The sequence below is a fragment of the Spermophilus citellus genome (assembly GCF_964194105.1).
Source record: "Spermophilus citellus genome assembly, chromosome: 5".
In the NCBI taxonomy this organism is placed as follows: Eukaryota; Metazoa; Chordata; class Mammalia; order Rodentia; family Sciuridae; genus Spermophilus; species Spermophilus citellus.
The window spans coordinates 79413394-79485482 of record NC_138186.1 but is presented as its reverse complement, the minus strand read 5'-3'; positions in this window follow the sequence as shown (position 1 = coordinate 79485482).

The window sequence follows — 72089 nt, the reverse complement described above, 5'->3', positions numbered from 1 at the left end:
TCTAACCCAGTATATGTATTCAATATTATGTTGGATATTCTGAGAATGTCTGGTATTTACACATTTTCTTTATTTTTCCTATCAAAAATCTTGTTTGCATATCAGCTGTATCTTGGTTATTTTAGGGTTTGTTTGTGCAAAATACATGTTTGTTTGATCATCAATAAAATTATGAAAACACTTTATTAATATGAAACACACATTGCTGTTTATTCTGAGTTATGTGACATATTTTCATTTATAAAAAAGAAATGCTAAGATACAATTCCCTCTGTTCCTCCTTGCTGCAGTTTTTGATGCTTATATAATAGTTTAATGAAGTACAAGGATCTTTGAACTTGAGATTATTGACAGAAAAGTTATTGAATCTTTTCTATTCAATACTTCCAATTTTTATAATTACAATCAATTTGATCAGCCAAAAAAGGAAATTACTAATTGCCAAGCTATATGGTCTGTTTGTATTAAAGTCAATTCAAGCAATGTAAATTTTTAAAACACATTAAGATGCTTCAAATATCATTCAAAGTCATTATGGGTGCCACTAACAAGGAAAGATGTTCAAATCATTGAAATTAATGAAATGATTCAATGAGCTATATAAATAGGCAGGAAGTTTCCCTGGTCTATGGAAAATTGAGAAACTGATTTGGAGGAGGAAGCAAATGCAAGTTAAGATAGAAAATAACAGAGCAAATTCACTGTGTCAAACTGAATAGAATATTTCAGCTAACAACATTGTACTCTTCAAATCTATTCATAGCAGACAGAAGACAAGAGAAAATTGGCTCTCTAAAGTGACAGGGGAGAATTGTATCTTGTGGATAAAGGAAAGATTTGCTAAGCAGTTTATTTTTTGCTACCATCAGAACAGAGAGAGGACCAGATTCTTCAGGCATATTTCTTTATATATGTCATTGCCCAGGATCATTAGTACCACATCCAATCAAAGTTGGCTACAATGACTCAGTCTGACCCTGAACTGTCATCTCAGAAAATGCAGACAACTCAGATGATGCCCACTTACAATCCATTAGGTATCTTCACTGTTTTCTTTGATGAGATGTGAAAGTAAAAACAATGTGTTTCATTCTAGCAAGTAAGCTAGAAGGTTTAATAGACTGTTTTGATTATCACAAATGCTGACCTATCTGAACATTATTACCACAGAATGCTATAGCGTCAGGTAAAACAGAGAGGGAGAAAATAAAGTTTATTTGGTTGTAAATTTATATAATAAATTGTTGATGTAAATGATAAAATATAAATCCTTGGAGCCACTCTTTGATATTGTGTGTCTGTAGGCTTTGGTGGGTCATATGAATTTACTCTTTCCAAAGCTCCTAGCTTGTTTCAGTGCTGACCATCACACAGACAAGAGCCAGAGAGCCTTCCCCAATTTGTGACTGACCTATGATAATGATGACCATCTCCAGATCCATTTCCTTCAGTGTATTCTTATCTGTAACAGGGTGAACTACATTTCTCAAGTTCAATTGTCCTCTGTCGTCTGGATAGGATTGGTCAATCAGAGGTATTTTGGTTATATAATCACTTCCATTCTTTTTTTTAAAGAGAGAGAGAGAGAGAAAGAGAGAGAGAGAGAGAGAGGGAGAGAGAGATTGAGAGAGAGAGAATTTTTATATTTATTTTTTAGTTATTGGTGGACACAACATCTTTGTTTGTATGTGGTACTGAGGATCGAACCTGGGCCGTACACATGCCAGGCCAGCGCTCTACTGCTTGAGCCACATCCCCAGCCCATCACTTCCATTCTTGATTTTCTAACCCTGGGGAAGATAATGACTTTAGGTATTGCTAATATCCAAAATGTTTCACCATCCTTTGTTGGACTTTGAAGCTATTTCATCACAAATGAACCAATGTTCTGTGTTAAGAGATTTTTATGATAGATCTAAAATTGTTTCTCTTTCCTAGATAGACCCTGAATGAAAAAAAATGTATTGCTTTTTCTCATGAAACTAGCATATTCATAGACGCTAAATCAAGAAATTGGCAAAGATAAAGCTTGGGCTTTTGGATAAACAAAATCATGAGAACTTGGTTGTATGTGATTTCCAAAAGGTATGGTTATAAATTCTTTCCCTATGTTAAATAGACTTAAATCTAAGGATTTTAAGCATTTTGAGAAAATAAGCTTAATGATGCTAGACATTCAAAAAAGAAGCTAATTCTTATTGAAAAATAAGGTTACTATAAAGGGTTTATGCTCCTTATCTGGGACAAGAGAAGTTTGAAAACATTATTTCAATAGTAGGTATTTATGAACTTTAAGTAGAAGTGATATGAACTTTGGTCTAGCTAATGGAGATCAGATGATAAGTCCCTTAAGTTAAGCGAGCTATACTAGTAGAGAATAGAAACCAGTATAAGGTCTAAAAATTCTAATATACCTCTACAATTATTTCCTATATACTTTATTGTTCTTAGCATAGAGTTTAGATTGGTCATAATGAACAAGTTGATTCCTAATATTTGTTGATAAGGATGATTACTCTTTAAACATTCTGTTCTTCTCAGGATCGGAGTCACCACAACACAAAGATACTTAAGGTAATGGAACTCAATGTAACTAGTTTGCAAAGCACTGATTTAAATCATTACTAAGTGGTTTCTTATGAGGAAATCATTTCCGTGCCTACGACAATTTTTATGCTTGGTTAGTAAGTGGGAGGTGAAGGGAGAATTTATGATGAATTCTTTGCTTATCAAGCTCTAAAGCTATTCCAATTACATATTGGAATAAGGATTTGTTACTGAAAATGTTAAATTTATGCTTCAAAAGGAAAATCAAATGGAATGAGAGAAAGGAAGAATTATAGTCTACTTTGAAGTGTTACAATTTGGAATCTGTAACTTGTATAGAAAAGAATTCTTAGTATTTTTTAATACCTGTAAGATTTGATACCTGAAAATGATAGATTTATTTCATAATGATTAATGTATGTTGGGGAATATTCTAAGTGCTTTACGTATTTTCATTTAAGAATCAAAAGAACTCATCATGCCAACTGGAATTATTACTTATATTTTAAAGATGAGAAATCTGAGACCCGAGAGATTCAGTAATTGCCCAACTTACATAGGTTATAGATGGCAGAGATAGGATCTGAACCCAGGCTGACTGCCTGCAGAGCCCATACTCAGTCTATAGCAGGTGTTCTCTTTTGTCGTATGATACCATGATATCCATTGTACTTTATATGCAGAGGATAAAAAAGGTAGGCTACAAAAAGTTAATATGTATTGAGTATAAATAAAGATTTGAAGATAGTCTAAGATGGAAGAACATTACTAAAAAGTAGAGAAAGAATCCTTAAAATTCTTAATAATTCTAGAACTTTTCCCTCTTGATCAAAGTGCTGAATACAATTTGTGTACTTTCCCTGGCAGTGGATTTATTTGGTGATCAAGAAATTAATTTCATATTTCTGGACCAGTGATAGCTGAGTGGGTGAACAAAACGTTTCTTTCAAATTAAATTCCAATTGAGTTGTAGAAATCTGTTTCTATTCTCTTTAGTGATAAAGGTCAGATGTGAGAAGCATAGCTCTATGTCTAGTATGTAGGCATACTGATCCAGAACAGGTACATCTGAAACGAATACATTAGGAAATGAAGGTGCAGGGGTGGCTGAGGTGTGCTGGAAAAGGAGGGTGTGGTGGAGTGGGGCTACTAGCATGTTCCATTCCTCGTGTGCAATTGCTCCAGAGCCCCTCTTTCCATAGCTACCTGAACTTACTGTGGATTACCTGTGCTACTAAGCTTGGTTTGAGTTTATTGTTTCTGCTACTTTCTCCCAAAATATGTACCAATGTACAATAATAACTTAATATTGTACATGAAAAAATGTTTTTGAGGCTAGGGCAAAATGAAAGTCAAACATCTAAAAATATTTGAGGAATTTAAAGGCACATCATCAATGTTTGTTAGAACTTTAGAAATGATTCACAAAAACACTGACATACTATAGAAATAATGAATAAGGACATGTAGAGATATTTATCTAATGGGCCAGTAATCATATTAACAGGTGTCAAACATTATTAATTTAAAATATTAACACTTAAGTCTCTGTGAAGATATTGGAAAATGGTTCCTTTATGTAGTAATACCAGAAATCTAAGATTATTTGCCAATTTAAAATAAGGACATTACAAATATAAAGTTTTAGAAACAACTAAATGGCTAACAATATGAATCTATTGGACTAACAATTCTAGGGCAAGAACATGAGGATGAAAGAGGTAAAAATCTGTGACATATACATATCACAAGGTGAAATACAGCAGGATATAAAACTCTTTAGTATAACATTTTATAAAAAGTAATTATATGTATGTTTTACTAAAGGGACATAACCAAAGTTTAGTACTTTTGTATTAATGAGACATGGTATTTGTTTTAGGGTTAAAATTTGTGTCTTTTGTCTTCAAAGGGCATGAGTTAATATTTAAACTGTCAAATGCTATGATGGAAATAATAAATTAAAAAAGTATATAAAATAAATTGGCATGAGATAGGACATAAAATAATCTTTTTTTCCTAGAGAGGATAAAGACTTATGTTTAGAAAAAATGCCCTTAGTTTATTTAATTTTTCATTACCAAATGGAAACTATTTTTATTGGAACATAAGAGAAGTGATTCCCTAAGAAGAAAGAATCATGAGTGGGAGTTCAAGTAGTTAGACATTTTATAATAACAACAAAATTGTAGCTTAATGTTTGTTTTACTATCTAAAACAAATATGTACAAATATTTTAAAAAAATTGGCAAGGATTTCCAATAATTAATTATAATTTCTCATGCTGCTTTGGAATAATTGAATTCATATAGGAGGTTTCAGCTTAGAAACTTTAATGAAATTAAAACTGATATCCATACTGGTCTAATTGCCCAAAATTGCTTGCTTGTGTGGCTGGCTGCTGTTGTTGGATGTCTGTTAAGGATACCCACTAGGGCTATTGACCAGAATGTCCACACATGGCTTTTTCAAATTACTTTGATTTCTAAAAGGACAGTATTTGGGTTATAAGAGAGAGTATCCTAACAGTGGGCATTTTAAGTAACCCAGATACCTTATAATCTATTTATGAAATAGAGCATCTTACTTTTGCCACATGTGATTGGTCAAAAATGTGTATCACAGGGTTAACCCAAATTGAAAAGAAGAGTACTATTCAAGATTATAATTATCTGGGTTTATTGTTGGGGAAGAAGCATATTTGGAATCTAGATACAACAATTCACATATATGTTTAGCAATAGAACTTATTCTCATTTTATAATTTAGAGATACATTTAAGTATAGCAAGTTTAATTATTTTTTCTATGGATAAGTAATGAGTAGTCCACAAGTAAGGACCTTTCATTAATTGCTTTAATTGACTCTTAACAAATTTAGACTGAGAGCCATGTTACTAGGATTCAACTATGCACTGCAGCAACAACTCATTCTTAACTTTGGGCAAGTCACTCGTTTTTGAAACTCTGCTTCCCCCCACTCCCTCCTCAGAAAGCAGACTTATTTCCTGAACTTGTCTCCCTCTATAGCTATATTCCATTCTCACTTTACCACAGATAATTTCTTTCCTCGCCCATATTTTGAATGCCCCAAATTTTGAAGTTGTTTTTTGACTTTATGATGTCTTCCCTCACCTGAGTCCTCCTCTGCTGTTTCCTCCTTCTGAAACACTTTTCTTATTTATGTCTGGTGATTGCCTACTTGACTTTTCAATGACTTTTTTTTTAAATGCACTCAACAAATCTTTTATTAGACAACCACATATAGCCCTGCTAAAAAGCAATCAATGACTTTTTAAACACAATTTGATCAAGGAGTATGTTATGTGTTTCTTTCATATTACTTGGCAATTATTAGACTAGTAATAATCCACTGAAGACCGCTGTTCTTCCCTTACCAGGCCTTTTAAAATTATCAGTGTGTGTGTGTGTGTGTGTGTGTGTGTGTGTGTGTGTGTTTTGCTGGCAATTTACTGCAGTGCATTGTAAAGGCTAAGCAAGCACTCTGCCATTGAGCTACATTCTCAGCCCCATATTATATTACTTTTATGACATATTTACCAGTATATCTAATCTAAATGTTTATAGATTAGATTTGTCACTTGATTGGGACCAAACATTGACTTAGGACTTAGGACTTACTCATCAAGTGCTCACTGATTAAGTGCACTAAAAGATAAATGAATTAAATGAATATCAAAGAAAGAGCTACGTTCCATAATAATGAGGGACAGTGTTAATAATACTCCTAATTATACAAAAGTAAGAAAATATTTTTGGACCTTTAAAATAAAAATATTTAGGACTCTGATCAACAATGTGAAAAAAAATTCATAAACATTGCTCATTTATTTGAAAGTAGCAATGTAAATCTTGTATGCCAATTTAGCATAACTTACATATTCATTCACTGTTTTGCACACACTTCCTTGAAAACTGCATTTTGAGTATGATTAAGTTAAAGCATTTTTCTTATATCCAGAAATAAGAAAGGATAACAATAATGTGAAAAGTTTTTTAAAAGTTCACTCAGAGTAAAGAACATCATTGTAGTTGTGAGAGTTTCAATAATACTGGCTATTTAAAATTCCTTGAGAAAATAAATGTATCCATTCACATAGTATTCTTTCTCTTTTTGAGAACTGAGGAAAGAAGAGCACTGTTTTTCCTTTTCCTAATCTTGGATTATCAATCTTAGCAAATGTTTAGATGCTTGTGAATATTCTAGAGCAAACAATAATTAAAAGGCAGTTGCAATTTGAATGTTTAGTAAAACATATTTGTGCCCATATAATGAGAAACTATTTACCTATGGTATCTTTTCATAATTATTTCAATATTCAGCAAATACCTACTAAGCATTTCTATGTTCAGGGCATAATGTAACACAGTGGGGACTAGAAATGAGTAAAAAAGCCTCTGATTCCAAGAAACAAGATCTATTAGGAGAAGCAAGCATGCTTAAGGGGTTTATTGGATTAAAGAGGAAGCTCACCTCACACTGGAATGAGAAGGCTTTTGGAATTTTAAAGGTTAAAAAGGATTTAAATATTAAAATAAAATCATGAATGAGAGTTGAAACATTTTTGCATATAGGAAAAGAATCTATAAATGCTTCCAAACTCAAAACAATCTGTTGTGTTTAGTGAATTAAAGCGATTTTTATGTATTAAAGGCATAAAGGGTAAGGCAGGCAATGATGAGAGTTTGGGTCATAAATATTGGAGTAAAGCAGCATACTCTCCAGAAACTTGGATTTCATTCTGTAGATAGTAGGGGGAGAGAGGACAGCAGGATTCTAGGCAATATCATAACAATATTGCATTTTAGGTAGATCATTCTGTATAAAGTAATATCCACTGGAGACCTCAAAACATAATATAGAGAAACTTAACGCACTGGTACAAAAAAAATCTTAAAAGAATCACTGGCAACATGTAACCTAGAATTATATACTAACTAAATATCATCAAGAAGTTAGAAGAAATAAAGACAATTTTAGATAGCAAATAAGAAGATAGTATGTTTCACAGACCATCAATAAATCATTTCTAAGGGACATATATTGTCAATAGAAAATATAAAGACAGACAATAGATTGTTAATAGCAAAACTTGTAGTGAGCAGATACTATTGCTATATATAATTATGTAGTTAAATACCATTTCCATATAATTATGACACTGGTCATCAGAAAACCATTTCTCTTATATTAAAATATTGGAACTAAATTTCATTTTTAAATATAAAGAAAGATATATAAAGGTTAGTAAGGTATTCATTGAAGAGTTAAAATGTACTAAAGCTGTTCTTATCTTCAAGAAGAGAATAAATATTCTAAGTAGCTGAAGTTAATTGCTTGAAAAATACATACTATGTATAATTATAAGAGAACATTTTTATTTAACTTTCCTTTAAAACTAACTCTTCCCTGTTGCTGAGAAATAAGTTCAAAGTAGAAAGCCCTTCATTGTGTCCTCTACACTCTGGTGGAAAAAAATCAACAGAGAAGACCAAAATTTATTGAGCAAAATTATGGCATATAAAGTATTGTGCAAAACTGGTGTGAAGAAGGAATATTCCTGTCAGGTTTTTTTGTTATTATAACTTTGATACCAGGGATTGAACTCAGGGGCACTTTACCACTGAGCTACGTCTCTGACGCTTTGTATTTTTTTTTAAATTTGAAATGGTTTCAAAATTGCAATCTTGCCTTAGTCTCCTTAGTCACTAGTGTGCCACTGAGCCTGTCCTACAGTTCTTTTTTTCTTTTTTTGGCGGGGAGGATACTGGGAATTGAACTCAGAGTCACTCAACCACTGAGCCACATCCCAACTCTATTTTGTATTTTATTTAGAGACTGGGTCTCAGTGAGTTGTTTAGTGCCTCACTTTTCCTCTTGCCTCAGCCTCCCTCTTAAGACACTGGTATTACATGCATGAGCCACTGTGCCCAGCCCAACAGATTTTTAATAAAATTATAAACTTAGTTGTCTTTTTCAAAATTTAGATAAAGAGCTCACAAAACTGTTTTTAATTCACAAATGATTGAACTTTTGTGGTCCTGTCTGTTGGTCTGTCTTAAGGCAGAACTGAAGAACAATAATCCACCCCTACCGCTTGGCAGCCTCTTGTGCTTTCTGCTCGGAAATGCAGCTTGTATTTATTTGGAATATAGCAAATTGGCCATTCGTGGGCTTTAAATTAGATATTTTATTTATTTATTTTTTTAATTTGGGACCTTTAACCTCTCAGCTGTCAATTTCCAATATTTCTGGTCACAATGTTAAATGCACTCCAGTATTCACTTCAAAGCACTGATAGAAAAATCAAATTTGCTTTTATATTGATACACTGTTAGTAAGTCGTTAAAAGAAAAACAAAGCAAGCTGTATTTTGTATTTGTACCTTTAGAGGCTTACCATAGTAAACCAGAACTTTGTTTTCTCATAGAACAGGTATTTTCACTGTACATTTCTGCATGTTGTCCTGATACCTCTGTGCTGATGTATAAATAGCAGTCTGAAGGGAGGATGAGGGCAGTTAAAGAAGATGGAAAGCAAGATTCTTTTGGCACAGGAGACTAAAAAATATGGGGAGACACTGTCCATAGAACCATGTCGTCTCTCAGTTGACTCTAAAAATATTATTGTTCATAATACATACCTGAGGGAAAATTACTGCCGCTTCGGAGAACAAAGATTAATTTTTGTAAAACTTTCATATTTTGCTACGTAAGAAACTCAGAAACATAAATGTATTTCAAAAAGAACTATATCCCTACTACTGAGAATACAACATCTATAAGAAAATATCTTATTTCCAACTGCTAAGGAGAATATGTATGTTAATTTGTACCATTAAATACAAAAAAATGGTTCTTCTGCATTCATGAATTTGGCTATTCACACATTCTCATAAATTAAGGGATTATATTTTTGTCACGAGTGTATTTAAAATGTGCTTTTCCACAAACTCCCCAGGGAAATAGTCTCTGTTCTGTGTAACCATTCACATGGTTCTTGTAAATGGGTTTCTGTTATTCCCATCTTCTGGAGGCACTCTTGCAGTTAATCAAAATTATTAGAGTCTTTTTTTTTCTGTAATGTAAACACTTAAAAGGTAGTTTTTCATTTACCTGAGCATGCCCACTCAGTCTTTCTTTGTAAATTGTACTTCAGAGATAATGTTTCCTGCTCCACCCAAAGTCTGAGGTACAAAAGGAGACTAGTCTAATTGCATATTGTTATTTGCTTTAGTTCAGAGAATATAAGAAAATTTTAACCACAGAGACAAAAGACTAGATATGACATGCAACGTTATAAAAATAAAATATTTCTGGCAGATATTTTCTTAAAGTGCCTCTCTGTGATATTTTTTCTTTGTTTACTATTAAATTATCTTGAGGAGGTTTTGAAGTCTTCAGCCCCTTCACTTTATTTCTTTAGATTAATATGCTGTATCAGAAGAAAATGAGTCTTGGGTCTGTGGAAATAACATGAGCACTCAAAAAGATCCTAATAGTGACTGGGTCAAATTTAAGTTAATTCAAGTTGCCTCTGAGTCCCTTTCCCTCCTTACAGCAATAATTCTATCTTTGATTACCTCTTCCTGATCAAAGCCAAATATTTTAGCATATATTGTTGGCATTACTATGTTTAGTATCTTTATTTTTGGAATGAGGTCTTCTTTGTTTAATATGTTTACAATGTTAAAATGAACTTAGGGGATTTGAAATAAGGGAGGCATTGCCATTTGGTGTGTAGAGAAGCCTCAAGCTTTGCAAAGAGATTGGAAACAGAATCTTTCCTCTACATTACTTATTATGTGTGTCACCTTTGCCAAGTGCCATTTTTGAGGTTCACTGTTTTCATATAAAGTGAGGTCCATGAAAATATCTCAGAGACTTGTAATGGTAAAAAGATAATACTTAGCACATAACAGGTACTTAGTATATCTTAATTTCTCTGCTTTCACTTTATTTTTGCCTCTTTTCAATTTTTTGAAATCAAAATATCACTAATTTTCTTTAAATATGCATCTAATAGATAAGGACTAAGGCCAGTCCTGGGATATATTTTTGTAAGACATAATTTGACTTTAGAACTCTCCCTCCTATATTAGAAACTTGAGTTTTGAGCATTTTTTCTTTTTAATTCCAACTTCCTCACAGCCTTATGCATATGCCTGCCTTCTACCTAAGGAAATGTTCTCTTAGATTCATTTACTCATATTTAGAAATGACTCATGAGATTGAATTCTCCCAGGAAAATTTACATTTCAACAAAACTCAAAATTGTAAAGTGAATGCAAGTTCCTTAGTAGTAGAATCAGAGACAGTAGTAATGGATAGAAGATGAGAATTCTTTTATTTTTAAACTGTACTCTCCCTGGGCGTCACTAATTTTAAATCTCATAAACCTCTGACCTTAATACCTTCTTCATGCTGGTTAAGATTGTGAATGTTCTACTCTGAAAAGAAAGATGGCAGTGGTAATGTGAATGCCCTCATGAATTGAGAGGGCTACATAAGACGACTTTTGACTAGTTTGGGAATTAAGCATTATGAAGACAGTCTCATCATAGGAGGGCAGTTACTGTTTCACATCATTCATGCATCTTCAATGAAACTAAATGGTTTAAAATTCTCTATGACTTTAACCTCTGATTCATTTCCCTTCAATATATTCTATCCTATATTCTAATTTGGCCTAAGAGTTCTTCATACATTTTCCCCCTATCTTTAAGATTTAAGTCTGCCATCTGCTTAATTTGTTTTACTGTGCAGGATTTAGCTGAAAGCACAGTGAAAGTAAAGCACTTACGCTGAGTAGCTTTCATTTTGCAAGTCACAAAAAACAAGGTCTATAAAATAAGCACATAGTTGAACATTCTTAAAAGCAAATGATAGAAGAGGTGGATCAGAGGCCATATGTATCAAAATGTGCTAAAGGCTGTATTTATGTTCATGTTCAAGGTAGGGAAAGAAAGAACTGATTTGACAGGGGAAAGAAATAATTCTATTGTTTTGAATATAGATGTAGCATTTTTGTAATATGGTTATATAAACATGGCCAGTGCACAGTCCTGCATATGGAGACAGGGTTCTAAGATCCTAATAGTGACTGGGTCAAATTTAAGTTAATTCAAGTTGCCTCTGGGTTCTTCAAGGTGCAAATAAAATGCCCCCATATACCATGAGTTACAGTAAGCTATGAGGGTTTTCCACTAGGAAATTTATTCGTTCATGTACTTGCAGATTATTTGCCTTTATTCTGGTCTGAAAAAAACTTTGAGTCAATTCACTCATCCAGCTCAATGTGTTTGCCACTTCTGCTAAGAATGATTGGTATTTATGAAGATTTTTGTGCGTGGACTCTGTATTAGGCTATCTGAATGTGAAATCCAACTCTACTTTTTAATTGCTCTGTAACATTGAACAGATAACATAAATAATCTATGCTTTGCTATTGTCATCTATAAAATAATAATGATTGTAATTGTTCCTGTTAAATGATGAAATACATGTAAAACAGTTAAAATAGATCGTGGAACAAAGAAAGTACTCAGCATTTATGAGCTACTTGTACTATGTTTCAGAAACTATTGAAAAGGCTTTCTTTTATTTCTTTATATGATTATTCTTAATTTTGAAAAATTTTAATACTTTTTAAAACGTGGAGATTGTTTTGGCCACTGTAGAAATAAAGATTCTCTTTATGGAAATAGAATGAGCATTCTTTATAGAAATAGAATTATTTAGGTTTAGGTGTTTTTCTTTCTCTTTTATAGGAGATATATATATATATATATATATATATATATATATATATATATATATATAATTATTCAGCTGTCTCATGAGGAATTTAAAAAATCATGGAAGATAATATGAGTGTGTAGGTGATGACAGAAATAGGTTAAACTAAAAGATCAGGGTCCAGAGTTAGGGTTATGTAGCCTTGAGTGGGAGTACTTTGATATTTTAGGTTTTTGAGTCCTATGTTCAGGCTGTAGAGAGAAGTAGAATGAAGAAGGGATAGGAGTGGAGGACTGATCTCACAAAACACCTAGATTGAGTCAGATAACTATGTAAGGAAGAGCAATTTATTCCTAATGGGGGGGTTTGCTACTTGAAAACTAAGTGAAAATTTGTTTCACCCCATAATAATCCAGAAATATTTTTTTTTCTTATTATACATGCATTTTTTTTAAAAAAAGATAGCAATTTTATAAAATCAGACATATAGGACAACAAAATAGGAAAGTATACACAGAGGCAAATCCACATAGATACAGTCAGATGATCTATGACAAAGATGCCATAAACATATGTTGGAGAATAAAACAGCCTTTTTAATAAATGCTTATGAAAAAACTGAATATCCATATGAAGTAGATTCATATCTGTCATCCTGCATGCACACACACACACACACACACATAAACACACACACACACACACACATCAACTAAAAGTGGATCAAAAAACTTGAGAAGAGAAACACTGCAATAGAAGAAAACTCAGGGTCAAAGACTTCCTCAGTGGAAACCTAAAGCTCAGGAAATGAAACCAAGAATCAGTAGGTGGGACAGCATCAAACTAAAATGCTTCTGCACAGCAAAGGAAACCATTAAGAGCATGAAGAGAGAAGCTTCAGAATGGAAGGAATTCTTTGCCAGTTACCCTTCCAACAGGGGATTATGAACCACAATATTTAAATAACTCAAAAATTTTAACACCAAAAAATCCAAATAATTGAATCAATAATGGGCAAATGAGCTAAGCAGATATTTCTCAAAGAAATTATACAGATGATCAATAAATATATGAAAAAAAATCTTTAGTAACCAGAGAAATAAGCACCAAAACGACACTGAAATTTTGTTTCACTTCAGTTAAAATAGCAACAATCAAGAATACAAACAATAATATATGCTCAGGAGTATTAGTATGATTGTAAATATCATACATATATGATTGTAAATTATCATATATGGAAATCAGCATGGAGATTCCTAATAAGACTAGGAATGGAAACATGACCTCACTCTACAACTCCTCAGTATTTATACCAAAAAATTAAAGTCATCATACTATAGCAATATATTAATATCTACATTTATATTAGTCCAATTCACAATATTCAAGTTATAGAACTAATTTAGATATCCATCAAGAGATGAATGGATAAAGAAAATAGGATACACACACATTAGAGTTATATTCAGTCATAAAGAACAATGAAATTATGACATCTGTAATAAAATGGTTGGAATTGAGAATATCAGGTTAAGAAAAATTAAACTAGTGAAGGGAGAAAAGTCAAGGGTTATGTATGTTCTCTCATATGTGAAATCTGGGATGAAAAATGGGGAAAAAGAAAGAGAGGAGTGGAGATTATGAAAATAGTATGGATAGCAGTAGAGTAGAGGAAAGGGATCAAGAGAAGCAGGAAGGGAGGGCAAGGGGAGGTTCCAGGTAACAAAACTGACCAAATTATGCTGTTTTCATGTATAAATATGTCAAAATGAAACCCATAATTATATGTAATTAAAATGCACTGATAAAATTTTCCAAAAGAATAAAAGGCAGCAGTTTTAGCATAATGCATCTACTTCCACATAATACTAAAAATGATTCACTTTCTCCCTGAAATTTGATAGCCCCAAGTTTTATTCAATATCTGCATCCATTTCTAACATCAAGAACTTTGAATGCTCTAAATTTTCTCTTGTTCAGTTTGGAGGTAGCCTTAAATACCTTTGCAGTCTGCAGCTATGTGATAAATCTAAAGAGTCCTCAAACATCACATCCAAAATTAAACAGGTAGAATAAGATAAACACATAGAATAAATACTTTCATATAAAAAAGAAGAAAAGAGCAGATAGCACACAGTGGCCTTCAGGGTAGAGCATGTGTCACTCCTGCTGGATAGGAGTAAGGGGCAGTTGAGTCAATTTCTTGGTCAGCTTGGCTCCTGTCTGCTCTGTGGCAGGTTTACTCTGTCCACTTTTCTCCATGGCTGCATCAGAGATGATTGGATAGGTTCTACTTCTGGAGTAGTATTGCTTTAGTGGATGACTTCCTTTTGTGTGAACTCTGAGATGCGTGAATTGTTTTGGGCATTGAACAGTTGCCAGTGTTGAAGTTTCTCTGACAAAACAGTGCCCTTAAAACCTCAGAGACTTTTGTTTGGCTGCTCTTTACTTCCTCCCTTTCACTAGCAAGCAGTACCCAAACTTGATGAGTCTAATCTGAAATGTGAATTTCATGCTGGTAGTCTCTGTCTCTTAGCAACCCATTTTGTTGCTTCTGCCCAGGGCAGTGAGGCCAGCAATCTTTCCCTTAAATCCTGGCTGCCTTTGATTATGTTGTTTTTAACAATAGTGTCACTGTTTTCTTTTAGGAACAGAAATTACATAAGGAGTATTTGGGCTTGGCCCTGTTTTAGTTACAATTTTGATATTTTGTTTAGCATGAAATTTTGCATTAATTTAATTTTTTTAATATTTACTTTTTAGTTGTAGTTGACATAATACCTTTATTTTATTTATTTATTTTTATGTGGTGCTGAGGATCGAACCCAGACCCTCGAACATGCTAGGCAAGCACTGTACTGTTGAGCCACAACCCCAGTTCACATTAATTTAATTTTTAAAAATGTTGCATTAAAATATTATGTCTTGATTACCTAGAGTCCTTAAATTTTGGACCTCAAATGAAGGCCTCAGTCATCTTCAGACCTGCAGGATGAAACTTCCTTTCCATACCTGACTTCTGGGTTCTAAAACAAAGTTTACCAGTTTCTTTACCTCCTTACCTTTTTTGGCTGGCTGGCTGGCTTGGTCTATCTATCTATCTATCTATCTATCTATCTATCTATCTATCTATCTACTTATTTATTTATTTATTTATTTTAGTAATACAGTTTGGCCTTTGAGTCTCTACATCATGCTAATATACATTTGATCTTGACTTCTTGGCTGTCACCATAAAAGGTTGCACTCTGCTTTGAGAGCAGTTGGTCTGGGCTGAAGTTAATGTCTGTTTTCTATGACCTTAATATAGGCCAAAGGATATGAATTCCACATCCCAGCATATATTTTCTGATTGTTTTAATCTATCCTAAAACTTCAGATATTTTATTTACAGATATTTTATTTACTTTATTTAATTCCCTTGATATTATAGGTAATAATACCTCCTTTTACATAAGGAGGTTTATAAACTTCCCAATCAGAGATGAGGAATCACTTCTGTTTTACTGTTCTTCTTAACCCAGCTGAATCCGTATTTGTGTTTCTCTCTTACGTAATATTCTACTTTCAGGTACCAGGTTTAATGTTAGTAGGAGCTATTTTAGTTAAAGGTGTCAAAAGTAAATGCAAACTAATTTAAGCAATAAAACTGACTCATACAGCTTGGGAGGGTGAGAGGTATTGCTTCAGGGATAGCTAGATCCTTTTTCAGACAATGCCATAAAATCTCTTTCTCAGCATCTATTAATCTGCTTCCTTCAGCTTGGCCACTTTCCTAGGCAATTATTACTCTATGGTGGGAAAGTGTTTAACCTTGTAGTTTATATCATCCATATATATCTTGATCCCTTTGAACAGAAACCTTTTTTGTCCAGTGGTGACAGAATTATAGAAAGATTGGCTTGCATGGCTTGGATCCGGTGCCCTTCTCTCCTTGTTGCTCTGGCCAAGAGAACAGTGTGCTCTGATTGCTGGGTTTTGACCACGTGCTCACGCACAGGGAGTGTGAGTTTGTCCTACCAAGAACACAAAGATGGAATAAGAATTACTACAAAATGTTGGAGGGGCCATTTCTTAAAATATGGAGTACAGAGAAAATAAAAGATGTTCTATTTTAATGTGACAAACATAATCTCTGTCAGGGAAAGGCAGTAGGGTTAGAGCTTAAAACTCTGGGCAGGGGTTGGGGGAAACAGAGGGTGAGGTGACCAAATGAAGTGACAGGTGTGAATATTCACAACTCAGGAACTGTCATGAAGGACTGCTCTGGTCTTCCCGAAAGGAAAAAGACACTAGCTCTCAGAACATCCTTTTCCCACCTTGGTTGGCGCAGCTCAGAGATATGCTAGCGCTTCCTTTTTTAGGACAGCAATTTTCTCCCTGCCTTTAAGCAGTTCCAATAGAGTGTGTGAAATGTGTGCTATTTGTGTTGAGGAGAGTAGGGAGAATTGTGCATTAAAGAAGCTCATCTCCCCTCCTGTGCAGCAATTAGGAGAGAGGGTACACAGAGAAATGCATTATACAGATATATTTTCAATAGACTTAATTGTCCTTTGCAATTTTTTATTGATGACATACACTGATCTCTGACATGTTCCTTGAAACTCTTGATTACCTTAAAACTCTTGATAATCTTGCTGCCCCAAACACTCTGCCTACAAATAATATAAATCTGTAATTTTGAATCATGAGCTAGAAAAAATTTTGGGCAAGTACTGAATAAAACTGTCTTAAATGAATATTCTTTAGCAGATTTCACTTGAGTACTTTGAATTCCTTCAACATGTATGAGTACATTTAGTACGGAAACGAAGCAAATGTTTAAGAAGTGATTATATAAGCAGGCCTTTTCTCCTCCTGTATGTGGGGGGAACAAGCTGTCTCACTCCCCTCAAGTTAGGGCTTTTTCTTCCCTAGGTTCCAGGAACACACTCTTGGCATGATTTTTAACTTGAACTGGAAGAAAAGAGAAACTTACTGGAAAATTGAATATTCTTAGGGGCCTTTAAACATTTAACCAGATACCTGGGGTCATGGAGTGATTGCATGCTTAAGAAATCATTGAGGCCAACGCCTTCTTTTCTCCTCTGTGTAGGTACATATGCTGGATTTATGGACACAAAGAAAAGATAAGTTGTTCCGTGAACTCCTTGGAATGTAAATAGAATTATGAGATTTATGTTTATATGCACATTGGTCTCATGAGAGCGATTATGCAATGTTATGGAATACTCTGGAATGAATCCAAAATAGAATAAAAACCACTCATTTAGAGGAAACCCATTCTGAAAAGATGTTTATGTGACACATTAGGGAAAATGCCCGAGTCCCTACATTTGAGCCATTAAATGAATATGAGAAAAACTCATACCAAAATTTATCTATAAGATAATACTCCTCAGTCGGCTGTAACACTTCTATTTTTACTTTCAGAGTGTTGCAAATTCTAAGGAATGGATATATCCTTATCTATATTTCCACTATTCTAAGGAAGAAGCAGAACGTTCAATAAAGAAACACATAATTGTGATAATTCTCTAGTCTCTTAAGTATACTTTGCAGCACACTATGGAAGAATGTGGCTGTTGAAAAGATTCCCTCTCTCATCTGTCACAAGAGCTACACAGTGGTATTTCCCTTCATTTGCAAGAGTAAGAACTGAGTAGGCTCATAGCCATGTTCTTCCTACTTTCCAAAGTAGGCTGGCAGCTCAGATTAGCTTCTGTTCAAAGGGTAGCCCAGAGCTGACTACACTGGAATTTTAGAGTGTTATGTAATTTCTTCCCTGGATATCTAGCATATGGTATATGCTAGTAGGTGTGAAATGATTGAAATTTTAATGAACAGTTTATACTTGAGTTTCCAAGGACCCCAGGCATTTAGAGATGGTTGGTCTGTGAAATACCCATGAATGAAAATGACCCCAGGTATCAGCACATTACTAACTTTACAGATGTGTGTATTATACAGTCAAATAATGAAATGAAAGCCTTGCAGAATGCTGATTGTATTTGACATGCATTTTCTCATAATTGCTGCTGAAATAAAGAAAGTGACATACAGAATTTGTCCACAGCTTCATTATAGATGTGGTAGATATGGTATTTGGGAAGAAAATAATATGATATTTTGAAAGTGAAAGTGGCTCCTGCAGATATTCCATGAAATGTCACTGCCTCAAATCTTTTGAATAAAACACTGCTTTGGTCAATGTTCACAATAGCAACTGATTCATTTCATGGTCAAGAAATCTGTAATCATGGCACCTTAATAAACAAGAAATCTTAAAAATTTCACACTTTCAGAATGCAATCAAGTATAATCTGGGCCTCCATTTTATCTTCTTTATAAACAATTTCTAAATGCTAGAGGCTTAACTTACACAGAATCAAGGACTAGTTCTATGAATAAAATGAAAAAGTAAATGAAAAGAAATGATAAGCCCCAAAGTAACAGATTTCGTGCACAGGGTACTTTTTATTAACATCTGCTAGTTCTCCCTAAGGATACAACTCACAGGTAACTAGAACATGCAATTAACCAAGCCATCCCAGTTTCTAACTTTGCCATATAAACAAGCATTTATTATACTTCCTATATGAAGAAATGGTTCTGGGAGTTGGTCTAGTGTTTCCACATGTGTCAATCACGTATCACTGCTTCCAAAGAAGAAAGAAGCTCAAGAGCCTCAAAGAGTTGGAAAATGAAAATTCCCTTTAAAATGTCTGGCTCCAGAAACATAATTGGATATTAAATGAGTCAATGAGTATAATCAAGACATAAGCTAAAGTTTTGGAACAGTTTAAGCATAACTTGTTCAGATTATTTTCCTGTGAGAAGGCACATGGGACGGCAAACAATATGTTACCTAATTTCAAGAAATATTTGATAGAATTAGAGGCCAGATTACTATCCAAACTTACTTTCTCACATGTGGTTGTGATACTGTTTGCTTATAATCATAGTCATTATTTTCATAATTATGAATGACTTTGAAAACATTCATAGGACAATCTACAGATTATATAACTCTTAGTGTGCATAATCAATAATTGTTCATTTATTTCATCATTTTTCCTTTAAAATTCTATCATTTTTTCTCTTTTTCCCCCTTTCTCTTACTGTTTTCTACCTTTTCTTTCTCTATCCTTTCTTTCTCTTTTTCTTTTCTTTTTATTCTTTATTAATAGTTAGTATTTTCTGATATAATTTAATGTAGGCATTCAGATCTTCCCAAGGAAAGTTAGCAACCACCACCTCTAATTTTGTTTCTGTTACTTATTTGCCTTCTTACTTTCCCCACATCTCAGTGTCCTAATCTACGCCATGTACATGACACACTGGTAGCATAGATGGATACCACATAGCACCCACAGCACATAGTGGGTGCTCTTCCTCCAGGATGTCATAAAACCAGAGCTCCTCTTCCTTTCCCCTAGCTGCGGCGTCATAGCAGTGTTTAATGCTCTCCTTTCATTTAAAGATGCTCCACTATAGGATTTTATTTGTAGCAGTCCTTCTGGGCAATATCCCATGTCTCTACCTTTGTCTACTATCAACTTTATCTACCACTTATCTTGTTCCCATAAGGCTCTGGTCTATCTAAAAGGTGGAACCATTTGGACATAACTGATATAACTCAGCTGCTACTTGGAAATATCTTTCCTAGATATTAAAAAAAAAATTCTTATTTTGACACTCAACTTCGGTGCAGAATGTCTTACTCTAAAGACAGAATTCTGATTAGAGAGGTTTTAGGAGACATAGCATGTATGTGAAATAGAATTTTGTTTTTGGGTCTTCCCATGCTCATTAAATGCTATCATATACAAACTACATAAATGTGTTTTAAATTCCGGTCCATTGTATGATACATATGCAAAAAAAAAAATGAAAATTTTTCTTCATTAGTTATCTTTAATTAAATAAACTGAATATATCATACATATTGATATTGGTGTCATGTGATTGTTTATAATAACAGGTCAAAGCATTTATCTGTATGATATGTAGTATTCAATGTAATTTGTTTGTCAATTGGGAACTCATTAGATTTTTTTCCAGTGGTGTTGCAAGCTTTCTTTTCTTTCTCTTATTAAAATGTGCTATTCCATTGATACTGCCAGTTATCGGTGATGGGTGATGACTGCTCCTTCACTTGTTGAAGTTTGAACACTAGAGAAATGCACGAAGCAAGTATATAAAGCAGGGCTGATTGAAAAAGGGGTAACATAGACTTTTCCCAGAAGGGAGAAGGGAGCCATAGTTGGTATCCCCAGAAAGGAGGGTGTTCTAGTTTTTTTATAGGTCTTAAGCTTCCTTTGTTCTGCTCGCTTTCCCTTTCTACATTTGTGGATAGGCCCAGGAATGCTTGGTAGGATGGCCAAAAGGTGGGAAACAGGTAGGCTGAAGGGGGAAGGGCAGGATGAAGTAGCCCTGGACACATTAATTAACAACTTTATAGCTATCTGGAGGAGTAATTCCTGGGACAGGTTACCTTAGCAACAGGTTGAAGCAGAGGCTGGTTCTTGATAAGGGTGGAGGAAGGGCTCTGAAGGAATTAACATTTCAATCCCTCAGAGGACAGTCTCCTACTTCCTGGCTCACTCAAAATTGGCCTCCTTGATCGACTTGACTCCATGTACCTATCTATACTGATTGCCTAATTCTGGCTTCACCGTATATAAGAACATGGACAGGGAAATTTTAAAAGTCAGGTTTGTTAGGAGATGGTACATGGATGTGAATACCTAAATAGGACTGGGGTCGTAGCTCAGTGGTAGAGCGCTTGTCTCGAATGTGTGAGACATTAGGTTTGATCCTCACATAAAAACAAATAAATAAAATAAAGGTTTCGCGTTCATCTACAACTAAATAACTATTTTAAAATTACTTAAATATAAGGACCATGGTTATTACCCTCATTAGTTTCACAATTATTTGGGATTTCTGGATTTTGATGGTGGGTAAGGTAGGGTAGTCCAAATGTAATAGAGAAGGAAAAAAAAAGTGGATTTTTAAAAAATCTGTGTTTGAAGAGAAATTCAAGGAACTATAAAGTTGCTTAGCATTCTCTCCTCCACTCCATATTCATCTACTCTTTCCCCATTACATTTCAAATGTGTAAGAGTAACACATAGATTTTCACTATTCTAAATATTAACTGAGAATTTGTGGAAGCTTCATAACTTTTCAACATTTTTCCTACTCAAGCATAGTGTCAAGATGGATATCCTCAACTGATGTTGCAACATAAGATATCTAGCACCATATTAATGCTAGTCTCTAGAGTGGCAGGTAAGGCAAGTTAAATAGACATAAATTTGGATACTATTAGAGGACTGTTGAAAACACATAAAAACAAATATATAAACGTATCTTAGGCTAGTAAATAAAAAATGAAATAACTGTAATTTTTAAGGGAACTACTCTGCCATATTTCAATTATCTGTGTATCCTTGAAACATGTTTTCATTATTATTGTTTTGTTTTTGTAGATATCTGAAATCACAGTCTAGCATCATCTGTTTTATTCAACTCTCAGCATTAAGATCTAGTGAATATGTGAATATGACCTTGCCTGAATTACTTAGGCAAATTTCATATGGATTTTTCTTGAATATCAATATTATCTACTCCCAAGTTGATGGAAAGAGAAAGTATTCAGTAATTGATCTTTGAAGTTATCTCAATAGATAAGGCTTTATTGTATTGCTCAGCATTATGTGATAATTTTTGAAATACAAACAGAAAAACAATTTGATCCAGTGTGTCTGACATTTAACCAATGTTCACCAGTTCACCAATAGCTGTATTATTATTATGAGTAATAATAATAATAGTAAATTATTATCATTTACAGCTATTATCTGTTCTCACTAGTCAGCATCCATACCAATTCAATTATTTTTTTGCTCTTCTCCTGGTTTATTGATACTGAAAATATACATGCATTATCTGTTGTTATTATTTCAACTTAAAAAAAAATATCTCCCAAGTCTCTGCAATTGGTTTATTTCACATGAGTATTTCAAGATAAATAAAAGTGATAATTTGAATGTAATTTACAAAACTCTGAATACATTAGACTTTTGTGTTTTACGGCAACCATGGGATCATAAGTAGCATAAGCTTAAGCAGTACAATGTGGCAAGTTAACTGAAATGATAATATGGAAATAAGATAACATTTACTTGTCCAAGTTTATATGAAGTCTTCTAAATGGTTTACAGTTTATCCAACTAATGGATATCTTTATACATTATTTACTATATCCATTTAGTCATTTATCACCTTATCTTTATCTGTCTTTATATGTCAGTGTTAAGGACATGTTTTCATTTTTTCTCCAGTCTAGGGAAGTACTAGTTTTTTAAATTACCTGTGAGGATCTCTATAATTCCATACATTGTGAAATACCATTTTGGCTTTTCATTCTTCCTAGGACTATTTTTAATCTCTAGAATAGATACTTATGCAGCAAAACCAGCCTCACATTGTTATTATAATACTCCATGCATACTTTCAGCATACGAGTTTTCATAATACTGGTTAGTAGAGGATGTTTCAAGGAATACATTTCTTGAAAAGGCTGCTGATTTTTTCATCTTCAGAATTCAGTCCACTGTCAATTCCACAGTGGCTGATTTAAATGCTCATTGGATAGACAGTTGAATGGATGAATGAATGGATGGCTTCAATTCTTGGAGGCTTATTTTCAATTTTCAGAGTTAGATCTTTCTCCAGAGATCTATTCAGAACTTCCAAGATGGACATTATCTCTGATTTTGTTGACTCTAAAAGGTGTTTGGTGCCTAACTAGAATTCAATAATTTGAACTACAATATTTTAATGCAAAAAAAGATATACCTAAAATGTATAATGTTCTACATTCATGAAAATAAAGGGCTACTATATCTTTATGAGTCTTAGAATAGTTTAAAAGTTAAAAACACTCAAAAAAAGTTCTTGGGGTTACACTGTGCCCCAAATTGTCAATAACAAAGTCAATGAATCTACTGGTTTGAAGGCTTTGGAACAGTTTTTTATTCCATATATGGTGGATGGATCTGCTTATGTCACACAATGGGATGCATTTAGATAAAAAAGGACAAAAAATCATATCTTAAAAAGCACAAAAGATTGTCAGGAAACTGCAAAGTTGCGATACTAAAGTTATATTAAATGCATTGAAAAGTTACCAGTGATATGGCCTTTCTAACCAGATGAAAGTTGTTTTTACATGACATATGCATATTTATGAAATATCACTGGTATTTTAAAACTTTTTTTTTTTTTTTTTTTTTTTTTTTTAAAGAGAGAGTGAGAGAGGGGGGAGAGAGAGAGAGAGAGAGAGAGAGAGAGAGAGAGAGAGAGAGAATTTTCAATATTTATTTCTAGTTCTCGGCAGACACAACATCTTTGTTGGTATGTGGTGCTGAGGATCGAACCCGGGCCGCACGCATGCCAGGCGAGCGCGCTACCGCTTGAGCCACAAAACTTAATACCCATATTTCCTCTTTTTATTATGTTAATTATAACTCTTTCTACTTGATCATAACTGCTTCAATACTTTATTCCTTAAGCCACTGAAACTGTAGGGATGTGCCCTGCACAGGTAACCAGTATATCACAGAGATAAAACAGCTATCAGGCAGAAGCCACACAGTTGATCCCTGGGTTCTAGCCCCCAAGATGCATCAGAGGAGCTGAGTCCACACTGTAGGTAAGAGTGCTTGCTTTGTACAAAATACACTTGTATGGAACCACAGTTCTGCCATTTACTAGTGTTGGAATTGTGGACAAGTCACTTGTACAGACTTTCCTCTCCTTTTCTATGAGAAGAAATCAAATTCTCTACCACATAGATATTTTTCAGTAAAAGCTTAAAACAATTTAAAAGGCTAACTGCCTATCTACGGTTCTGCATTATCTTGAGCTACCCTAGGCATCCTCTACTGACATCAGCCTTGACACACTCTCCAGATCATTTTGGCAAATCTTCATGAGGCTGGCCGCTGAGCTCAGTCAGAAGGCTGAAGTCATTATTCAAGTTCTAAAGAGAATGTGGAAAATTACTCACAGTGCTACATCGGAACTGAAGCCCTGAAGATGTCTCCACAGTTCCAATTAAATCTCTTTCTGTCATATCAGAATAGAATTTCTAAAGCTAAGCTTATCTTTTCTTTTAAATTTGGTCTTTTCTCTCTTTGTTGTTTTTGCCAACATTTCACTTAAAAGAATCAACTTGCTTTCATACATAACAGATTTCTGAAAAATACATTAGAAGGTCAAGCATATTTTTACCAAAAAAAAAAAAAAAAAAAAAAAAAATCCTGAAGCAACTAGGGGGCAGTGCTGCCAAGTAATAGCTCAAAACCACCATTAGTCAGCTGAGGTGTGAAAATCAACTCAAATTCAAAAACACAGATGACAGGCAGTGACAGAATGCATTAAACAGAACATTATGTGAAAGTCAAATTCATGATAGATTCAGACACCATATTCTCATATTTGAAGGAATTTGGGGGCCCAAAGTCCTCTTTTAAAAATGTTTTTATTAGTGCTTTAGAGTTATATATAATAGAGGTGCTCATTTGGACATAATCATACATGCATGAAATATAATTTTCTCTGCTTCTGTTCCTAGTACTTCTCCTTTCCCTTTTCTCCCCCTCTCCCAAACCCCCTTCCTCTACTTCACTTTTCTCCCTTCTATTTATTTGTAGTTTTTTTAAAAATTATAAGTTGGTAGATTTACATAAAGGTGAAATTTACTGTGGTATATTCATAAGGTACATTGTATAATTTAGCCACATTTCCTCCCTTTTCCTCCCTCATTTTGCCCCCCCTTTATCCCCTTCCTCAACACCACTGATTGCCCTTCTATTTTCATGGGATACACTACTTTATTCCCTTTTATTTTGCTCTAGCTTTGGCATATGAGAGAAAACATTTGATCCTTGACTTTCTGAGTATGCCTTATTTCACTTAACATGATATTCTCCAGTTCTATCCATTAACAAACAAATTCCATAATTTTATTTTATTCTTTTTTATGGTTGAATGAAACTCCATTGTGCCTATATACCACATTTTTTAATCCATTTATCTGTTGGAAGGCACCTGGACTGGTTCCATAACTTGACTAATGCCAATTATTCCTTGACAGGCTATTAATATATAAAGACTTCAGAAAACTTAACACCAAAAAACAAGCAAGCAAATCAATAAACCAATTAATAAATGGTCAAAAGAACTAAACAGAAACTTCTCAGAAGAAATACAAATGGTCAGCAAAATATATCAAAATATGTTCAACATCCCTAGAAATCAGGGAAACACAAATCAAAACTATGTTGAGAATTCATCTCACTCACTTTAGAATAACAATCATCAAGAATACAAAAAATACTAAATGTTGGAGAAGATGTGAGGAAAAAGGTTTAATCATCCACTGTTAGTGAGACTGAAAATTAATGCAATCACTCTGGAAAGCACTATGGAGATTGAAAATTTTTCAAAAGACTACGGATGAAATCTTCATATAATCCAATGATCCCACTACTTGTTATTTATCCAAAAGAATTAAAAACAGCATACTACAGTGATGCAACCACATCAATGTTTATAGCAGTTCAACTCACAGTAGCCAAGTTATGGAACCCAAGTCATCTTTGATTACTTCTTATTCCCACTTATACTGCAGTCTAGCTTTGTCTTGTTTATTAATGGTGTTTCCATCAGACCTTTCCTACTTCCTTCCACAACTTCAGTCTTGATGACTTTTTATCATCTCACACCTAAACCAATTACTTGATACTACTGCACTTAAAAGAGATTATCTTTGCAAAAGTCAGCTTTCTTTCTTAAGAATCTTTATAACTTACTGTAGCACTGTGAGTGTCTGGCTGTTGGCACTGGGAATATCTGGATTTGTAGCTTGGTTTTACTACATACTGTGGGATCTAGGGTTAGTTGATTAACCTACCTTAATCTTAGATTCTTTCTGGATTTATTTCTTGCATTTGAACCCTCCTATCCTAAATAATGTTATAGGATAATGTTGCATTCATGTATATAAAAATAGATCTTAATACTTTCAACCTTAAAAATATACGACATTTTCTCTTTATCTCACAAATTCCCTCAAATTCCTGAGTTTCTCTGTTCTTGTTTTGTTGTCTGTTTTTTGTTGTTGTTGTTTGTTTGTTTTTTGTTTTTGTTTTCGTTTTTGTTCTTGTTTTTGCTTCAGTGCTTGGGATTGAACCCAAGGACTTGCTAGGTATATGCTTCTTGAAAATATTATTTGTACCCACTGTCTCTATTTCATCACATCCCATCTCTCTGTACAAGACTTCGACTAGGTTTATCCTCCTATCTCTATAAGAAAACTACTTTGATTCTCCTAATTTCTTGTATTTCATGACAGTAATGTCTTCCTCTCCCATCCTCACTTCTCCTATGGTCTCCCCTAACTTTTCACTTCTATTCCCAGCTCTAGTCACCTCATCTGTCTCAAATTTAAATATCTGTATACTGATAACTCTGAAATCCAAATTCCATGCTAATAAACAAAATGTGTACTCATTATTTTCTATCATTTCAAACTTTGTATAACTAAATGAGTATCTTTATTGCCATCATCTGAAACCTTATGTCTTTCACATTACAATGTGTCCTTCCACCATCCACTTAACTGCCCCAGAAAAATAAATTAAAAGTTATTCTCAGGGGATGCTAGTAGAGTGTTTATGCAACACACATGAGGCCCTGATTTTGATCCCCACCTAGCACTGCAAAATTAATATAAATAAATAAATAAAATTATTTTAACTTTTTTTAAAATTTATTTTGTTTTTGCTAGGTATTGAACTCAGTCTCACAACCTGATGCAAATATTCTACCACTGAAATACACTCACAGTTTTAATTCATCTCTTTATATTTTCTACATGTAATCTCTTGGGTAGAATTCAAAACACATATCCATACTTTTCCAAATTCTCCTAATTGGTTTTCCCTCACCTACTCATATCTTCAAGAGCACACAGAGATATTTGCCTTGACAAAGTGATCATTATATAATCTTCATTCTGAAGCTTCTCATGTATCATAAAAGTTCTCCTGCTGAGAAATCTCTAGTGACATTTTATTAAAATTCATATACAGTTCAAATTTATTGCCACTAACTAGGAGACCCTGCTTATCTCTATCCTCTCTCAAGCTCCTAATTCACTTTGATCCACTCTTTGTCAGGCATCTTCCAATGCCATTGCCATTCTTTACATTTCTAGAGCTACACTGTCCAATATGGCATCCATTAATCATAGTTACTATTAATCACTTAAAATATGATATCCATATTTAAATATTTTGATATACTCATTTTTTCTATAAGTAGAACATATATATTATAATTAAAAGACATTGTAAGTATTTATTTATAAAATATCTCATTATTTTAAGTTGATTACCTATATAAATGCAAATATCTTGACTAAATTAGATAAAATAAAGTGAAATATTAATACAATTTAGCCAGTTTATTTGTCCTTTCAAATTGTGGCTTCTCAGTATTGGTGCAGTAATAGGCACCTGTACTCCAAGCTATATGAGAGCCTGAATTGGGAGTATCACTGGAGCCCAGGAGGTTGAGCCTAACTGGGCAAGATAGGGAGAACCAATATCAATGAAAAAGAAGCCAACAAACAAAATACAAGTAAGTGTGGCTTCTAGAGAATTTGAAATTTTATATGTGACTTGTATTGTGGTTCTAGTAAACAACGAATTTCCAGGATAGACTAGCTTACTTCCATCTCAGAAATGTTGTGATTTTTATTTCTAGCTTTCTTCTTTTTAAATTTTTTTCCACCATATGGTCCCTTTACTTCTATCACATCTCACATATAAATTCAAATTATACCTCCTTAAAGTGCCCACAATTGTTCAAATTAGAAAAAAAAATCTTCCAGTACTCCAGCTCCACTCAATTTGCTCTTTATAATATTTATTTCATTTCATTCTTAGGCCTTACAATTCTTTGAAATTATTATTATGTTGGCTACATCTAAGTTAACTAGAGAGAGGGATCTTTCCTATTGTTAATTTTTATGTTTTGGGGTCCTATCATGGTGACTATTAAATTGCAGAAATCAAATTTATATTTGTTGACTTATTGAAATAATGAATCATATATTGCTTGACTATCTGCAATATTATTATGGTTTTCATTTCATTAAATATAAACCTAGCAATTTCTTGAGACTGAAGAAAGCCATTTTAGTTGAGGTGGGGGGTGAGTGTGTGAATAGACTTATAGAAATGACAAACTAAGATCTCATATTTTCCATTGAAGGACTGCAGAAAATATGATCCCCAAATACCATTCCTCAGTATACTGAGTATTTTAAACTGAAGTAAATTGATAAAACTGCAGAAACAGGAAGCCCTCTTTGACTTTCTGCCTCCCCATTACCCTGAAGGGATAATGTTACAGGTGTCCTGCACTATACCATCAGGGAAGAAACATAATAGGAAGAGGTCAAAGAAGAATCAGAACAAACAATTCTTGCTAAGTTACTTCCAGTTTGTTACCTTTAGGTAATCCCCTTTTCTTTCTAACTGTATTTCTGCATGCTTACTCATAAAAATGTCGTTATCCCTGCATCTTTGGGTGATAATTTCTGAAGCCTCTTATGTATCACAAAAGTTACATTAAATAAATTTGTATGCTTTCTCTTATTATTCTGTCTTCTGTTATATAGGCCTCAGCTATAAACCTTGCAATGGATGAGGAATCTTTTCCTCCCTGTACCATGTTGATGATTGTGTGTAGCTTAATTTCCCTTTGCTGTAAGGAGATTCAGGTGAGGGATTCCTTCATTTATGAATTTCTCAGAGGTTTTGCATAATTTTGGGTAATTAATCATTCAATAAATTCATGTTGACTTTTTTATAAGCTGTAAGGAACAGATGCAGTAAATCCTTAATTGAAGCTGAGTCTGTTAGAGCACATATAGATTTATCTGTAGTCAACCGCTCTAGAAAGATTCCCATGGAAACTCACAAAAACTGAGGCAAAGGGAAAAACAAAGACATTAACTCATTTCAGCTTTACCAAATGATATCTATTAGAATATTTTAATGTCTTATTCTTTTTGAGAAACAGATATTTATGTGTTTTAAGTTTGACCAAATTTATGCTTCTAATCCTAAACAATTGAAAATGTATTTGTTATGAAAGGGCCTGAATAAGCAAAGTAGAGACTTAAAAAATATAATACAGAGAGTGATGAATGTAGGCTCCTGGGCTGGAGTCCCCGTTTCCATATGAAGAATCCTATCCTCTTTTTATTCGGAAACGTCAAATTAATATAGAGGAGTTGATATTTCTTAGGGTGATTTTTTTATAATAAAATAATTTAGGTCCTCCCTTCTATAGGAGACACAGAGATGAGGCTTCCACATTACACACAAGAAAGAGTGCAGTCATCAAAGAGTATAGCTATCCAATAGCCTCCAGCTCTTGGATTCTTCAGGGTCAGCTTCAGGGTCACCTTTCAAACTGAGGAAATACTCTTCTTAGCATGGCTGCCCGTCGGTGACCAAAGAAACTGGTTTTCCAATCTTGTTTTAGCCCTTTGTGTTTGAGGCAGGGATTCCTCTTATGGGTAATATTTGCTCTGCAGAGTTTATTGTTGGGTTAGATGGTTTGTCTGATCTAATTGGTACCTACTCTTCCTTTCTCCTTTCACTAGTGTTACTTTCCAATACAAGGAATTGCAAGTGCAACTCAGACTCAGTGTTTGATTCTTGGAGTGCATAAAGTGCAAAACTATGTGTCATTTTAGGTGGAAACTCTTAGTCTTCATTCTGTAGCATTCATTCATGTTGTCTTCTCAGTCATCTTGGAAAGGAACAATGAGAACCATCAAAATAGTTAATAATTCTTCCCATTCCCTCCATCCTTTTCATTGTTTCCACAGTTCAGATATTTTAGAGTCCTGGGAAAGAGGTTGCTCTTTTTAAAAATTATGTGTTCTAATTAGTTGTACGTGACAGCAGAATGCATTTCAACTCACTGTACACAAATGTAGCACAGTTTTTCATTTCTCTTGTTGAACATGATGCAGAGTCACCATTGCTGCAATCACACATGTACATAGGGTAATAATGTCCGTCACATTTCACCATCTTTCCCACCCCATACCTCCTTCCCCCTTTCACTTGCCTCTGCTAAATACAAAGTTTCTCCATTCTTCCCTTGCTCCACCACCCCCAACACCCCGCCACATTATGGATCTGCATCCACTTATCAGAGAAAACATTCAGCCTTTGGTTATTTGGGGTTGAATTATTTTGCTTAGCATGATATTTTCCAACTCTATCCATTTACCTGCCAAAGTCATAATTTCATTCTTTTTTAATGCTGAGTAATATTCCATTGTGTGTGTATACACACACACACACACACACACACACACACACATATATCATAGTTTCTTTATTCATTCATCTGTTGAAGGGAATTTAGGTTGCTTCCACAGTTTAGTTATTGTGAATTAAGCTGCTATAAATATTAATGTGGCTTTGTCTCTACAGTATGTTTCAGTCCTTTGGGTATAGACTAAGGAGTGGGATAGCTGGGTCAAATGGTAGTTCCATTTTAAGTTTTCTAAGGAATCTCCATACTGCTTTCCAGAGTGCTTGCAACAATTTTCAGCCCCACCAGCAATGTATGAGTGTAGCTTTTCCCCCACATCCTTGACAATATTTATTGTTGCTTGTATTCTTGATAATTACCATTCTGACTGGAGTGAGATGAAATCTTAGAGGAGTTTTGATTTGCATTTCTTTAATTTCTAGAGTTGTTGAACCTGTTTTCATGTTTGTAGATCAATTGTATTTCTTCTTCTGTGAAGTATGTGTTCAGTTTCTAGCATATGTATTGACAGGGTTATTGATTTGTGTGTGTGTGTGTGTTAAGTTTTAAGTTTTTCAAGTTCTTTTTATATCCTGGAGATTAGTGTTCTATCTTGTATGTGGTAAAGATCTTCTCCCATTCTGTAGGCTCTCTCTTCCCATTATTGATTGTTTCCTTTACTGAGAAGAACCTTTTTAGTTTTAATCCATCTTATTTATTCATTCTTGATTTTATTTCTTGCACTTTATGAGTATTTTTAAGGAGTCAGATCCTAGGTCAACATGGTGAAGATGTGGGATGACTTTTTCTTCTATTAGGCACAGGGACAGGGTCTCTGGGCTAATCTTTTGTTCCTTGGTCCAGTTTGAGTTGAGTTTTGTGCTGGGTGAAAGATAGGGATTTAATTTCATTTTGCTCCATATGGATTTCCAGTTTTCCCAGCACCAGTCGTTAAAGGTATTATCTTTTCTCCAATGTATATTTTTGATGCCTTTGTCTAGTATGACATAACTGTATATTTGTGTTTCTCTCTTTGTCTTCCATTCTGTATCATTGGTCTCTATGTCTATTTTGGCACAAGTAACATTCCATTTTTGTTACTATAGCTCTGTAGTATAGTTCAAGGTCTGGTATTGTGATGCTTCCTGCTTCACTCTTCTTGGTAAGATTTGCTTCCACTATTCTGGGTCACTTATTTTTCCAAATGAATTTCATGATTTCTTTTTCTACTTTCATGTGGAATTTCATTGGGATTTAAATTAGAATTCCATTAAATCTGTATAATGGCTATTGGTAATGTGGCCATTTTAACCATATTATTTCTGCCTATCCAAGAACATGGGAGACCTTTCCATCTTCTAAGGTATTCTTTAATTTCTTTCTTTAGTGTTCTGTAGTTTTCATTGTAGAGGTATTTCACCTCTTAAGTATTTTATATATTTTTTTGAAGCTGCTGTGAATGGCACAGTTTTTCTAATGTCTCTTTCAGAGAATTTATCACTGATGTATAGAAATGCATCTGATTTATAGGTATTGATTTATATCTTGCTACTTTGCTGAACTTATTTATTAATTCTAGAAGTTATCTGCTGGAATTTTGTGTATCCTCTAGATATGTAATCATGTTGTTGGCAAACAATGATAGTTTGAGTTCTTATTTTTCTATTCATATCCCTTTAATTTTTTTTTCATCTAATTGTTCTGGCTAGAGTTTCAAGGACTATTTTGAATAGAAGTGGTAAAAGTGGGCATCCCTGTCTTGTTCCAGTTTTCAGAGGGAATACTTTCAATTTTTCTTCATTTACAATGATATTCACCTTGGGCTTAGCATAGGTAGCTTTTGTAATGTTGAGATATATTCACACTACCCCTAGTTTTTCTAGTGTTTTGAACATGTATTTTGTTAAATGCTTTTCAGCATCTATTCAAATGATCATGTGATTTTTATCTTTAAGTTGTGATGAATTACATTTATTGATTTCTATATGTTGAACCAACCTTGCATCCCTGGGATGAACTCACTTGATCATGGTGCACTGTTTTTGTATTTATATTTTGTTTTTGTATCTGAATTTTATTGAGAATTATTACATCTATGTTCATCAGATATATTGGTTTGAAGCTTTCTTTTCTTGATGTGCCTTTTCTGGTTTTGGTATCAGTGTAAAACTAGCCTCATAGAATGAGTTTGGAAAGATTCCCTCCATTTCTATTTCATGGAATAATTTGAGGAGTATTGGTAGTAGTTATTCTTTGAAAGTCTTGTAGAAGTTGGCTGAGAATCCATCTGGTCCTGGACTTTTCTTGGTAGGCTTTTGATGGTGTATTCTATTTCAATGCTTGAAATTGATTTGTTTAAATTGTGTATGTCCTCCTGATTCAGCTTGGGTAGATCATGTCTATCTAGAAATGTATGGGTAACTTCAAGATTTTCTATTTTATTGGAGTATAAATTTTCAAAATAATTTGAATTATATTCTATATTTCCATAGTGTCTATTATAATATTTCCCTTTTCATCATGAATTTTAATAATTTGAAATTTTCTCTCCTTGTCTTCATTAGCATGCTAAGCATTTATCAGTTTTATGTATTATGTCAAAGAACCACTGTTTTTTTGTCTTTCAATTGTTTCTTTTGTTTCAATTTAATTGATTTCAGCTCTGATTTTAATTAATTCCTGTCTTCTACTACACTTGGTTCTGATTTTTTTTTCCTTTTTGAGGGCTTTGAGATGTAATGTTAGGTCATTTATTTGTTGACTTTTTATTCTTTTGAATGAGCTCAACTTTCCTCTTACCACTGCCTTCATATGTCCTAGAGATTTTTATATGTTGCATCAGTGTTCTCATTTACCTCTAAGAATTTTTTGATCTCCTCCCTGATGTCTTCTGCTATCTACTCATCATTCAATAGTCTCCAGATTTTGGAGTAACTTCTATTTTTTATTTTATCATTGATTTCTAATTTTATTCCATTATGATCTGATAGAATGCAGGGTAGTAGCTCTACATTTTGTATTTGCTACAAGTTGTTTTATGGCAAAAATATGGTCTGTTTTAGAGAAGGATCTATGTGCTGCTGAGAAGAATGTGTATGTATTCATTGATGAATGAAATATTCTATATATGTCTGTTAAGTCTAAATTATAGATTGTATCATTGAGTTCTATAGTTTTTGTTGTTGTTGTGGTTTAGTTTTTGTTTGAAAGGTTTATCCTGTAGTGAGAGAGGTGTGTTAAAACCACCCAGTCGTGTTGTGGTCTATTTGATTCTTGAATTTGAGAAGGGTTTGTTTGATATACAGAAATGAGCCATTGTTTGTGGCCTACATATTTACAATTGTTATGTTTTGTTGATGTATGATTCCCTGAAGCAGTATGAAATAACCTTCTTTATCCCTTCTCACTAACTTTGGCTTGACATCCACTTCATCTGATATGAGAATGAAAACCCCTGCTTGTTTACACAGGCCATGTGAGGGGTCTTTTTTGCCTCATCCTTTTACCTTCAGTCTGTAGATATGTTTTCCTATGAGATGAGTCTCTTGAAGGCAGCATATTATTGATCTTTTTCTAATCCAATCTGCCAGTCTATGTCTTTTGATTGATGAGGTTAGTCCACTAAAATTCAGGGTTATTGCTGAGATACGATTTGTATTCCCAGTCATTTTGATCTATTTTTGCTCTTTAACTTGACTTGGTTTCTCATTTGATTGGTTTTTCTTTTCATGTAGTCCCTTCCTTTGCTGATTTTCATTTCCTTCTCATGGAATATTTTGCTGAGGATGTTCTGTGATGCAGGCATTCTAATTGTAAGTTCTTTCAACTTTTGTTTATCATAGAAGGTTTTCATTTTGTGACCAAATCTAAATCTTAATTTTGCAGGACATAAAATTCTTGGTTGGCATCTATTTTCTTTCAGAGCTTGGTATATGTTGTTCCAAGACCTCCTATCTTTGAGGATTTGAGTTGAGAAATCTGCTGAGATTCAAATTGGTTTTCCCCTATATGTAATCTGAAACTTTTCTCTTGCAGATTTTAAAATTCTAACCTTATTTTGTATACTAGGGATTTTCGTTATAATGTGCCTTGGTGTGAATCTGTTGTAATTTTGTACATTTGGTGTCCTGAAAGCCTCTTGTATTTTATTTTCCAATTCATTCTTCATGTTTCAGAAAATTTCTGATATTATCTCATTGAAGAGATTGTTCATTCCTTTGGTTTTTATCTCTGTGCCTTCTTTGATCCTGAAAAGTCTTAAATTTGGTCTTTTCATGTTATCCTATAATTCTTGGAAGTTCTGTTCATGGTTTCTTACCATCTTCACTGTGTGGTCAACTTTATTTTCAAGATATATATTTTGTCTTCATTGCCTGAGGTTCTGTCTTCCAAGTGATCTAGTCTGTTGGTGATGCTTTCTATTGAGTTTTTAATTTGGTTTATTATTTTCTTCTTTTGAAGGATTTTTGCTATTTTTCAGAACCTCTATGTCTTTATTGAAGTAATATTTTGCTGCCTGTATTTTATCTCATCTTTTTAAAATGATATTTTGTTGTTTGTTTTCTCTTTTATATTAGTCTTTTCTTCACAGATCAGTTTAACTACTTACATTCTGAACTCCTTCTCTGAAATTTTTCTACTATGCTGTCAATGGATTCTATTATTGTAGCATCTTGAGTTTGTTTGGGTGCTCTCTTCCTTTTTTTTTCATGTTGTCTTGGTAGTTTCCCGTCAAGCAGTGCAGATCCAAGTTATTACAGTTTCTGCCCTATAAAATTATAGTGTCCCTGCAATACCTCCCTTAAGAGGGATATCAATATTAACAGCTCCCAATGCAAACAATATACAGCCTTAAACCAAATAGCTTCTATTAAGACATTTAAAATTTTGTTGCAATAAACAGAAATGATGTGTTCAATTATTATCTCTAATAGAAACAGTAGGTTTGTGAAAGGGTCTACAGGTTCCAAAGATGGACAAAAGAAGAACTGGGGGGTGGTGTAGGATGAGATGTTTATGAGGTAGGAGGTGATACTATAGAGGTATTAGATCAAAGGAAATGTAAAAGAAGAATCAAAAGAAGTTGGAGAAGCAGGATAAAAGAGATAAAGCGATTCTGAGGAAACAGATAATTTAGAGAAAAATATGTAGAGTTAAAAATAAATAAATAAAAGAAAAAGAAAAAAATGAAAAAAATTAAAAAGAAAAAGTAAAAATGTAAAAATAAAAATAAAAGAATAAAAAACAAAACTGTAATATACTATTCAAACATCCCATTCTGCAGTAGCCTGATGCATGAAAAGTACTTGATTTTGCAAATGTTGGGGATGTGAGGGTAGGAAGAGAAAAGAAAATAAAACCATCACAAAGGAAAAGTGAACAATTATTTCTGTTGGAGTTTATATATTCCCAGTTTTCCTTCTCATCTGATAAGTCAGGTTGTCTGGAGTTTGCTGGTATCTCCACCTTCAGGATTGTGAAGTTTACAAGGGTAAGAAGATTAGTCTTAGAGGCACAACTCCTGGTGGTCCCCATTGGAGGATTAATCCCCAGGAATATACTTTGGGGTCCACTCATGTGATGTTAGGAACCTGGTTTTAGCCCAATACATAATTCCTGGTCTCTAATTTATTCTTTAAACTGTATCTCTCCTTCCCCCATCCTTTTGATTTTACATTTAGTAATCCCACTCTCTAGAGGTCTTAAAGGCTAAATTCTGAGACTTGTGTTTCTCTTGTGGAGAGTTATTCTGTACCAGGCAGATCAGGACCAAGTGTTGTGAGCTGTGGACTGGCCACATAGCCAAAGGCTGGGCCAGGTTGGTCACTTGGAGGGGGGGGCGGGTTCAAAGACTGGGGATTGTGGAGCATTAGGGTCCTATGGATTGCCAAACTGGTGGGACCAGGTGATGGGTGGATGCCAGATGGGGGAGAGAGTCAGAGACCAGGCTGGTGTCTGGTCCTAGCAAGTGCCACCTGAGTTGGCCCTAGGAACCCAAATGGTGCTGGGTTCCTTGGCTGGGTGAGCTGGGATCAAGATGCCCTCACACCATCTTCCAACCTATCAACCTGTGCAAGGCTTTCTTCTGCCTCTGCAGCAAGATGGTTGCTATTATCACATGTCAGGGAGACATCAGGTGTTACCAAGCCTATAGGTATCTTAGTAATGATCTATTACGCCCTAGGTTTTTTCCCTAGATGGAAGCAGCTGTCTCCCTTTTTGTTGGGGGTGGCTGCAGTGCCTAACCTTTAGGTACCATGATATTGGGCTTCTAGGACCCTGGTGGTTCCCAAGATAGAAGCTGTCCCAACTAAAGATGGCAATGACAGCAGCAGAGGTAATCTACAATGGCAGCTACGATGTTCCAAGATGGAGGTGACCTCTTCCAGAAATAGAGCAGTGAGGGTGGGCTGCATGGTGGCACTGGGTGGCCTGTTCAGAGATGCAGTGCTGTGATTGATAGTGCTGTGGCAGGCAGCTGCCTGCAAACCCTGTCTGGTGTTCCAAGGTGGAGGCTACTGTGTTGAGGGGGCTATGACAGTGGCTGCAACATCCCAAGATGGAGGTGGCCAGGGGAGCCCTGCTTTGGTAGATGGTGAGCCCACGGCCCAGGAAGTTCAGCGCAGCAGCAGCAGCAGGGACAGGAGGTCAACAGGTTTTTCTTTATCTGGGTTTATGGTCAATTCAAATTTTATTTTTTTGACAGCTTAATTTTATTTTCCAAATACATGTATGAGAAACAGGATCACCTTTTCACTGTTGCTGTCTTTCCTTGTACTTTTATATTCATCTATACATAACATATACAGGCCTACATATACACACATACATAAACAACCTTACAACCACCAGCAAGTCTCGCTGTTCTAAATCATAGGAATCCAGAGATCTGATCAATTTGGGTAATGATTATAGTTTGTGAATCATTATTAGAGGTCATATAGTGAAGATACCTATTACTATTCAGATACAGCATGTTGTGATTATAAGTCTATTTCTTCTGGGTGGTTAAGAAAGTACTTTAATATAAAAGCATGAATGACTAAGCTGGCTGATAAAAATTTTCTTTTACAGACAAGCATGTGTTAAGCAAAATGATAATATTGCTCCCAAATTCCAGAAAATCAATTATGTTTTCTATAAATGCAATTGTTTAGTAAATTCTGAACTATAAGCATAATAGAGCTTTGCAGAACTAAAGCAGCTGCAGTGAAATTTCTCTTAGAGGAGGAAAATTGGAAAGAAAAAAAGTGTTTGGGCGTTTTAAGTGGTTGTTGATGTCCATAAGAGTTAAACTAGGTCAAGGAAACACACAAACACACACCACAAATAAACATAAACACACCACTCACAAATACACAAGGGATAAGGCTATCTCTTCCATAAGACATTTAAAGTGTAGATCCTAGTGTTTTGTATTGAGAAGAAAAATCAGGCTTATTGCTGGCAGCAATAAGAGAGCAACTACATATGCAAACCTCTTTACAGCAGCAGCAAAATATTTATTTGAAGATGATTGGATGTGGCACATGTCAAAGCTAACAACATTACAATTAGGTGTGTTTCCACAAAATAAAAATAATACTCGTGTGTGTGTGTGTGTGTGTGTGTGTGTGTGTGTGTGTTCTGAGAATACAGAAACATTCAATTTTTGGCACTTTCTCCTTTCATTAATAATTGAGAGCTGAGAGACACAGACACTGCCAGCTGAGAGGGCTGAGGAACTTTGGGAGATCTGAACAGAGGAGGAAATTCATGATTGCCTCTTTCATGTTTTGGAAGTGACTGTGTTAAACTAAAAGGCTTCTTCTTAGGGAGACAAAGGATTCAAATTTCAATCAGTTAAAGATATCAAGGTTTTGAAATATTTTAATTTGCAAAAAAACATATTTTCTTATTTGTGGCAATATGTATATGTTTTGAATGTTGAACTACACATTGATCTTTTTTCTTCCCCCAAGACATCCTGATCCCTTGTGTGTTAGTGAGTGGTGTGTTTTATGTTTGTTTGTGAAAAGTAAACTTTTTTCTAAATTCTGCCTTTGTCCCCAAAATCCTATAGACTATGAGGGGGTTAAAGACACACACAGGTCAATGTTATCAGCAAAAATACCATCTATGCAAAGAAGACTAGACTATGTATTGGCAGCACAAAGATGGAAGGCACAATATATAAAACATAAAATGTGAATCCATCTAATTAAACAGTGTTTTATTGATACCATAAATTTAAAATACATAAGTTTACAAATATTATAGACATACAAATTTGTACATATTTCACTCTGCTTATTGGACTGAGTTGGGGTTTATGCCCTCCACACCAGTCTCATGACTCCTAACCCCTTACTTCTATGGATATCTCTTTATAAATTCTTCTTTTATTTTTTTTTTTAAGAGAGAGTGTGTGTGGGGGAGAGAGAGAGAGAGAGAGAGAGAGAGAGAGAGAGAGAGAATTTTTAATATTTATTTATTTTTTCTTAGTTCTCGGCGGACACAACATCTTTGTTGGTATGTGGTGCTGAGGATCGAACCCGGGCCGCACGCACGCCAGGCGAGCGCACTACCACTTGAGCCACATCCCCAGCCCTAAATTCTTCTTTTATATTAAAGCAATATTTAGTGAGTAATTATCATGTCTTAGATAACCATCTAAGTATAGAGGGGAGATATAGGTAAAATATAGCAGTACACACTTGCATTTTTTCTTATTCCAAAGCCATGAATTAAAGCAATAGAGCCAGATGGAGGAATTAGGATGGATATTGGAGAGAAATCTTTTGAGTTGTGACAAGAGCTTTCCTAGAGAATTTGAAAACTTGTTTCCAATTTGGAGATTCCATATGCATTAGCTTAGTTGGTGGGGGGGGGGGGATAAATCATACATCACTGAGGGAGGCCGCTGTTTGTGAAGACATTCTGCTCTCTACAAAACCACAACAAATAAACAACAACAAAAAGATATATAAATCTTCTTGAAGAAGTCTAGCACCTGTTATTGTTTCCAAGGCAGAATATAATTTCATGATTAAATAAACTTTAGGTCAGGTTTTTATAAATTTAAGTCTCAGATCTAAGGCATATTAGATGTGTGAACTCAAACATTTTTTTTTTCAGTATTTTGGTCTCTATGCGGTTGCTTCATTTATACAGGTGGGGATACTAATATTTACATAATGAAATTATGATGAATATTAAATAATTTAATACATGTGAAGTGTAATGCCTTGAACAGTAAGCATCCAATGAAAGTTCATGTAAAAGAAAATTCTGACTTTTTCTGTCCTCTTGCTGCCGTGGCATCTTAGTATTAATAAAAGTTTGTCATTTTACAGGGAAAGTTGGCTTGAGTAAGGATGAGTATTTGGGAAGTGGATACAGAGAAATGGGTTCTTATTTTCAATCCAAAATTAGTACTGAACAATTCAGCCTATTGCTATCCAGAAGTACAAGTTAGATGAAGCTCACAGGGTAAACAGATTCACTGAATTTAAAGACCCAACTGGATGCAGAAGAATGTCAGTGGCTCAGGAAGCACACTTTGCGGAAAAATGAGAAATTCTTAAGGAGTTGAAGCATGACAGACTGTGCTGAAGGAACAATGAAAAGTAGACCCTTTTTTCCCCTCTTTTTAAAGATAGACTCTTAAAAAGAACAGTAATATGAATAATAAATTTTATAGGTCATGCTCAGTATTTTTAACCACTCCTGAGTATTACCTCTTTTTTTTTTTTCAGATTTGAATTTATTGAAACTGGTTAGTCTTTTAGAAAACCTTAGGCTAGAAAAAGGAAGAGCTATGTGAATTGGTTATTTTGAGACTAGATCAAGAAAAGTGATTAAGCAAGCCATTATTTATAATTAATTTTAACCTGACTTCAATTTCCATATTATGTGGCTCTTTTTGCTATAAGATAAGCAGTACCCTCTATTTTTGGAAGAAAGTAGTAAATAGACCCTCCGTAGTTCAGCAAGAAGTTGTTCCCATCGAGTCATCATGCTTTTCCAGCTAGAAAATTTCAAGATTATGGGCAAACTGAGCTTCTTGAGGTACAGCAATCTTAGGGGAAAATGAAGTTTCTTGCACATTTATTGTGTTTATTATCAGTGGTGGAACAGATTGGTGAGTCTGGATTATTTACCAGTCTGTGAATTTCGTAGGTGCTATCACTCAAGGGGCAGAGCAAGACCCTTTAACCCTGTTATCTGTTGACATGCAAGCCTACTTGCCAAGTTTACATGGCTCCTCTGACTCTACCCTTATCATTAACCAATATAACCACCTCTCAAGTCATTGTTTGACATTTACAGCACACAGCGCCCATGGAAGAGGAATGGGATTTGTAGCTCTAAAGGCCTCAGCTGGAACTCTGACACTTGCGTGCTCTGTGAAGTCGAGCAATTAACCTCTCAGAATCTTAGTTTCTTCATCTCTAAAATATGAATGATATTTGTCTTGTGAAGTTATTGAGAGGATCAAATGAGATTATGTTTTAAAGTATTTGGTAAAAAACAATCATTCAAAAATTGATAGCTGCTATTTGTAGCATAGATGTATTCTTCAGTTTCTATACTCTAGGCAGGAATTGCCTGTACCTAGGAAAAGAAAACAGGGAAAATAGGGTGAAGGGAGGAGCAATGTGAAAATGAATGACAAAGCCAGGCAGACCCCTGACAACGGGATTCCAGAAGGGAACTGGAACTCTGGGAATATAACCTTAAGATTTAGTCATCCAACAAATAATTATTAAGCTTGTAAATTACAAAAGATAAATGAAGTACTTTAAAATAGTAGTAGCATCAATATATCATCATCATGGTGAAATGAAAGCGTTTGACCAATGAAGATCCTCCAGGTAGTAAGATGGAAATATTATAAATGAGGATTACAATACAACTGGTTTGAAATAGACACGATGAAAAAAAAATGTAGTTATTGGCATTGTCTGGGTTAGTAACTTGGTTAAAGGGACAAGTATTAAATTATTTAAGTTTTGTGGGTTAAAAAACAAAATTGAAGCTGGGTACAGTGGCACGTGCCTATAATCTCAGTGGCTCAGGGGGCTGAGACAGGAGGATCAAGAGTTCAAAGCCAGCCTTAGCAACTTTGAGGCCCTAAGCAACTCAGCAAGAATCTGTCTCTAAAGAAAATATTAAAAATGGGCTGGTATTGTGGCTCAGTATTTAAGCGCCCCTGGGTTCAATCCCTAGTACCAAAACAAACAAACAAACAAAAAAAGCACCAAAATTGAAAATGTAATGTGATACTTATGTAATCATTTTAAATGCAACCATTTAAAGCTCTAAACTGTATCTTTAGTTCATGGGCTCTACAAAACCAAGTTGCATGTTGGATTTGCCCAAGGGCTGTGATTTTCTACCCCTTGACATAAAATATGATTATTCTTGTGTTACATCTGTGGGAGGATGGAGGACCAGAAGACTCAAAGAAGAGAAATTAAGGACCTGAGATAAAAGGGGCTTTCAGGCAGGGGAAATCACCTTTTCCTAGTAGAAATTTAAGGAAGAAGAGTGGGACCATCGTGTCAAGGATATTTTATTGGTAACACTGCCAGTTTTCTGAACCTGGTGGTAGCCAAAGAAGATTGCAACCACAAAGTTATATAAGAGACCTTGAATGTGTGCTTACACAAGGAAGGCTTTGACTTAAAGACTAAAGGAAAAGAGATGGAACCTGGAATAATGCAACAGATTCTTATAGGAAATGAGTTGGTTTTGTGTGAAGACCCAAGACTGATGTTGCCTTCTTGGTAGGCTATGATATGTTCCTTGAGATATGATATAAAGGAGTCCAACTTCATTAAAAATGTAAGGGATTTGATGGACTGAAAAGGAGTAATGCAAATCAACTATTTTCCTGTCTCCACAACTTCCTTTGCCAGTTTTTCCTTCATGTAAAAATGCTGCAAATTAATAGCATAATGTTATTTTGTGCTTTTATTTTCAAATAATTTTCATTTGGTGACAAAAAAAATGTAATGGGAAGCCAGGCACATTGGCACATACCTGTAATCCCAGTGGCTTGGGAGGCTGAGACAGGAAGATTGAGAGTTCAAAGCTAGACTCAGCAATGGTGAGATGCTAAACAACTCAGTGAGACCCTGTCTCTAAATAAAATACAGAATAGAATGGGGATGTGGATCAGTGGTTCAGTGCCTCTTGAGTTCAATCCCTGGTACCAAAAGAAAAAAAAGAAAAGAAAAAAGTATAATTAGACATATATATTATTTCTGGGCTTCTCTTTCAGGATATTCTTACTTTTGTGTTGTGGCAGAGACAAGCCCTTGCCAATGGCAAGAAACTTTCTTGGGATCCCTATTATACAAAACTAATTTCTACCATTCTTTTTATTCATGGGTGTGTATTGTTCCCCCCTGGTTCTTTTCCAGCCATGGCCCCAAGTGGGATCTGATTGTTGTGCAGGAACCTGTGGAAGCTGGTTCAGCCTGTGACACCATGGAGAGCAGAGTGCCTCCAACTTAGCATGTATATGATGCTTTTTTTCCTGGGCTGAATGGCCTCTCATCCTCTGGGTATAACATGCAAGGCCTCCATTGACCTAACCTGCCCTTGTAGCATCTTGCATTCAGTTCTTTCCACACTGTAAATCCTTGGGACTTAATAGTTATTTTTTCTACCATATTAACTGCTAAAAAGGTTATGCTTATTCTTCTTGCCTGGGATGTGACTGTTATCTAGGAATTCTTTTTTTCCAGTGAGCAAATACTATTGGGCAACTGGTTCCTTCTTTCTTGGAAGAAATGTCATATTTCTATTAGTGATGCAAATCTCAATGTCCGGGAGACTAAAATTGGAAGGCAGGAGTAATGTTCAGATGACAGTAAATTTTCATGACATAATGGGTTTGGGGAAATATGAACTATCATTTTTGACATGAAAATTAACCAAAGAATTAAAGAAACAAGAGGCATAATTGAAAATAATTTCAAATAAAATTTTTCTTTTTGTCTTATTGAAGCATATGTGTACATATTTGTACTCTTAAGATACATTAACTACTTACAAAATCAAGAATGTAATTGGAAAACCAATTTGACTTCATAAACACAGTTACTAATAACTAAACAGTATTTGAAAAATACCATTACTGAGGGAAATTTCTAAATTTTAACTTTAAATTAAATATTGGGTCATATCATAAAACTAGGCAGACTAAAAGGAATTTGTTAATCCTTACTGGAATTTGGAATGACAAAAAAAATTAATTTTAGCCTCTGTTTCCTTATGACCTTTTCTAAAAGTAAAATAAAATAAAATAAAATAAAGGGTTACAGTATAGCTCTACATTAACTTGAAGAAATGTCTAGGTAGAATTATACTGACCTTTCTTAAGATATAGTCTTCCTCACTTTATTCAAATATGGGGTTTACAACAATGTCATTTTCTGTCTTAGTTGCTTGTATCTTAGTTGCTTGTTTTAGGGGAACTGTCTGAGCTTCAATTCTCCACATAAATTTGATTTGGAAAAATAAGGAATCATTTCATATCTCCTTCTATGTTTTGGTCTTAATACATGTTGATTTAGAATACAATAATGAATTATGAATAAGTGATGAATTTGTGGGTTTAATTTATTGTCTTTAAAAAATATTGATGGGCAAGTCCAGAATGGTGTATTGGTCTCTCATAGGAGACATTTATTTTAAAAGAATTGCTTATTAAAAGGTTGATTTTACCCTGTGGTCAATTGATGCTTCATGTACTTTTCTCACATACAGAGTCCAAGAGGATAAGCAGTATAAATGGTTCCTTATTAGTAGCCCATTGTAAAAGTAATAAACTTGTCTCATGTTAAAGAATGAGCTCAACACAGGCATTTAAAAACATGCAGAAGAAAGAGAAGACCTGTGGTTTAATCGAAGTTAGCTCTTTCCTAGCAAATTTGACCAGAAAAAACAAACCAGGTATCCCTAGAAATATATAATGTGGCATAATCAAAATATATCCATCATGCAATCATATATATGTACATATATGTGTGTGTACATATATGTACATATATATGTATATATACATATAGGTATATATACGTATATATAATACCTATATGTATATATACACACACACATATACAGTATCAAAAAATTCATCAATTAGCGCCAGTGGATCATAGGCAACTAAAACCCATTGGCACTGAAAGTATGCATTTTCTTCCAGAGAACATAGTTGTCATTGATTTAACCAAAACTCCTTTTAACTTTGTTCAAAATGGGGGAAAAAAATGGACTGTAGGGTTTTGATTATTCATGCTTAAGGGGAAAAGTAGTGTTATTGAATGTGCAGGGAGAATAATTAGTAATTCAATATTACTTTACAATATTAAAAATCAACTTTACATTTCAAGCTAGAGATTACTATATTTGAAGACCTTATTAAACCAGGCTCTTTCTAACATCCAGATAGCTCAACCATAGTAAGATAGGACAGTGCATTTGCTCCTTGAGGTACCAGGCAGAGTGTGGAGTTTATAATGGATTTGCCTATTGATGGTAGTGCTTACAAAGCTGGAAGCAAAAAAAATTGGCAACTACAGAAGGGTATCAACTAAAGGATTTTGCTCCATTATCTACTAATTCATTCATTCAGTTATTGTCATTTATTAGGAATCCAAATAAGCTCCTTCATATAAGCAATGAACTATAGTTACACTCCTAGGAAAGCCTATGAAATGCAACTGTAGTATAATTTAGTGAAGGTAGTGAGGTGCTTGACAGGTTGAGGACATTTCTTTCCTGGACACTTGTTGAGGTTTAGACAGTGGCAATTTTCACATCCTAACTGATCAAGGGTCTTTCAGACCTGAAGGTGTTGCCCATACTTTGATTCAATTGTTACCATCCATGGCCAGCTATAGAATATACAAAAAGTAATTTAGTCTTTTTTGTGTGTGTGTGGGGGGCAGGGGGTGGTAGTGGTGGGAGGAGGAGTACCAGAGATTGAACTCAGGGGCACTCAACTACTGAGCACCATCTTCAGTCCTGTTTGGTATTTAATTAAGAAACAGCATTTCACTGAGTTGCTTAGTAACTCACTGTGGCTGAGGCTGGCTTTGAATTCATGATCCTCCTACCTCAGCCTTTGAAGCCACTGGGATTACAGGTGTGTGCTACCACTCCCTGGCTAAAATAATTTATTCTTTATCTGGGGTACATCTGCATCTGATTAATTAGAACAATGTAACAAACATATTTGCATAATTCTGGGCACAATGTGAGTTTATTTGGCTTGAAAAGATCTAATCTGTCTTACTGTATAGCCAAGTTCTCAACTGCTTTTATGCTTATACTTAGATTTAGAAGATGAAATTAACAGTTTTGCCTGAAGTGTAGTCATTTAGATATTTATAATTAAAGAGTAGTCACCTAGTAGTTTGAGGAAAGTACCTTTTACTTCTATCTATCCCAAAGTATTCAGTACTGCAGAAATCTGAGCTCATTTAGTTTTGACTTTTAATTTTCCCAGTGAAAAATAAATCAAGTTAATTCTGACACCATGTGAATTTGAGTTTATTCAGTTTTAAGAGACAGTCCAGAAATCTTTCTCATCTCTTATTTATAGTACCCATTCTGCAAGCTGTTCTCATTCCCATGTTCTTTACCAGCCATTAAAGACTCTGTTTCTAAGTGTTCTTTCCAAAATCTCTATTTCTACTAAATTATTAAACAATTCCCATAGAAACTTTTTTCCCTTAAGTTAGGAGAGCCAACTATTAGGCATAGAGAGCCAGAATTAGGCATGGTAAAGCATAGAATTCTTTGTCCTTCTTTGCCAAATTGCTTATTAATATGTTTCGCTTAGTATAATATTGAAATTCATCCAAAACTGTGATATTTAGAAGGAGCTTTTTCCCGGGCCAAAATTGTAAAGTGACCATTTTCTATTGTTTATCAGCTATACTTATTACCCTAACAAAAGTCTAAAAAACATCTGCCATATAAGCACTTATGTGTTTCTATGCCATTAACAGGTTATGTTTCTCTTGCTATAAAAAAATAACTTATGATGTAGAGATAAATTGTTAAAATCAATATTAACATATATTTAAGGATTTTCTAAATTAAATGAGGAAAATATGTTTAAATGACACATTAAATTTTACCTACTTTGCTCTGAAATTTCATTTTAACTTTCTATATTTAATGTAAGTATAAATTAATTTCTAACAATTCCTGTAGAATTTTCAATATGATCTAAGAATAATTAAAAACAGTATATTTGGTCCCAGAAGAAGTTAAATACATACATTTGGATGATACATTAACAATAATGAGCAAATAAAACATAATTTAAAAAATAAAGTAACTGGGTTGAGTATATTTGAGGATATAGCTTGGTTGGTAGAGTGTTTGTCTTCTATGTGCAAGTCTTTGGGTTCAATTCCCAGCACTACACACACACACAAAAGAAAAAATTTAAAAATAAATAAATCAATAATGTAACTTAAGTTACTCATTATAATTAAATGTTTCCTTCAAGCTAGTATGAAAAAAAACTAAATCCTAGAATTTTTAACACACACACACACACACATACACACACATACACTCACACACACACAAATGTCTGTTATACTCTGGAAAATTCCATTTTATTCCCAATGAAGAGTTTCTTATTAAGGCATACATACACATATAAATTTAGAAAATCAAAATTTAAAGGATTGTTATAATCATTGATATTCATATAATTCTAGAGCTGGAAGGGGTTTTATTAGTTATCTATCGCTGTATAACAAATTACCCCCAAATTTATGAGTTTTAAACAAAAATATCAACTTACAATTTCCCTATGTCTGCAATTCACCTATGACTTTTGTCAGATTTTTTTGAGGCTGCAGTGAAGACATTAGCTATGGCTGCAATTTTCTCACAACTTTCCTGAGAAAGATCAGCTTCTCACTTCACGAGTGGGGTTGTCAGGACTGAGCTCTTCATGGCCTATTGGATGGAGGGCTTCAATCCTCAGAGGCTTCCCTTGGTTTCTTTCTGTGTGGACCCATGTCTAGGACAGCTCATAATATCACAGCTGACTTTGTCAGAATGAGCAACTTTGTGAATCTGAGAAAAAAACCAAGTCCCATATTTGTGTATCCTGATTTCAGACACAGTGTCCTTTAACTATCTTATTCTACTAGTTGTAATAAAGTTACAAGCTCCAGTGTGTGTTCAAGGGCATGGGATTGCACAAAACCTCAACACCAGGAGGCAAGGATCATTAAGGGCCATTCCAGAAAGTGCTTACAACAGGGGATTTAGAAATAGGCTAACATAAACCCTATATTAGAAGAGATAAATGGACACAAAAAAGTCAATTTTACCTGACACCTATGTTTATGAAAGACCATCAGTAGTGATGGTAGTTAGCATGTATTGAGTTCTGTGTATACTTGCACTGATTGCTGAGTGCTTATACATATTATTTCTTTTAGTTTTCTCTGACTTCATTCCCACAAATTATATTTTAATTTTGTTTAAAAATATTGAAACAGAGTAATTTAATAATCTAATAGTCTTTTAGTGGCAGTATCAGAACTTAATTCCTGGTCTCCTGCAGCCAGATTCTATACTAATAGGAACAAACTAAAACTGTCATATAAACTAACTCCTTAGTTTCTCCAGAACTGTTGTCAAGGACATTGCCATACTCTGCACACATATTTTCTTCAACAAATCTCCATATAAAAAAATGTAGTCCTGTATACAGCTCAATAAAATAATTTTCTAGTCCCCAAAATAAATGTACATGTTTTATTTTATAATTGCAAGATAGATATTACGTTTTCCTAACTTGGAATGATTTGCATAACAAAGAATATATTCCTTAAGAGAATACATAGTTTTATAAGACAATATTGCCATGTATCAAGAACCTTTTGATGGTGGTATACTGAAAGCAATAGAAAAGGTCCAAATTTTAGTTGAGTGTACTGATATGTTTTGCGAAAGTATTATTCAGTAATTTAAAAGGACATTACAAAAAAGTGGTTGGAAAATCCCCACAGGTTAACTGAAAACAAAATACAAAAAAAAAAAAAAAACTCCATTCAACCCTTGAAGTGAAACAAACTCAACTATGCATAGAAAATTGACAGAAAAATAGAGCAATGGAAATAAAATTGACTAGTAGAGGTGGTTTGTGAATCATTTGAGCAAAAGCTATCTTCTATGTCCTTTACTGATATTTATTATTTTAAAAAATAAAAATAAAAGTAATTATGCAACAATTTCTTTAAATATGATATTTTCAGGAAAATTGATGATTCCTTCTTTTTGTTTGCTAAACTGCATCCTTCCTATATTGCTTACATTCTATTCTTGAGATTTTAAAGATTTTGACTTAGTTGTCCTCCACTGTTACTAGACAGAAATTACCTTTATCAGGAGATATTCCATCTTATGATTTCTCATAATATTTGCCTAGCACAAAGAAATATTTCTTGAAACAGTGAAAAATGATGAGTCTAAATAGTTAGCATTTTCAGATATCTTTCTTTACATAATATTGACATTCTATTTTATTAATATTGTTTATATCTAACATAACAACTGAAATAATTTTGGGGCAAAAGAGTGGATCAAATAAATTTAAATTTTAATGGGAACTTTTAAGAAATAAAGTCTTAAACCTATGGTTTCCAACTCTGGATAATTATACTCATTTCAATACTTCTCTTAAGTAGATTTGGAGGTGATAGTCTTTGCAAAAAAATTATGTCCTATTCATCATTTGCTTTCATCACCACAGTTTCAGTACAATTCCTGGTTCAAAATAAGCCAGAATGCTTGTTGGAATAATTAAATGCTCAAAGAAGAGTGAAATCTAATTCACATATTTAAAAAATAACATTAAGTACTCATACTTTTATATATGTAAGGAAATACAAAATGTAAACAAAAAATTGCTTCATTGTTGTATACAAATAGGTCCTATTGGAACAAAATAAAAAATGCTAATAAAAGAATGGGTCTTCCTTTCCCACATTCCTATCTCCAAAGATAACTGTTGTTCATCATTTTTTGAGATTTCTAATGGAAAAAATCTAGGTTCTCAAATACAATAATTAGCTATATTCTTTTACATAGTTTAATATCATTTAAATCCAACACAGTCTTTCAGAATTGGAAAGGAGAATTTAAAGGAAATATGAGATAAGACTGAAAGCCCTGTAGCATCTGAAACTGAAAGAAGAAAAATGAATAAAATACAAGGTGTTTCTAAATTACATTCTATAATGTAATTTAGAAATTCTAAATTTAATTTCCTCTAGATTGATTATTTTAAGGACCTCCATTTTCATCAAAATCTCTTCTATCTTATAGATGTTTATAATATCAAAATTAAACAAGCCCGGTTTTATAGGAAACATTATTCTCTATTCTGTTAAAATGAGCAAAGTAATTTAGAAGATCAGCAAACAGATAGCTACAGTTATTAACGTAAAAGAAGAGAATGGTTTGATGCAATGGAATGTGGTTTTGGTTCTGCATTTCCCATAATTAAGAAAGTTCTGAACATTTTCATGTAAAATTCATATAGTTGCACTCCATTACCTGAAAGTTTGAAGTATCCTGTGGTATTCTGAGTAAAACCCTTGTTGACAGAGCTGTGTTATGTGATTGCAGGAAATTCTTATCAAAATTTGGTAAAGAGATATTTTAAAGCTGGCTTACTTTTATCTTTAAAGTTAAAAAATGCCATCTTTATAAATTCATTATCAGGTGGTTGACTACATTGGAAGGCCATATAGGTTGCCAGGGTTTATGAAATGAATTTAGAGGAACTAGGTAAGTATGCTGAAATTTGGAAGCTAGATACTATTCCCAGAAGAGAGATTAAAAATAAAATTAATTTTCAACTCTACAAAAAGGTCTCAGTGTGAAGAGAAAGGAAAAATAAAGCCCAAATTCTCATCAATAAGACTATCTAAAGAAAAAATGTTAAATGCCAAGAGAAGCCTTATTCCGCTCCCATTTTATAAATACCAAATAAAATTAATGCAACATTTTATACCGCAAATGTTTGAAGAATTTATATTTTTAATTTTTGTTACCTGTGTTCTGCTCCAACTCCTTGTGATCTCAACTATCTTATAAAATCAATCTGATTTAAAATCGTATATGTATTAATGAATTATAATTACTCACTAAACTTGTGGTCATTTTGGTGCAAGAAATATTCTCCAACTTTTAAAAAAGGGAGTTGCTTGATTCTATAATTTCACCATAAAAAAGCATCATGAAGTAATGTTTGCACAACTAAAATTCTCTTGTTAAAGTCTTGCTAGGAATAAACCAATGCAATCCATAAATGCTAGTAAATATTCATTCCTTTCAGACTTAGTAGAAAGTTATAAATTAATTCCTTTCTGAAACAGTAGAAAGGGATAAAATGTAAAATTTAGGAAAATGTATGACTAAATTTTTATCTCTAAAAATCATAAGCAATGAGTGAAGATAGCAGGTATTTACAGGGTTACCAAAGAAGATATGAATACATTTTGCCCTTTGATTTTAACTTCAAGTAGTATTTAAAATGAATATAGAGAATAAATTCCCATGATGAAGAGCCTCAAAGGAGCCACAAAAACCTATCAGTCCCCTTGATAGATACTCCCTAGTATAAGGTCTGACCCAGTTGTAGGCACACAACATCTAGTTTTTAATGACAGAGAAAGAACAGATTTTCCAGTATGGATGTGCTGTTGTTAATTAAAATTGAAACATGAACAAGAAGTCCAAGTTAGTATTAAAATGAAGATTATAACAAAAATGTAGAAATTGATAATAGTGCTAGTACAAACAGTGAATTTTCTCTTGGTAGGCAATGAAAGCAAAAGTGTGATCAAAGCTTTGGAATGAGTGTGGATCAAGGATGATTCAAATACTTAATTACATGAAGCAATGGCAGCCAAATGAATTCATTTTCTTAATAGCCATCACCAATCCTCTTGTGCCCTCTTATAAAACTGTCATCATTGAGCATCATGTCACCCAGAGCTCATCCTTATTACTGAGTGACCTCACTCAAGCTCATTCCTTCATGTTCTTTGAGGACTGTGGCCTCTGGCTTCCAAATATTTCTCCACCATTAATTCCACTATCATCCTGGACAATTTAAAAATGTGTGGTGAAAAAATATATCCACACTTTAACCTTAGGCCACTGTGACTTTCTGAACTTCAGTGAATTTCTTACCTTTTCCTCTACAGCAATACTAAATTGTTTAATTATCCAGCCACAGTATCAAATTTCTGAAATCTTAACTCCTGCAAAGCCCAGTATTTTCATCCATGTACTCTGTCCTTCCAAGATTTTCATTTTGTTTTCACGATCTAGATTTGTCCAACCTCAAATAGACCTTTTAATAGATATATTCCCCCAATCCATGTGGTCTTAGTACAAATTTGTTCTCATCACTTTGAACATAATGGTCATTTATTACAGGTTGTTCTTAGTAGAACAGTTTATTTCTATTTTTCTCACATTCTGATTGGTATTTTCCTTCCTTCACTCTCAACTATATCCCAGTTTGAATGATAAAGTACACTGTTACCTAACTGTGAAACATAAAATCCTTTTCTTCTTAGTGTCTTAAAGGCTATGACCACATTTTTGATCTATTATAACTGATTTGAATTGCTATAGTCTCATGATTTAGTTACTACTTCACCTGGTCACTGGGTGTGCCTTGAGAAAACTGACCCCATTGCCTATGGAAGTCAATATAAATGCCTGCTTTCAATCATACAGGTTACCCCAATACTACCCACAAGTCCTAGAAAACTTACATAGCCTGATTCTTCTGTCATTGCCTAAGGCAATGTTTAGATGTTGTAAGGCCCTTTCAACCTTCCTACCCTATAAGGTGCTCTCTCATCCTCAGACCAAATTTGTTTCCTCTTCATTAAGATAATCAAACCAAGGGTTTTTCTATTGTGTTTCCAAATCTTTAAAAATGAACAGCCATTTGTTCATTCTCTTTCTAACTGCTTTCTTTATCAGTGATCCTGTTGTGCCTCTGGGCAAAGAAAGTCGGTGCCCATGGATCTGGTTCCATATTTCTCACATCTCAAATGTCTTGCTCCATCAAAGGCACCTCTCCCCACTGTATCAGCCTTGGTCTCCTTACTGGATTTTCCATCCCATGAGCATACAAATCACAAAGTCTGTTCAATATTAAAATGAAACAAAACCACTTTTTTCCTGATTTATATTCCTTTCTGCTTGGTGATGTCTGCATTTTCTCAAGACAAGCTTTTAAAATGATCAATCTGCCCTGTAGTCACAATGCTCCTATTTATAGTTTATAGGCTCTTGCTTCTGCACCCACCATTCTATGGAAAAGTAGCTTTACAGCATGGCCTTCTGTTCTCTAAACCCTGTCATTCTTTGACTTTCTTAAAACATTTTCTTCTCTTTTTCCTGCATGTTTCTGGCTTCTATTCATTACTTTTCCGTGTGCTTTTCCTCTTTACCTCTTATATATCCAAGCTCATCAGGGCCCAGCCATGACCCTGTCCTTTTCCCCCTGTATTCATTGCCCTGCATACCTCATCAAAAGGCATGCTGATTGCCTGAATGCTCATTTTAATCACCTTCTTACAGGTTATGAACCAACATTAGAAGCGGTATCTATTACTGAGAGTAATAAGGTGCATCAGCAACTCATATTTGACCTCAGTCTTTTCCAGAACACTTCTCTGCTACATTGTGCTACTTGGTACTCATTTTGTCAAAGACTTTGGCTATTAATAGTTTAACCAAGACAGTATAGTAATTGTCCTATTTTAAATAAGAACTCTTTATCCTCAAATTCTTTTAACTTTGATTTGTATGCCAGATCAAATTCATATGTACATAAGTAAACTAAATATACCAATACATAAATAATCTTTATGAGCATAATCAACATTTGACCCTTTTGGGGAATTATTTAAGCTTGATTGGAGATTAATATTTTAGTTGCAAAACTGATACGATTAGAAGCAGCAGCAACACTTTCTCATAAGTATTCAGAAATGACTCAGTAAAAATAGATGTTTTCTATTTTTTGTAATATTATGGGACATGTGGGGATTGCCTTCTTCACCCATCACAGGCACTGAGATGCCACTGTGGAACAATGAAGTAACAAATTCCCTCATCGTTGATGAAAACACAGAAATACACAAATGTATAGAGATTTATATTTACAGAATGATAATAACCATATTAGAATGAGCTATTATATCAATGCATTATGGAAATTCTGACCCTTCTGTGTGAAGAAGTGTCATGAGACAGTCTGTGTGTATTAATTGTATTGGCTGGCATTTATCTTCAATACTTAAGGTCTAGATACCCCATGATTCATATACCCGAGCTTAAGGCTTATAACTTTCAGGATTATTTTCTTCTAAAATATACAACTATCTTACATAAATGACTTACTATTGATACTTGACATTGATGTTCTGAGGATATAGAGCAAAAAATAAAATATTTATCAGAAACCTTCTCTTCACATGTCTTGTTGTGTCCTTTATAAAAACAGCGTGGCATAGAAAGCATTCATTTTAATTTTGAGCACCTAATAAGCTTTGCTTTTTCAAGCCTTGAACTATTTTTCAAATTTTACCATAAAAACACCTCTATTTATCTTACCCTCTAGGCACTTGAACATTGAAAATACATAAATCATCTGAGAACTAATAAAACAACTGCAGCCCAGCAGAAACTCAAGGAAATAAAAGCATTGTTTTGAAGACCACTGCACAAAATCTCTATTGGATGAAAAGTAGAAAGAAACAGAGACTACTTGCTTTTAGCAAACCTGAGTTATGTGTGGAGGAGCCACATTGCAATGGTGTATAAGTTTTGATTTTCTCTGAGGGAGAATAGAAATCAATATATTCTGTAAAGATTTGATGATCATGTTCTGACCAGGAATTAAAAAGTAGCTAGTAGCAAGGACAGTGTCCTGAGGAAAGATAACATAGACTTTGATAAGGTGCCCAAGAAATCATTTACTTTAATATCCTTATCAGGTGTATATATTTTTTTCCCTTAGAATTAGGTAAAAGGCCTTATTTGCAATGACCTAGATTTTTCTCTTCTGTCTTAAAGTACTAAATGGAAAAGAAACCATCAAGACAGGAAGTTACAAATGCACAGATATGTGTATGGTTGGTCTCTCTCTCTCTCTCTCTCTCTCTCTCTCTCTCTTTCTCTCTCTCCCTACACACCCCCTCTACCCCAACACATATTTATACATGTTTATTTATAATGAAGTTATATATCTTCTCACAATTGCTAGTGAATTATCACAAATATTAGATGAGATCACATGATCTTTGTAGAACTTCATATTGCCTCCCCCAAGATATCAGACAACTCCCTAACTGTTTTTATTCTCACTGCCTTTGTTTTCTAATTTATTTTAATTCTTTGTTATTTTTCTCTTAATTTTATTTATTTAGTTTTAATTTTTTGGTACTGGGGACTGAACCAAGGAGCACTTAAACACTGAGCCACATTCCCAGCCCTTTATTTTTTATTTTTTATTTGGAGACAGAGTCTCACTAAGTTGCTTAAGGTCTCATTTCTTTCTTTTTTGTTGTTGTTTTTAATTTTTTTATTTATATATGACAGTGGAATGCATTACCAATTCATATTACACATATAGAGCATAATATTCATATCTCTGGTTGTATACAAAGTATATTTACACCAATTCATGTCTTCATACATGTACTTTGGATAATAATGTCCATCATATTCCATGATAATTTCTAACCCCATGGCCCCACCCCTCCCCTCCCACCCCTCTGCCCTATCTAGAGTTCATCATTCCTCCCATGCTCCTTTTTCCTACACCACTATGAATTAGCCTCCTTATATCAGAGAAAACATTTGGCATTTGGTTTGGGGGAATTGTCTAACTTCACTTAGCATTATCTTCTCTAACTCCATCCATTTACCTGCAACTGCCATGATTTTATTCTCTTTTATTGATGAGTAATATTCCATTGTGTGTATATATATATATATATATATATATATATATATATATATATATATATATATGCCACATTTTTTTAATCTAGTCATCTACTGAAGGGCATCTGGGTTGATTCCACAGTTTATCTATTGTTAACTGTGCTGCTATAAACCTTGATGTGGCTGTGTCCCTGTAGTATGCTGTTTTTAAGTCCTTTGAGTATAGACTGAGGAAAAGGATAGCTGGGTCAAATGGTGGTTTCATTTCCAATTTCCAAGAAATCTCCTTACTGCTTTCCATATTGGCTGCACCAATTTGCAGTCCCACCAGAAATTTATGAGTGTACCTTTTCCCCACATCCTTGCCAACACTTATTGTTGTTTGTCTTCATAATAGCTGTCATTCTGACTGGAGTGAGATGATATCTTTGAGTAGTTTTGATTTGCATTTCTTTAATTGCTAGAGATGATGAATTTTTTTCATATATTTATTGATTGATTGTATATCATCTTCTGAGAAGTATATGTTCAGGTGCTTGGTAGGGCCTCATTTCTTGAGGCTGGCTTTGAACTTGTGATCCTCCTGCCTCAGCTTCCTGCACCCTGGGATGATAGGTGTGCTGTATGACACCTGATTTCATTTATCTTTGCCTCCAATCAGGCCCAGAGACAACATGGTCTTTTCTTCCATGAGTACCATAGCTGACTCTGCATACCATCAACCTACAGTATTCTTTAATTAGACTACAATAGGCATCATAATATTAATTATATAAAAAATATAGAATCATGGGGGAAAGATTCTTGCTTACTTTTAAAATAGTGAAACACCACACACATTACTTATCTAGTTCAATTCTTATAAATTTTTAAAATAATTTCTTTAAAATCTTTTGGTTATCATTCACAATGACATTTTTAACATTTTGGAACCAGTCTAGGCCTCTAGACCTATTCTGATGCTCCTTTTCTTGCCCCTGATCTTTGTCCCATCTAATGGCCTTTGAACTCTAATTTCTTCTTGCTTTTGTGGAGCAGTCCAACTATACTTGCATACCTAAATCCTTTAAAGTACTCAATAGACCCAGAATTGTTTTTATTTTCATGTAAATAATCCATGTATGTCAATAGGAGTCTTTTAAACTAGATACGTTTTTTGATTGCCACAAAAAAAGGATAACATTTACGATTTTTTAATAGAGAGTTATTTTAGTCAGTAAATTCTGCTATGACCAAGACCTTAGAAGAATGATTAGAAAAGGAAAAGTTTATTTTGGGTGCTCATGGTTTCAGAGGTTGTAGTCCATAGATAGCTGACTTGTATTGCTATGGGGCTGAGGTGAGGCAGACCATTATGACAGAATAGTTTGGTGGAGTAAAATATCTCAGGACACCACACAGGAAGATGGGGCCAGGGGGAGGGCAAAGCACTCAAATAAACCACCTTCTTCAGCCATAATTACCTGTCTATAGTTACCACCTATAAGGGGATTAATGCACTGACTAGGTTAATATTCTCATAACCCAATCATTTCACCTCTGAACTTTCTTGAATTATCTCACACATGAGCTTTTGGGAGATACCTCATATCTAAACCATAACATTCTGTTCCTGGTCCCCATGGCTTATTCCCATCTCATAATGCAAAATACATTTGGTCTATTTCAGAGTCACCATAGTCTCAATAGCTCAAGGATTGACCAAAAGTCTAGGTCAAAATTTTCCTCTAAGACTCAAAGCAAACTTTCAACATGAGCCCCTGTAAAAATCTAAAGCAAGTTATAAATATCTAATATATAAAGACACAGAGTAAACATTTATATTCTACAGGGAGAAATAGAGGCATAGAATGAAGGGATTGAACCAAAGCAAGACCAAAATCTAGCTGGTCAAACAAGTCCTGTAGGTCCCTGATCAGCATCTGGGGCACATGACATCTTGATGTTCTCTCTAAAGGGCTTGTGTAGCTCCACACCTATGGCTTTGCTGGTTGCAGTCCATGTAGTCTCTCTGTTGGCTTGTTTCTGCTCAATTCCTGAAGGTCTCCTTAGCAAACTTTTCACAGTAGAGGCATTTCTTAGTCTCTGGATGATTTCCACTACAGCTTTGAAGCCTGCTGGGACTCCCTCCCTATTGCACTTTGCCTGGCCTCCTAGGTCTTCCTTTGAAATCTCAGTGGAAGACTCCATGATCCCTTAACTCTAGCATTCATGCAGAATCAGCACCACATAGTGATGCAACTGCCACCAGGTCAAGCAGTAGCCAAGTCTCCAGGATCCATGGTTGCAGCAGTCTCTGAGTGCCTGGCCAAAAAATATCCCAGGTCCCACTGTGCAGGCAGGGTGCTGCATTGGTCTCTTAGAGGACTTTTTAGTTTTACTCCCTAGAGCCTGAGATGGATATGGTCTTTTTAATTTCTAATATGCCCTCAATTTATCTTTCTTGTAGTCTCTAGGCAGTTCTTTAGTGGAAGTAATGTCTAAACTGAATCTTCCTTAGCCCCACTTTTACTCCCACCTTTCAAGTCCAAATTTTGCAAATGTGTCTTCTCTGCTTTCTACTCCTGAATATCAAAATAAACTTGGCTAAAAGTCACCAGCAATATTCATGTCACCATTTGAATATTATGCTGTATAGAAATTTCTTCCACTAGATTTAGAAGTCTATCTTCAAACTCACCGAAAGTCTCAGAACATATGTTACCAACTAGTGGTTCTGGATTTGTTGTATCCGTTCATCAAAGAATTGACAAATAGGACAGAGATATCAAGCAAGAAGTAGATTTATTACAAAAGCAACAGAAATACAGAGATATATTTCTCTTTTTTTTTAAAGAGAGAGAGAGAGAGAGAGAGAATTTATTAACATTTATTTTGTAGTTCTCGGCGGACACAACATCTTTGTATGTGGTGCTGAGGATCGAACCCGGGCCGCACACATGCCAGGCAAGTGCGCTACCGCTTAAGCCACATCCCCAGCCCCGAGATATATTTCTCTAAAGAGAAACAGCTCCAGAGCTGGGAATCCAGTGGGGGAAGTTTGGGCCTGTTCTTTTTATGGTCTCTGGAATTTCCTCCTTTCCTTATATCCTCCTTCATCCACTTGCTCCTCACTATTATTGCTTGGTGTCAACACACATTGTTTTGTTTTGTTTTTATTTTTTCTAGGAAATTTTTTTATTTGACTTCTATTTCTTTTTTTTATTGGTTGTTCAAAACATTACATAGTTCTTGATATATCATATTTCACACTTTGTTTCAAGTGGGTTATGAACTCCCATTTTTACCCCATATACAGATTGCAGAGTAACATCAGTTACACTTCCACTGATTTACATATTGACATACTCATGTCTGTTGTATTCTGCTGCCTTTCCTATCCTCTACTATCCCCCCTCCCCTCCCCTCCCCTCGCCTCTTCTCTCTCTACCCCCTCTACTCTAATTCATTTCTCCCCCTTGTATTATTTTTCCCTTTCCCCTCACTTCCTCTTGTATGTAATTTTGTATAACCCTAAGGGTCTCCTTCCATTTCCAAGCAATTTCCCTTATCTCTCCCTGTCCCTCCCACCTCTCATCCCTGTTTAATGTTAGTCATCTTCTCATGCTCTTCTTCCCTACTCTGTTCTTAGTTACTCTCCTTATATCAAAGAAGACATTTGGCATTTTTTTTAGGGATTGGCTAGCTTCACTTAGCATAATCTGCTCTAATGCCATCCATTTCCCTCCAAATTCTATGATTTTGTCATTTTTTAATGCAGAGTAATACTCCATTGTGTATAAATGCCACATTTTTTTTTATCCATTCGTCTATTGAAGGGCATCTAGGTTGCTTCCACAGTCTTGCTATTGTGAATTGTGCTGCTATGAACATCGATGTAGCAGTGTCCCTGTAGCATGTTGTTTTTAGGTCTTTAGGGAATAGACCCAGAAGGGGAATAGCTGGATGAAATGGTGGTTCCATTCCCAGCTTTCCAAGAAATCTCCATACTGCTTTCCAAATTGGTTGCACCAATTTGCAGTCCCACCAATAATGTACAAGTGTACCCTTTTCCCCACATCCTCGCCAGCACTTGTTGTTGTTTGACTTCATAATGGCTGCCAATCTTACTGGAGTGAGATCGTGTTTTGCATTGAGTTTGTCCTTAATAAAAATTAAATTATAAATATGTACTATTTTTATAGCTGATTCATTGTATGCAGTATACAATATCTTTCCCTGTTCATGACTTTTGCTAAAGAATATGAATATTCCAGATTAAATTTAAAAATTGATTTTGAGGCATTAATAAAGATATTATAATATAATGAAAAATGTGGGAAACCTAATTCTTTGTTTTTTATTGTCATTAGGAGGCTGCAGGGATGATGACAATATTTTAATACCTTAAAGGTATAATTGATATGGCATAAACTGTAAATATAAAAAAATACAGTTAAATAAATTTTGACATACACTTACATTCATGGAACATCAGCAATAGTTATAATGAACATACATACCACCCTTAAAAGCTTAATTTTCTTATTACCCTTTGTTATTCCTTCCTTCAACCTTCACTTTTCCTCCTGGATCCTGCACATTCATTGAGCAGGAAATCACTGATCTAATTTCTGTTGCTGTTCTGGTTTAATATAAAGTGCCAGCCCCTGAAAAAAAATAAACTCCTAATAATGTAGAAATATTCAGAGGTGAAAAAATAGATTATGAGAGCTGTAACCTAATTAATCCATCCTAGTTTGAGTGGACTGACTGGCAATTACAGGTAGGTGGGGTGTGTGGCTGGAGGAGAGAGATCAATAGGAATATACTCCGGATGCTTCTTCTTCTCTGAAGCCCTTTCTCTGTCCTCCCTCTCTCTCTACTTTCAAGCTGTCATGAAGGAAGCATTTTTCCTCTGTTGGACCCTTCTCCCATGATATGCTGCCTCAACTTTGGTTCAGAGCCATGGAGTCAGTTGTTTATGGACTGAGACCTCTGAAACCAGGAACCTAACATAAAGCTTTCCCCCTCTAGGTTGCTCATGTTAGGTGTTTTGGTCATAGCAAAAAAGAAGGTGACCAAAACAGAAATTGGAAGGGAGTAGTGAGATCATTGTTGTGTCTAACCTGACCTTGTTTTTCAGAAGCCTTTGAATCTCATCTGTGGCAAGAATTTTGAAAAGTTTAGAAAGATAAAGCTGAAAATATTTACAATGTTGTAGGTGGTGCTTAATGAGAGATTCTGGTGATTCCAATGGAAGCTCAGAAGACCTGAATGCCAATAGGAATGTGGTCATGAGGTTTCAGGGGATATGTGGAATCTATTTAGAATTGGACTAGAGGTCATTCATGTTATATTGTGGCAAAAAAAAAAAAAAGTTGGCTCCATGTAGTCCATATTTGTGGAAGTTGAATTTAAAAGCAATGGATTAATTAATCTGGTAGAGAAAATTTCAAGGCAGTACAGCTTTTGGTCAGTGGGACGGATATTACTGGCAGCTTTTGTATGGGTTTATTGTGAGAATAAGGATCAGAAAAGATAGCTAAAGCATTTTAAAAGGGTTTGGCCATAAATGCAATGTAAAGCTGGGACCAGTGAAGGTATGCTTTTTAAAGAGAATATAGTTCCTAAAGGGATGTAAAGTAGTTTGCAGGGAGACAGTAGGAAAGATGGCTTGAAGGCATCTAAAGAATTTCCAAGACCACACCCAAAGCAGACTCCAAGTTATAGATAGGAAAATCTCTTTGTGAAGAGATTATGGGGATACCCTGATTTCTGGGGTGGGGAAAGAAGTACAGTGGGGAAGGGGCTATGAAATTATTTCACCACTCAGGAACTATACAATGATTTCAGGGAGCCCAGAAATTCTGTGAATTGGCAGTAGACCTTAGTACCATCCCCATGGTTCTGCAGCAATGCACTATGCTCTAGTTTAGGGATCATAGAGGCTTCCACTAAGATTTCAAAGATGAACTGTAAGGTCTGGCAAAGTGTAGCAAGGTCAGGGTTCTTGAAGGCTGCCTCTGAGAGGATGATGTGTGAAGCTGTGAAGGTGAAGCAAAGCTGGAAAGGAGACCCCAGGAATTAAGATATGACAATAACTGAACAGTCTGCTGAGGAAAGTTTCTGGCTGCAGAGAAAATCAGGTTAAAAGAAAGTCCATGAGTACTGCAACTTGCAATGTCATGGGTGTAGCTCTGCAAACCCTTTGGAGAATAAATTAGGTGCTCATACATCCTAAATGCTGGATGCAGAATTAAGGATAGAGTTATAGGACCTGCTCCCCTGACTGGGTTTAGATTTTTTCTTTTCTTTCTTTCTTTTATTCTATTCCTTCTTGCTATGACCTTATCCTCACTTTTAGAATGGGAATGATTACCCTTTGCAATATATTGTAGTATATTGGATACTTGTAAGTTGCTTTTGGCTTTTCCAGGGGCTCCACAGATAAGAGGTTTTTTTTTTTTTTTTTTTTTTTTTTTTTTTTTTTTTTTTTTTTTTAGTTTTTTGAGATTTTGAACATGAGTAATGCTAAGACTATTTTAGAAATGGACTAAATGTGTATGTTGCAACGTGAGATGGACATGATCTTTTGGGGACCTGGGGAAGAATATTATGTTTTGATATGGGACTTTCCCCTGAACATCTGATAATGCAGGAAAGTTAAGAGATAGAATGATTAAATTATGAAAGACGCAACCTCATCAGTCCATCTTGGTTTGAATGGACTTAATTTAGTGTTACTTGTAAGCAGTTGGGACACGATCAGAGTAGGTAGATCACTGGGGGGTGTGCTTTGGCAGAGTGCGTCTACCTGGTAACCCTTTCCCCCACTTGTCTCTGACCCTGCCAGGAGCTGAGCAGCTTTCCTCATGATATGATGCTTTATCTGGGGCCCAGATGTCAAGAGTTGACTCTATGGATTGAGATCTCTGAAACTGTGAGCCACAAGTAAACTTTTTCTCCTCTAAATTTTTCTTGTGAAGTATTTGGGTCACAGTGATGCAAAAGCTGACTGAAACATTTACTATAGATTAAATTTGTTTTCTAAATATTCTAAATTGAATAATATAAAATTTAGTCTATTTTGTCCAATCTTTTTTCTTCATATAGTATAATTTGATTGAGATTCATTCATGCTACTGCGTATGTCAATAGTTCATAACTTTTTGTGGATGAGTAGTATCCCATCACTTACATAAATCATGATGTTTGTTATCCATCTCTTCTTGGTAAACATTTGAACTGTTTCTAGTCTTCACTATTACTAACAAACTTCCTGCTATAAGCATTGTTTTACAAGTCATCCTTGTATAAATATATACTTTTGATTTCTGGATAAATATCTAGGAGTAGATCACCTGTGTCATATTTTTAAAGTAATATGACCCATTATTTCTTGAACAGATGTGCATACAATTTGAAGTTTTATCTCATTACTTCCCAACGCTTTTCTTTATCAGTCTTTTTAAAATTGTTATAGCCACTACCATGTAGTGGTATCTGATTATGGTTTTAACTTGTCTTTTCCTAATTGCTAGTGATAGTGTATATCTTTTCATGTGTTTATTTCCTATATGCTCCAACTTTTTTGGTTAAATGTCAAATTTTGTCATTTTTTAAAAGAAATGGTGTTTTTATTAAATTATTTATTCTAATTTGTTACACACAATGGCAGAATGCAATTCATTTCATATTACACATATAGAGCACAATTTTTCAAGTCACTGGTTGTACACAAAGTATTTTTACATCATTTATGTCTTCATATATGTACTTAGGGTAATGATGTCTAACTCTCAGCATTAAAAGAGAATAAAATCGTGACATTTTCAGATAAATGGGTGGAGGTGGATAATGGGGTCTTTTTACTATTGACGTTGAGAGGTTTTATTATATGCCAGAAACACGTTCTTTATCATGTGTGTGTCAGTATTTTTATACAATTGGCATCTTGCATTTTTATTTTATCTATATTAACTATTGAAAAGTAGAAATTTATAAATTTGATGATTTCCAATATTTCAACTTGATCTTTGTGGTTTATGCAGCTTCTTGCCTAGTAATTCCTATTAATATACATAGGGTAGATCAATATGATATATAAGAGAGCATACAAGAGATCTTGTAGGAAAACCATAAATGTATATTTTAGTTCATTTCAAATAAATGTAAAATGTTTTTAATCTTCCTTTCCTATAGGAATAGAAAAGAATAGTTTGTATTAGGCCCATGACCTATATGTCAATAGTTTGTAACTTTTTGTCCTGCCATGGTCTTAATTTGCTCTAGTACCATACTCCATGTAAGACAGTGGCTATAAGTGGATTACTAATAGAGAGTTCAGGAGAATGTGAAGATTCAAGGTTTGCACGTGCCTCATGCCTCAGGAACCAACTTTTTCATACTTTAAAGTTCATCTTCTTTTAGACTTCTGCTACTCTTGTGATTATGCCCTGGATTATCATAAACTTTTTATGACTTATTAATGTAATAATTGATTCTCTTTACATACTTCAGTATCTTTTGGTTTTCACTTTTACCATTAATTGTTGATTAGTCTTAGACTTTGTCTTTCCCCATATTATTAATGGGTCCCAGCAAAAGCCAATTAATTCTCTAATCCTCACATTATTATTTATCCGACTTTTCCCAAATATCTGATACACAGCACTATCCCACTCTTAACATTCTATCCCAATTCACCACAAATGAGAGCACTTATCAATGCATTATGTAACTTAACAGGAACTAGCATTGATCCATGTACTCTCAGTGATAGGACCCTTACTACCCACTGGCCAACGGTTCATAGAGATGAGCTCTAATATCTAATTTTAGAATATGCTTTTTTGACTCACTTCTTGCACCAACTAACTTAAATGAAGACTCTGGGAAAAAGAAGTGAGATAAACATTTGCAAGCTGGAGGTTTATTGGGTAGTGTTCTTGGAAACAATATCTATGTGGGATTAAAGGAAGGAAGACATGGTGGAGGGTAACATTTAACTATTACACAGAAACAATAAAGCTTCAGCTAGTCCCATGGGGAAAGCTGTAAGTCACATTTTCCACTGAGTTGTTCCAAATTGATGCAAGGAACAATATTTACTAATTCATTTAAAATAATAAGTATCCTACTACTTGTTAAAACAGAACATACTTTCATGAGCAATATCTATATTTAGCAAAGAAAAATTTTAATAAGGAGTGACTCTGTTGTATATTTTTTATATTTAACTCCTTGTTTAATAGAGAGATGACTTCTATGCTTCTGGAAATTTCAGCTATAAACTCATGAGAAAATAGTAGATGAGAAAAAACATTTTCTGGCATTATTATGAGCATGTTCTGGATTTGGGAAGCACCCAGTGGTTCATGGACTATGTTTTTTTTTTTTTTTTTTTTTGACTGCTGTATTAGACCAGGCTTTGATAATGAATTCAGTTATTGTTCATGAAAAGCACACTCTTCTTAGTCTATATCATTTGGCCCTTGAAGCTAGTTGGTTTTATGGACTTGTCAGTTACTAGGAATGTTTCCCAATATTTTGTTTCTCTGCTTCATTTAGGCATAGGTAGAAGAGTATATTTCTGATTCTTTTGATATTAGGTCTAAATATATAAATTGCCTTGACTAATAAAATTGAGTCTGAGTAATTCATGTTAGTTTCTGGAGATGCTTAGGAGACAGTATGAAATTTTCTTCATTCAATTTCTCCTGCTCAAATCCCTGAGTGTTGACAGTGAGCAATTCTGATGGACATTGAACGTGTAGTGTAAATAAGAAGTACACATATTCTACTAAGTTTCAGAAATTGTCTGATGTTTCTTTTTTTTTTTAATTTATTGTTGGTCGTTCAAAACATTACAAAGTTCTTAATATATCATATTTCACAATTTGATTCAAGTGGGTTATGAACTCCCATTTTTACCCCGTATACCGATGGTAGAATGATCTATAACTATACTTATATATACATATACTTATATATACATATACATATACATACATACATATATGTAGTGTATGTGTGTTTGCACACACATGCAGGTATTCTTTTTTATCTCTCTCTGTCTCCCCTCAGGTGTACCTAAATACGATTTCAAAAATCTAGATTAGGTAGAACTTGAACCTGATTGACATATGACCCTGAATGTGGTATTGTGCATTTCACCTTGTGCAACACTTAGTTAAATAGTGCTTATGTTCCCATAAAGGTTTTTATTATCTTGAAGGTAAATTATTTTGAATGATTCAGGAGGTTGGGTAGAGATATTGTCAAAACAGGAAATGTACTTTTAAATCTATCTATCTATCTATTATTGTTTAAAATATAACTTCAAATGCTAGTCTATTAGTAATCACCAATTACACACCAATTAGTTGTGTAATTTTGTAACATATTAATAATTTAAACAGGCATTTTTATGTGTGGTTGTGTTTTAGTCAGCTTTTTAGTTGCTATGACTAAAGGATATGACCAGAACAATTGTAGAAGACAAAGAGTTTATTTGAGGGCTTACAGTTTCAGAGGTCTTCATCCATAGAAGGCTGGCTTATTACTCAGGGCTCCAGATGAGGCTGAACATGATGGCAGGAGAGGGTGATGAAGCTAACATCACAGTGATCAGGAAAGAGAGAGAGAGAGAGAGAGAGAGAGAGAGAGAGAGAGAGAGAGAGAGAGAGAGAGAGAGAGAGAGAGAGAGAGACTGTATTTGCCAAATACAAATATGTATACCAAAGCCCCAACACATTTCTCACCTCCTCCAGCCGCAAGCTACCACTTCAGTTACCACTCTGTTAATTCCTATCAGAGTATTAAATCACTGATTTGGTTAAGCCTCTTACAACTCAATCCTTTCTCCTCTGAACCTTCATTCATTGACTCACACATGAGCTTTTGGGGGACACCTGACATCCAAACTGTAACAGGTTGTGTTATGATAAATAAAAAGGCAGATGCTAGGGATCTTAGCAGTTTAAAGAATAAAAAATGCAGAAGTCCACTTTATAAAAATTGTATGGCCAATTGCCAAATATTTTAATTACTTAGAAATATAAATCAACATAGTGATGAAAAAATATTGTATACATGTGAATGTATGTGTGAAAGAGATAGAGATGATTATTCCTGAGTTTTCAAAGGTCAAGAGTAGTAAAGTAGGTATTATAAATTTTGATATGTTATGCTAGAATGTATGGCCTTCAGGAAGGGTTCTGAAATTGGATTGGCTGACATTATTCCATCAGAGATGTGGAGTCTACATATAGCAAAGTATGAGTTGAGCAGTGAAATATTAGCTCAGCAATTAAAGAGTAGTTTTTTTCTTCAGAGGAAGATGTTTTGAGGCTGAGTTTTGAAATATTCACATCATAAAGATGAGGTAAATGTACAAGTGTAACTCTTAAGGAGCCACAGGATCACCTGGAGAACATAGTATATAGTCCATCAACTGTGAGGACTGACACATGCTGAAAAGCGTGGAGTTAAGAGTCAGTACTTGTCAGACAACCCCAAGTAGAAGGCTGTTGGTGAATGCTTTAATTTCCAGAATAAGATGATGCAAGGATGATGTGATCTCTTTCCTGGAAGGCAACTGCATGAGGCCAGCTTGAATGGAAGTCAGTTCAAGAAGAATGTGCCAAGAACAGGGAGAGTTCAGAATTCAGGAGAGAAAAAAAGGATGAGGGAACAGAGGAGGGATGATTTACTTCAGAAAACTATGGATGTGAGAAACCCAGGAGTGGGAGGAAAGAGAACCTAAGAAATATTCCTTTCTTCTATGGGACTGAAGAGAACTAGGACTTGGGTTCTTCCGCATCCAGAGGAAACTACCCCAATAAGGAGGATAAATAAACCATTGTATATATCAGTAAGCTGATGGAAAATCTTCATTTAAAAAAATATGATCACTCACTTAATATCAAGATAAGAATGATCCTCAACATTTTTTTTTTAAATTTTTAACTGAAGCATTGACAAAGGTTTCAGATTTACCTTTATGGACTCTCTCCAAGGATATTTTTTAATGAATTTTAAAATTTTTATTTTGACTGAGTCAATAAATATTTGTTGCAGTTATCTCTTAAATTTTTTATTTCAATTGTACTTTGTGCTAAAATGTTTGATTTATAATCTTTATTGAGAAGTTTTCAAAGTTTAAGAGAATTTCATTTTGGACTGGTTTTTCTATTCTTTAAGAAAATTTCAGTTTAAACTTTTCTATTTTCTATTCTAGAATAACAGGTTTTTAGGACAGTACTCTGTGTTATATACTTTAAAGCCTTTTATCACCTGAGTTCCTTCTTTGATATCCTATAATTGGTATCATTCAGTTACAAGGAGTGAAGGAGAGACACCTAATAGAAAATTCTAAGAGAATGCAATGAATGGAAATCAGCTTATAATATAAAGAACCTTTATCTTTCTCCACATCATTAGATGCAACATTTTAAAATTTGCACAATATTCCTGAATAAAAGCAATTCATAACCTGTATGCAGAACCAAGGAACATTTTGTTCTTGCCTAATATAGCCCTTATCAAAAATACTATTTGTATGTTCTACTCCATTTAGTTTCTCTGTGGACATTTTGAATTAACAGAGGGAATTAGTGGAGCTATGAGAGCAGTCACACTGTTTTTTGCCTACATTGGCACTAATAAATCCTGTTGTGTGCAAATGAGCTTAAAAATCTCTATGCAATTATCTTTTCATTTTACCTTGAATGTTTTAGTGCAGATTGTTAGCTAATCAAGCTGGAGAATTAGAGTGTACACAAAATTGTTTATGAGTAATATTATAAACAAGTAGGGTAGATAGCACTGTACCTCTTTTACTGCTATAATAAAAGAAGCAGCGATATCAGCATTGCATCCATTTAGGTGTAATTGTACAAATTACTAACTAATCAAATGAGAGACATGTACTTGAAAGAACAATGTTCTGTCTATATGCTATTGCCTTTGTGTATTTAGCTGTATATGTAAAGGATTTTTAGAGTGACACAAGGAACCTATGAATAAGTTTAGATTTTTAAAAGATTGTGTTAAAAGTAGTTAGTGTTTAGGCAATTTCATTGTTGTATGAAATCATAGAGTGCACATACACAAATCTAAATATTATATCTTATTACACACCTAGGCCCCGTGAAATAGCCTGTTGGTCTTAGGCTGCAAACCTGTAGGATATATTACTGCACTGAATGCTATAGGCAATTGTAATACAATTTTAACACAAAGGTACACATTTGTGTATTTAAACATAACTAAACAAAAAAAAAAGAAAATTACAGTACAGAAAATTACAGTAACAAAGAAAAAATGACATTGCTGTGTCAGGTACTTATCATGAATGGTACTTACAGCACTTGAAGTTGCTCTGGGTGTCACTGAGTGAGTAGTGAGTGAATGTGAAGGCCTAGGATACTACTGTCCATCCATAGCTGCAGGTTTCAAATACACTGTATACTTAGGTTTTATGTATCTTATTTAAAATGATTTTTCTTAATGATAAACTTACCTTATCTAATCATAACATTTTACATTATACTACTGTAGACTTTGTAAACTGTATACTTGGGTTTCACTAAATTTATTGAAAAATGTTCATTTTTCTTTACTAATCAATGAACCTTAGCTTATATAACTTTTTTACTTTATAAACTTTTAATTTTTTTATCAGTTTGACACTTTGCTATAATACTTTTATTTAGCTGGAAGTACAAATGCACTGTAGAGATGTAGAAAATAGTTTCTTCTTATTCTATAAGCATGTTTCTTTTGAAAATGTTATTTCACTTCTTAACTTCTTTTGTTAAAAATTAAGACAAATACACATTAACTTAGGTCTAGACAAGTTTCAAGACTGCCAGTATTCCTGTATTACATCTTTAGATCTTGTCCCACATGAAAGCCCTTGGGAACAGTAACATGCATAGAGTGTCACACCATATTCTATTCCACTGTAATGCCTCTTAAAGTACCTGCCACAGGTTTGCTTGAGGAGCTGTCAGTGTCACTTTTAAGAAATATATCCATGGTGGTTTGCTTAGTTTGTTTCTTCTTATCATCATGGATTTCTTGTAATCATATAATGCCCTACGAGCATTCCTCAGTGTTAATAAAAACCTCTCAGTGTTGGTTGTCTATGTTTTAAAACTCTTTAAAAAGCTTGTTGAAGTATACAAAGGCTTCTGATAAACTTTTCCACTTTTAATTTTTTTGGGCAACATTCCTTTTCTTTTTGTGCAATTTCCTTTTCTTTGCCTTTTCTTCATTCCTGTACCAGTTCCAATGACTCTTTATTAGTCTATTCCCCAGGAAATGCTCTAAGAGCAACTCAATGTGATGTTAAAGTTTGCCATTTCAAATACATTCTTGTTGATTTTTGCAACTTCTCTAGCCTTGGCAAATCCCTTGAGTTCATGAATAAATCTCTTAATCATCTTCCTCTAGATGCCTTTAATGTTGTCCCCTTCGACTTCATGAAAAACCCACTCTGGGTTTTAACTATGCAACATATATGTTGTATTCCTTCCAGTAGCATATTGGTGTCTTCTCAGTGTCTTTTCCAGTTGTGCCAATGGTCTGGACAAAGGTCTTCCTCAAGTGGTAGATCTTAAAAGGTGCTGAAACTTCTTGATTCATTGTGGACCAAAGAGATGATGTTTGGAGGAAGAAACACCAATTTGATATTGAGAAGAATATAATCAATTAAAAGAGGATATGCAGGCATATTATTACCAATAAGCAAAATCTTAAAAGGCATGTTGTTCTCCAATTAATACTTCTCTGTTTCACTGGCGTAGCAGGTCAGGAGGGAATCTTTCAGGAAAAATCTGGGTCATCCATGACTTCTCCTTGCTCCTCCAGCACTCTGGCAGTGTGTGCATATGGTTAAGGTTGAAGACCCTGGCATAATCTTTGTGTCACATCACAAAAGGTTTCAATTTGTACCTTGAAACATTGCCAACAATTAAGTCTGTTATGTATTCTTTAAAACCTGTCATTGACTTGGCCTCCTTATGCATGAAATTCCTTTCAAGCATCCATTTCTAGAATAGGAAGGTGTCATCTGTATTGAAGATTTGCTGTGGCAAGTAATTTTGGTTCACAGTCAGCTTGTCTGGAGTTTCCAATAATTCTTCAGCAACCCTCACATCATTGCAGTCTGATGATGTCATGGATAATTTCATGTTATGTAATGGATTTTGATTCATCGATTATGTAAACCACTAGTAAATTTTACATCTCAGTCATATACAACTTTTTCTTTCAAATTTGTAAACACACTTTTTTCTTCAGCCATGATTGTCATGGTGCTGAGAGAAGTGTACAGTGTCTTTTCTTCAGTTTGGGTCATTAGAAATTTCTCCATGTGACATATGTCCTACTCAAGTTTTTGTTCATTCCACTGCCTTCAATGAGGCAGGTCCTTTAAGAGCTTCTGTCACCTTGTTCTGTTCATTAAGATTGTAGCTGTTGTGGTAGACTGAGACATATCTGACTGGTGAGCAATAACTATCATTGATTTTCCCCCTTTGTAGTCCTTAATCAATTTTAATTTCATTTCCAGGTTAAACACTTGATGTGGCCCACTACTGCTAGTGCAATACTAGTAGTAGAATTTGTATACTTAGGTGTCCATGAAGAACAAAGCAACATGATATTTATTAATTCAAGCACAAAAGAATATAATTAAGAGATGTGGTAAACAGGAGATGTATAAGTATTCTGCTAGACAAAGCATACAGTTGTACAGTAAACATTTTGTTTGTATAACTAGGAGTATACCTGGAAATAAGAAAAAAAAACTACATTATAGTAATTATAAAAATCAGTAAGTTTATTATAATTATCAAGTATTACATACATAATTGTATTGTATACATTTTACAACTCGTAGTGTGGTGGATTTGTTTATATTAGCATGACCAAATATATGGGATGAGTGTGTTATTCTAAGATATTACAATGGTTATGACATACAATCTTATGTGATCATTATTGTATATGTGCTCTGTCTGTGACTTTATTATCCTTAGGTTTTATATAATTGCATAGAAAGTATATTTATCTTTCTCTGCAATGATAGGATCTAAGTATTTCATTAAGAATGCAAAACTGGGCAAATTCATTTTACTCTATCAAGGAAAAGAGAAGAAACGTCTCAGCTCTGTTTATCAAGCTAGATACAATTATTAGCTCAAAGGATTTTGATATACTCTGCACAGCAGGATCTCAGCTAGGATTGTGCAAGTCTGGCAGAAAGTCATGAGAATTTTTCCAAAAGTAAAGTGGAAAATGTATGAGCATAAGAGGAAATGACAGGTTTTTACCTTTCTATATGTT